General features: G+C 40.8%; 2 protein-coding genes across 4 annotated transcripts; one reads left to right on the top strand and one right to left on the bottom strand.

The window, feature by feature from the left end:
* The first annotated feature begins 15,787 nt into the window (after nucleotides 1-15,787).
* PLA2G12B (phospholipase A2 group XIIB) lies at nucleotides 15,788-39,563 on the top strand. 3 transcript variants are annotated; one of them, XM_066242366.1, is made up of 4 exons: nucleotides 15,788-16,144; nucleotides 30,659-30,735; nucleotides 34,641-34,806; nucleotides 39,009-39,563. In XM_066242366.1, the coding sequence occupies exons 1-4, from the start codon at nucleotides 15,934-15,936 to the stop codon at nucleotides 39,128-39,130; spliced, it is 576 nt and encodes a 191-aa protein (XP_066098463.1). In that variant the 5' UTR covers nucleotides 15,788-15,933; the 3' UTR covers nucleotides 39,131-39,563. The 3 variants fall into 3 exon arrangements, with proteins under 3 accessions (XP_066098463.1, XP_066098462.1, XP_066098461.1); XM_066242365.1 differs by having other exon boundaries at nucleotides 30,659-30,747; nucleotides 39,012-39,563; XM_066242364.1 differs by having other exon boundaries at nucleotides 30,659-30,747.
* Nucleotides 39,564-41,097: 1,534 nt separating this feature from the next.
* OIT3 (oncoprotein induced transcript 3) lies at nucleotides 41,098-68,883 on the bottom strand. The gene is made up of 9 exons (XM_066243797.1): nucleotides 68,763-68,883; nucleotides 64,215-64,589; nucleotides 63,276-63,383; nucleotides 57,397-57,519; nucleotides 53,103-53,225; nucleotides 50,556-50,716; nucleotides 48,647-49,062; nucleotides 43,248-43,347; nucleotides 41,098-41,836 (listed from the first exon to the last, which is right to left on the bottom strand). Exons 1-9 carry the CDS (start codon nucleotides 68,821-68,823, stop codon nucleotides 41,663-41,665), a joined length of 1,641 nt encoding a protein of 546 aa, XP_066099894.1. The 5' UTR covers nucleotides 68,824-68,883; the 3' UTR covers nucleotides 41,098-41,662.
* Nucleotides 68,884-72,089: the final 3,206 nt, after the last annotated feature.

Genomic DNA, 72,089 nt, shown 5'->3' with positions numbered 1-72,089 from the left:
CCTGTTTCCAGCTTCAGAAAAGAAAAAAAAAATCTCATTCACAAGAGCATCAGATACAATAAAATACTTAGGAATAAATTTCATCAAGGAGGTCAAAGATATGCACACTGAAAACAAGATTTTGATCAAAGAAACTGAAAATGACACAAACAAATGGAAAGGTATCTCATGTTCATAGATTGGAAGACTATTGTTAAAATGTCCATACTACTCAATCAGATTGAGACTCAATGCAATCCCTATCAAAATTCCAACAGCATTTTTCACAGAAATAGAACAAACAATCCTAAAATTTGTATGGAATCACAACAGATCCTGAATAGCTAAAGCAATCCTGAGAAAGAATACTAAAGCTGGGGGCATAGCACTTCTTGATTTCAAACTATATCACAAAGTTACAGCACTCAAAACAGTATGGAACTATAAAAAATAAACATAGATAAGTATCAGAATAAAAAGCCTAGAAATAAACCTATGCATGTATGGTTAATTAATTTACAACAAAGGAGTCAAGAATATACAATGGGGAAAGGGCAGTCTCTTCAATAAATGATGCTGGGAAAACTGGACAGCCACCTGCAAAAGAATGAAACTGGACCACTCTCTTGCACTATACACAAGAATCAACTCAAAATAGATTTAAGACTTAAATTTAAGATCTGAAACCATAAAACTTGTAGAAAAAAACACAGACAGTCAGTTCTTTGACATTGGTCTTGGTGATGATATTTTTGCTTTGATACCAAAAGCAAAGACCACAAAAGCAAAAAATAAACTATTGAAACTTCAGCAAACTAAAAATCTTCTATACAGCAAAGGAAATCATATAAAAACTAAAAAGACAACCTATAGAATGAGAGAAAATATTTTCAAATTATATATCTGATAAGAGATTAATACCCAAAATATATAAAGGAACTCAATAGCAAAATAAATAAATAAATAAATAGAGAGATAAATAAGTATATCTAAATTTTTAAATGGCAGAAGATCTGAATAGACATTTTCCCAAAGTCATACTGAGAACCAACCAATACATGGAAATGTGCTCAACATAACTAACCATCAAGGAAATGCAACTGAAAACCTCAACAAAATACCATTTCACACTTGTTAGTATGGCTATTACCAAAAAGACAAGAAATAACAAGTATTAGTGAGGATGTGGAGAAAAGGGAACACTTGTGAACTGTTGGTAAAAATGTAAACTGGTTCAGCCACTATGGAAACAAGCTGGAGATTCCTCAAAAATTAAAAATAGTACTACCATATGATCCAGCATCCCACTTCTGGGCATTTATCCAAAGGAAATGTAGTCAGGGTCTTGAGGAGTGAACTCCCATGTTCACTTCAGCATTACTCAGTCACCAAATATATATGAAAACAACCTAAGTGTCTGTCTACAGATGGGGGGATAAAGAAAATGTGAAGTGTATGCACACAAGCACATATACATTGGAAAATTAGTTAACCATGAGAAAGAAAGAAAAATCCTTCCATTTATAACACTATAAATGGACCTTGAGGATATGTTAAGTGAAATAAGTCAGACAGAGCAAGATAAATATCATATGTTACCACTTGTATGTGGAATCTAAAAGAGCTGCACTCATAGAAACAGAGAGTAGAAAAGTGGTTGCTGGGAGTTGGAAATTAAGATGACATCAGTGAAAGGGTACAAACTTACATATTAGATGAATAAGTTCTAGGAAGGTAATGTACATCATAGTGACTATGGTTAATAATATTGTATTAAATACTTGAAAGAGGCTCAGAAAACTGATGTCAAATGTTCTCACCATAAAAATGGTAATTATGTGAGATGATAGAAGTGTTAATCAATTGTGTAATCACTTCACAACATAAAAGCATCAAAACAACACAATGTACATCTTAAATTTACACTATGTTATGTCAATTAAGATTTTATTTATTGCCTGACCGGTGGTGATGCAGTGGACAGAGCATCAACCTAGGATACCGAGATCCCAAGTTCAAAACCCTGATGTTTCTGGTTTGAGCATGGGATTATTGACATCACTCCAATGTCACTGGCTTGAGCCCAAAGGTCACTGACTTGAAGCCCAAGGTAACTGGCTTGAAGCCCAAGGTTGCTGGCTCAAGTAAGGTGTCACTGGCTTAGCTGGAGCCCCCTAGTCAAGGCACATATAAAAGGCAATCAGTGAACAACTGAAGTGCCATAACTATGAGTTGATGCTTCACACCTTTCTCCCTTCCTGTCTGTCTTTCTCTTTCTTGCTAAAAGAAAGAGAGAGAGAGATTTTATTTATTTATCTGAGGGGGGGAGAGCAGGAAGTATCAACTCATAGTAGTTGCTTCTTGTATGTGCCTTGACTGGGTAAGCCTGGGGTTTTGAACTGGTGATCCCAGCATTCCAGGTCACTAATTTATGCACTGCACCACCACAGCTCAGGCATGTTATGTCAATTCTACTTCAATAAAGCTGGGGGGAACTGGACAAAGAGTAATTGAACGGACATTTCTCCAAATATTATTACAAATGACCAATAAGCACAGAAAGAGATGTTCAAGCTCATAATCATTAAAGAATGCAAATCAAAACCACAGTGACAGACTAGTGTACACCCAGTAGGATGGCTATGGTCAGAAAAGACAAATAACAAGTGTTGGTGAGGAGGCGGACAAATTGGAGCCCTTGTGCTTTGCTGGGGGAAATGCAAATGGTGTAGCCACAGTGGAAAACAGTATGATGGGTTCTCAAAAGTTAAACAAACACAATTACCATATGATCTAGCAAATCCAATTCTAGATATATATCCAAAAGAATTGAAAGCAGGAAATCAAATGGATATCGGTACACCAATATTCATAGCAGCATTAGTCACAAAAATGAAGTATTGAAACATGCTACCACATGAAGGAACCTTGTGCTGAGACAAGCCAGACACAAACATTGTATGATTCCACTTCTATGAAGTACCTAGACTTGGCAAATTCATAAGGACAGGAAGTATAGTGTAGTAGTTGCCAGAGGCTGGGAAAAGTGGGAAATGAGGAATTGTTGAATGTGTATAGAGTTTCAATTTGGGATGATGGAAAAGTTCTGGAGATGGCTAGTGATGACAGTTGAAGAACATGGTGAATGCACTAATGCCCTTGCATTGTATATTTTTTAAATGATTAAAATGCTATAGATTATGTTATGTATCTTTAACACATTAAAAAAATTAAGGTATCACAAGTGGAAAAAAATATTATTAATAGCTCCAATAACAGCTACATCAGCAGAAAATTCCTCCTCAAAGTTAAAAATAATCAAATATTTGTAGTTCTGGGCAAGATGGCAATGTAGGTAAACGTGGTACTCAGAATCTTCCCCAACCATGTCAAAATTACAACTAAGCTACAGAACAACCATAATTCAAAACCACCTGAAATCTAGCTGAACAGAAGTTCTATAACTAAGGATATAAAGAAGATACCACATGAAGACTGGTAGGAGGGGCAGAGACTGGAATGGGCTGGTCCCACATCCACATAGTGGGTTAAAAATTGGGAGGGATATCTCAGCTGTGGAGGTCTTCCCTGAGGAGCAAGGGGTCCCGACCCCACACCAGAAGCCCCAGCCCAGGGTTACAGTGTCAGGAAAAAAAATCCCCATAACTTCTGGCTGTAAAACCCAACAGGGATTGAGGCTGAGGGAGAAGGAGGGCTGCTGGAGCCCCAGGTGCTCCACTTAAAGGGCTTGCACACAGACTTGCTTGGACTCACTCACTCCCTCTGAGTTCCAGCACTGGCCAGCAGTTCAAAGGGCACCAGGGACATACTGGGAAGAACATAATTGTCTGGTTTCAGGACGAGGACAGGAGGGACAGCTTTCTCCCAGAGAGAAGTGCTGGCAGAGGCCTTGTTCCTTTGCGAGCCCTCCACATGCAGAGCTGGGAGTGGCCACCATACCTGAGTCCATCAACTTGGCTCACACTGTTGCCCCAGTCTGGTGATTCCGGGAGACCCCATCCCACCTTACAGGCCCACCCAAACTGCTTCCAGTTGCTTTTCCAAAAAAATGATCTCTCTTGGCTCATACTTTGGACTTTCCAAAATTCTCTCAAACAAGCAGCATCTGGTCTCTGCATGCTCGTACCTTTTGCTAAGTGGCCCCAGGCCTGGCACAAGCAGCTGCTGGCCATGGTTCACTGTGTGGCCTTTCCTGGGCACTTCCAAGCCCAGCATAGCTAGCAGCCATCTGCAGATCACTCTGTAGCTCATGCCCGGTGGCCCCAGGCAGGGCACAGGCAGTGGCTGACCTTGGGCTGTACCTCCCGGGAGGCCCCAGAGCCAGTGCGCCCGGTGGACAGCTTCAGGCCACAACAGATTATAACCTAACCACTTTCCACAAGTGACACAAAGAAAGGGTGGACTCAATGGGCACCAAAGCTTCACCAGACTGAGTCCAAGGCAGCTGCAGCTGGTCATCAGAGTTGATTGGCTGGGGGGGGCGTCAATTCCACCTCCTGAGGTGCCTACAGCAATCAAAGCTTAATTACAACAGGAGAGTACACACAGCCCACACAGAGGCGCACCTGGAGCACCCAGTTTGGGTGACTGGGGAGGCTGTGTCACTGGGTCCTATGAGACACCTACTACATAAGGACACTCTACCAAGACTGGGAAAAGTAGAAGCTTTCTAATACATAGAAACAAACATAGGGAAGTAGCTAAAATGAGGAAATGAAGTAACAAGTCCCAAATGAAAGAACAGGAGAAATTTCCAGAAAGAGAACAAAATGAAATGGAGGCAAGCAATCTACCAGATACAGAGTTTGAAACAATGGTTATAAGGATGCTCAAGGGTCCCACTGAGAACTTCAATAGCATAACATAGGACATAGAAACCATAAAAAAGAACCAGTCAGAAATAAAGGATAAATTAACTAAAATTAAGAATAATTTACAGGGGCCTGACCAGTGGTGGCACAATGGATAGAGCATTGACCTGGGACACTGGTGTCCCAGGTTCAAAACCCCAAGGTCATCAGCTTGAGAGCAGGTTCATCAGCTTGAGCATGGAGTTGCAGGCTTGAACATGGAATCATCAGCATGCTGTTGTCATCACTGGCTTTAAGCCCATGGTCACTGGCTTGAGCCCAAGGTTGATGGCTTGAGCAAGGGGTCAGAGTTCAGCTTGAGTCCCCCGGTCAAGGCACGTATGAGAAGCAATCAATGAACAACTAAAGTGACAACTACGAGTTGATGTTTCTCATCTCTCTTCATTCTCGTCTCTCTCTCTCAAAAAGATACAGGGAATCAACAATAGAGTAGATAAAGCAGAAAACCAGATCAGTGGTTTGGAAGATAAAGAAGCAGAAACACCCAATCACAACAAAAATAAAAAAAATTTTTTTAACGAGCATCGTGTAGGGACAACTTCAAGCACACCAACATTTGCATCATGGAGGTGCCAGAACAGAGAGAGCAATAAATTGAAAACCTATTTGAAAAGATAATGACAGAAAACTTCCCTAACCTGGTGAAGGAAATAGGCATACAAGTCCAGGAAGCACAGCCTGACCTGTGGTGGCACAGTGGATGGAGCATTGACCTGGGAGGCTGAGATCACCAGTTTGAAACCCTGGGCTTGCCCAGCTAGGGCACACACAACATACAATCAATAAACAACTAAAGTGAAGCAACTATGAGTTGATACTTCTTGCTTCCTTCACCTCTTTCCTCTCTCTGTAAAATCAATAAATAAAAATCTTTTAAAAAGTCTAGAAAGCACATATGAACAAAAAGAGGCCCACACCAAGACACATCATAATAAAAATGTCCAGGGGCAAAAACAAAGAGAGAATCTTTTTTTTTTTTTGTATTTTTCTGAAGTTGGAAATGGGGAGGCAGTCAGACAGACTCCTCCATGCCCACCAGGGGGCGATACTCTGCCCATCTGGCTCATTGCTCTGTTGCAACCAGAGCCATTCTAGCGCCTGAGGCAGAGGCCATAGAGCCACCCCCAGTGCCCAGGCCAACTTTGCTCCGATGGAGCCCTGGCTGCGGGAGGGGAAGAGAGAGACAGAGAGGAAGGAAAGGGGGAGGGGTGGAGAAGCAGATGGGCGCTTCTCCTGTGTGCCCTGGCCGAGAATCGAATCTGGGACTCCTGCACACCAGGCCAATGCTCTACCATTGAGCCAACCGGCCAGGGCCCAAAGAGAGAATCTTAAGAATAGCAAAGAAAAACAATTACCTACAAGGAAGTTCCCATAAGGCTGTAGGCTAATTTCTCAACAGAAACTTTTAGGCCAAAAGGGAGTAGAAAGAAATATTCAAAGTGATGAAAAGCAAGGACCTACAGTCAAGATTACTCTATTCGGCAAAGCTATCATTTAGAATCAAAGGACAGATAAAGAGTTTCTCAGCCAAGGAAAAGTTAGAGGAGTTCATCACCACCAAACCAGTATTATAAGAAATGTTAAAGAATTTTCTTTAAGAAGAAGAAGAAAAAAAAAAGATAAAATAATATGGATAATTAAAATGGCAATAAGTACATATTTTTCAACAATTACTTTAAATGCAAATGGATTAAATGCTTCAATCAAAAGACATAGGGTGCCTGACCAGGCGGTGGCGCAGTGGATAGAGCGTCGGACTGGGATGTGGAGGACCCGGGTTCGAGACCCCAAGGTTGCCAGCTTGAGCGCGGGCTCATCTGGCTTGAGCAAAGAGCTCACCCGCTTGGACCCAGGGTCGCTGGCTTGAGCAGGGGGTTACTTGGTCTGCTGAAGGCCCACAGTCAAGACACATGTGAGAGAGCAGTCAATGAACAACTAAGGTGTCGCAATGCGCAACGAAAAACTAATGATTGATGCTTCTCATCTCTCTGTTCCTGTCTGTCTGTCCCTGTCTATCCTTCTCTCTGAATGTCTCTCTTTTTCTGTAAAAAAATAATAAAATAAATAAATAAATAACACTTAAAAAAAAAAAAAGACATAGGGTGACTGAATGGATAAGAAAGCAAGACCCTTACATATGCTGCCTACAACAGACTCACTTCAGCCGAACCTGTGGTGGCGCAGTGGATAAAGCATTGACCTAGAAAGCTGAGGAGCTGAGGTTGTCGGTTTGAAACCTTGAGCTTCCCTGTTTAAGGCACTTTGAGAGTTGATCCTTCCTGCTCCTTCTTCTGCCTCTATTTCTCCACCCCCATCCTGCCTCTCTAAAATGAATGAAAAGAAAGAGACTCACTTCAGATAGAAAGACACACAAAGATTGAAAGTAAAGGGATGGAAAAGAAAACAAAACATGAAAAACATGTTTCCATGAAAACAGAAACAAAACAAAATAGAACCTGGGATAGCAACACTTATACCAGACAAAATAGACTATAAAACAAAGACTCTAACAAAAAACACAGAAATTCCACTTCTGGGTATTTATCTGAAGAAACCCAAAACACTAAATTGAAAAGACATGTGCATCTATATGTTTATTGCAACATTATTTACAAATAGACAAGATATGGAAACCACCTAAGTGTCCGTCAATAGATGAATGGATAAAGAAGTGGTGCATGTGTACAATGGAATATGACTCAGCCATAAAAAAGAATGAATGTTGTCATCTGCAACAACATGGATAGACCTTGAGGGTATTGAGCTCAGTGAAATAAATCAGAGAAAGACAAATATCATATGATTTCATGTATATGTGGAATCTAAAAAACAAAATAAACAAGCAGAACAGAAATGAACTCATAGATATCGAGAACAGTTTGATAGTTGCCAGATGGGAGAGAAATTAGGGCAGTGGTTCTCAAAGTGTGCACCAGGGTGCACTGGTGAACCCTAGAAGATTTCCAGGTGTGCCCTATGGTATTCCAGAGAAATATGTGCCTGTTGGGGACCAAAAACCAACAGGGTCTTTGGAATTTAGATTTTTGGGGGACAGAGGTGTGGGCAATTGGATATAAGCTGACAGTCTGTCCAATCCCCCACCTCATTTTCCTGATTAGGTTGCAAAAGGCTGTTAAGCTGTGGTGCTGGATTGTTTACACTACCCCCATGTTCCCTGGAAAGACTGGAGGCAAGTTTCTTCTAGCCTTTGTTTGGTGTAAAGTTAAGATGATGTGTATGGTGGGGGTTTTCTGCACTCAACACAATTAAGAGTAAAAAGAGAAGAATTCTTTAATGTATTGATGAGGAAATGAGAGTTTGCCTTTCAAATATATGCCCAAACATTGAAGAAATAGCTAGGACACATCAGGCTCATGTTTCTCATAAACAAAGAATAAAAAAATTGAACACATTCATGCTAAGACCTGCTGAATTTACTAAATCTTACTAAGAATGTATCTATATATAAAAAGATAACTTTTTTGTTATTTTTTATTTTTTAACCCCTCTTTTTTACAAATTCTAAAAAGCATAACTCAAAAAATGTAACATAAAAATGTTTTTAATGTCAGAATAAATTTAATTTTGTCATATTTATTTCATTTAATTACCATAAAAGCATGCTTGGACGTTATATTTTTTCTTTAATATTTGACTTAATTATTTTAACATATTTCTCAGAAACGTCTATATAGTGCACCTACAATTATTTGTATGATTTTTTTTTCTTTTTATTTTCTAAAGCTGGAAATGGGGAGAGACAGTCAGACTCCCGCATGCGCCCGACTGGGATCCACCCGGCACGCCCACCAGGGGCGACGCTCTGCCCACCAGGGGGCGATGCTGTGTCGCTCTGCCGCCACCAGAGCCACTCTAGTGCCTGGGGCAGAGGCCAAGGAGCCATCCCCAGCGCCCGGGCCATCTTTGCTCCAATGGAGCCTTGGCTGTGGGAGGGGAAGAGAGAGACAGAGAGGAAGGAGGGGGGGTTGGAGAAGCAAATGGGCGCTTCTCCTATGTGCCCTGGCCGGGAATCGAACCCGGGTCCCCCGCACGCCAGGCCGATGCTCAACCGCTGAGCCAACCGGCCAGGGCCTGTATGATTTTTTTTATAAATAAATTTTTATTAATTTTAATGGGTGACATCAACAAATCAGGGTACATATATTCAAATAAAACATGTTCAGGTTATCTTGTCATTCAATTATGTTGCATACCCATCTCCCAAAGTCAGATTGTCCTCCGTCACCTTCTATCTAGTTTTCTTTGTGCCCCACCTCCTCCCCTCCCCCTCTCCCTCCTTCCCTTCCCCTGCCCCCTGTAACCACTACACTCTTGTCAATGTCTCTTAGTCTTGTTTTTATGTCCCACCAATGTATGGAATCCTGCAGTTCTTGTTTTTTTTTTGATTTACTTATTTCACTTTGTATAATGTTATCAAGATCCCACCATTTTGTAAATGATCCGATGTCATCATTTCTTATGGCTGAATAGTATATCATGGTGTATATGTGCCACATCTTCTTTATCCAGTCTTCTATTTTTTTTTTACAGTGATTAAAGCCTTTCAGCAAACTCTTGGCCAATACAGCAAGAATCCATAAAAGAGTAGTGTCCTTAACATGTTCACCAAGTCCAAGTTGGCCCCAACACCATTCCAAATCCCTGCAAATGCAACCCAACCCCAGTTCAGCTGCATTAGGAGCTGTCACAAGGAGCAGGAGTCCAGGAAAAATCCACATCCAGGAAAAGTCCACATGGCACTGGAATTGTTGTCACAATTCTATACTTTGCAGCTCACATCCAAGTCCCAATGACAGCTGCTTCTAGCTGGTAATGATTCAGGTAGATATTTGTATGATTTTAAATGTGCTTTGACTTCACAAAGTTTGAGAAGCACTGGCTTAGGGGAGTGTGTGAAAAAAAAGGTGAAGGGATTTAGAAGCTGCAGTGGTAGCTGGAGAACAGGCAGGGAGATGTGGAGTACAGCATAGAGAAAACACTCAGAATAGTAGGAGAACTATACAGGTGTCAGATTGGTGCTAGATTTATCAAGGTGATCACTTCATCAGTTTTATAGATGTCTAAGCACTGGGTTGTACACCTTAAACTAATATAATATTGTACATCAAATTTTAAAATAAGGCCCTGGCCAATTGGGTGAGTAGATAGAGCAATAGCCCAGTGTATGGACATCCCGGGTTCAATTCCCGGTCAGGGCACACAAGAGAAGTGACCATCTATTTCTCTCCACTTCCCTCTCCCCCTTCTATCTTTCTTCCCCTCCCGCAGCCAGTGGCTTGATTGGTTTGAGCGTGGCCCTGGGCACTGAGGATAACTTGGTTGGTCTGAGCATGTCAGCCTCAGATGCTAAAAATAGCTTGGTTGATTCAAGCATTGGCCCAAGACGGGTTGCTGGGTTGATCCTGGCCAGGGTTCATGTGAGAGTCTGTCTCACTATCTCCCTCTTCTCATTAAAAAAAAATATATTGTGATCTTGCATTTGTCAAGAGCAACTGGCATTGCTTTCAGTTGTATAGACTGAAAATGTTAATGAAAGTATAAATTTTGGTGATCTAATAAATGAATTTTCAGGAAAGCCAAGTCAGAAGAATTTTATGATCAATCAAGACATCACATATTTTTTTATTAGTTTTACTAGGGTGACATCAATAAATCAGGGTACATATGTTCAAAGAAAAGATGTCCAGGTTATCTTGTCACTCAATTATGTTGCATACCCATCACCCAGTCAGATTGTCCTCCGTCACCTTCTATCTAGTTTTCTTTGTGCCCCTCCCCCTCCCCCTTTCCCTCTCCCTCTCCCTCCTCCCCCCATAACCACCACACTCTTATAAATGTCTCTTAGTTTCACTTTTATGTCCCACCTACGTATGGAATAATGCAGTTCTTGGTTTTTTCTGATTTACTTATTTCACTCCGTATAATGTTATCAAGATCCCACCATTTTGTTGTAAATGATTTGATGTCATCATTTCTTATGGCTGAGTAGTATTCCATAGTGTATATGTGCCACATCTTCTGTATCCAGTCTTCTATTGAAAGGCTTTTTGGTTGTTTCCATGTCTTGGCACTGTGAACAATGCTGCAGTGAACATGGGGCTGCATGTGTCTTTACGTATCAATGTTTGTGAGTTTTTTGGGTATATACCCAGTAGAGGGATTGCTGGGTCATAAGGTAGTTCTGTTTTCAGTTTTTTGAGGAACCACCATACTTTCTTCCATAATGGTTGTACTACTTTACATTCCCACCAACAGTGAATGAGGGTTCCTTTCTCTCCACAGCCTCTCCAACATTTGCTATTACCTGTCTTGTTAATAATAGCTAATTTAACAGGTGTGAGGTGGTATCTCATTGCAGTCTTGATTTGCATTTATTTCTCTAATAACCAATGAAGATGAGCATCTTTTCATATATCTGTTGGCCATCTGTATTTCTTCCTGGGAGAAGTGTCTGTTCATGTCTTCTTCCCATTTTTTTTTTTTTTTTTTTTTTCCATTTTTTTTTTCTGAAGCTGGAAACAGGGAGAGACAGTCAGACAGACTCCCGCATGCGCCCGACCGGGATCCACCCGGCACGCCCACCAGGGGCGACGCTCTGCCCACCAGGGGGCGATGCTCTGCCCATCCTGGGCGTCGCCATGTTGCGACCAGAGCCACTCTAGCGCCTGGGGCAGAGGCCACAGAGCCATCCCCAGCGCCCGGGCCATCTTTGCTCCAATGGAGCCTCGGCTGCGGGAGGGGAGGAGAGAGACAGAGAGGAAAGCGCGGCGGAGGGGTGGAGAAGCAAATGGGCGCTTCTCCCGTGTGCCCTGGCCGGAATCGAACCTGGGTCCTCCGCACGCTAGGCCGACGCTCTACCGCTGAGCCAACCGGCCAGGGCCTCTTCTTCCCATTTTTTTATTGGATTGTTAGTTTATTGTTGAGTTTTATGAGTTCTTTGTATATTTTGGATATTAGGCCCTTATCTGAGCTGTTGTTTGAAAATATCATTTCCCATTTAGTTGGCTGTCTGTTTATTTTGTTGTCAGTTTCTCTTGCTGAGCAAAAACTTCTTAGTCTGATATAGTCCCATTAATTTATTTTTGCCTTCACTTTCCTTGCATTTGGAGTCAAATTCAAAAAATGTTCTTTAAAACCAAGATCCATGAGTTTAGAACCTATGTCTTCTTCTATGTACTTTATTGTTTCAGGTCTTATATTTAGGTCTTTGATCCATTTTGAATTAATTTTAGTACAAGGGGACAAACTGTAGTCCAGTTTTATTCTTTTGCATGTGGCTTTCCAGTTTTCCCAGCACCATTTATTGAAGAGGCTTTCTTTTCTCCATTGTGTGTTGTTGGCCCCTTTATCAAAAATTATTTGACCATATATATGTGGTTTTATTTCTGGACTTTCTATTCTGTTCCATTGTTTTGAGTGTCTATTTTTCCACCAATACCATGCTGTTTTGATTGTTGTGGCTCTATAATATAGTTTGAAGTCAGGTATTGTAATACCCCCAGCTTCATTCTTTTTCTTTAGGATTGCTTTGGCTATTCGGGGTTTTTTATAGTTCCATATAAATCTGATAATTTTTTGTTCCATTTCTTTAAAAATTGTCACTGGAATTTTGATGGGAATTGCATTAAATTTGTATATTGCTTTGGGTAATGTGGCCATCTTGATTATATTTATTTTTCCTATCCAAGAACAAGGAATATTCTTCCATCTCATTGTATCTTTTTTGATTTTCTTTAACAATGCTTTGTAGTTTTCAATATATAGGTTCTTTACATTCTTTGTTATGTTTATTCCTAGGTATTTTTTTGTTGTTGTTGCAATCGTGAAGGGGATTATTTTTTTTAGTTCATTCTCAAATGTTTCATTGTTGGCATATAGAAAGCATAGACTTTCTATGTTAACCATAGACTTTTTTTTTTTCATTTTTCCTAAACTGGAAACAGGGAGGCAGTCAGACAGACTCTCGCATGCGCCCGACCGGGATCCACCTGGCATGCCCATGCCCACCAGGGGGCAATGTTCTGCCCTTCTGGGGCGTCACTCTGTTGCATCCAGAGCCATTCTAGTGCCTGAGGCAGAGGCCACAGAGCCATCCCCAGCGCCCGGGCCATCTTTGCTCCAATGGAGCCTCAGCTGCAGGAGGGGAAGAGAGAGACAGAGAGGAAGGAGAGGGGGAGAGGTGAAGTAGCAGATCGGCGCTTCTCCTGTGTGCCCTGGCCGGGAATCGAACTCGGGACTCCTGCACGCCAAGACGACGCTCTACCGCTGAGCCAACCAGCCAGGGCCAACCATAGACTTTTGTATGTTAATTTTGTATCCTACAACCTTACTGTATTGGCTTATTATTTCTAGTAGTCTTTTTGTAGATTCTTTGGGGTTTTCAATGAATAGGATCAAGAACATCACATATTAATAGGGTCTTACATATTGTATTACAGAAAATTATGACACAAAAATATTTTTGCAATTTGTAGCTTTATGTTGTTACTCATTTATCACTATTAACCTGTTATATTCTGTAAGCAATAAAATATTTTTAAAGTAAAAGCTTTGTATTTAGTTCTTTTAATTGCACTTATTTCTGCATTTTGAGAGGAGTTCTGTATTTTCATTTTGACTGGGATACACAAATTAAGTAGCTGGCTCTGATTCTAGATTTACCACTGAAAGCTTGGACAGTTTGGATTGAGTCATTTAACCTTTGTAGCTCAGTTTTCTCATCTTTCAAATGGGAATAATATTACCCTGCTTTGTAGAACTGATGCAAAAAAAATATATGAGTGTATATATAAGGTCTACCGGAAAGTTCTGTCCATTTTTGGAATAAAACAAAATACAAATTTTTCTTACCGTCAATAAACTTTATTAAATAATATAATTGCCATTATTATTAATGATTTCTTGCCAGCATGAGGGCAATTTGTATATCCCATTTTTGAAAAATGTTTTATCTTTTGATGTGAAAAATTGAACCAGTGCTTGTTTGATATCTTCTTCATTTTTGAATTTTTTTTTATTTATTCATTTTTAGAGAGGAGAGAGAGAGGGCAAGAGAGAGAAGGAGGGAGGAGCTGGAAGCATCAACTCCCATATGTGACTTGACCAGGCAAGCCCAGGGTTTCGAACCAGTGACCTCAGCATTTCCAGGTCGACGCTTTATCCACTGCGCCACCACAGGTCAGGCCTCATTTTTGAATTTTTTGCCCTTCAAAAAATTTTGTAAGGACAAAAACAAGTGATAGTCGGAAGGTGTTAATCCAGGGAATATAGTGGATGTGACAGATATGCTTCTGTAGCATTTCTTCCTTGTTGAAATTCGTAAAAATTACAGTGGCGTAAATGAACTTTATCAGTAGCCATGGGTACACTATTGCTTCACACATAAGACTAACATGAATCAACTTTGTTTTAGTTAATTTGCTACGTCAGTATGTATATATTAAGTGATAAAAATAGGCACACATGTGCCAAATAAACATGTGCTTACGTGTCGAAACTTGTTGTGATAGAAACGGACAGAACTTTCCGGTAGACCTTATATATAACATATATACACACGTGTGTGTACACATGCAGTGGTTTGAAAGAGTATAAACACTTCAAAATATTGGTGACACTGTTGTTATTCATATGAAATATTTTGTTTTGTTTTTTGTTTTGTTTTTACAGAGACAGAGAGAGTGAGTCAGAGAGAGGGATAGACAGGGACAGACAGACAGGAATAGAGAGAGAGATGAGAAGCATCAATCATTAGTTTTTCATTGCGCATTGCAACACCTTAGTTGTTCATTGATTGCTTTCTCATATGTGCCTTGACCGTGGGACTTCAGCAGACCGAGTAACCCCTTGCTGGAGCCAGCGACCTTGAGTTCAAGCTGGTGGGCTTTTGCTCAAAACAGATGAGCCTGCACTCAAGCTGGTGACCTCGGGGTCTCGAACCTGGGACTTCCACATCCCAGTCCGATGCTCTATCCACTGCGCCACTGCCCGGTCAGGCGAAATATTTTTTAAGCTCTACCTTTCTTGGTCAGAGTCTTTAGACAAGTATACCTCTTACCTAAAATGAAGAAATTTTATTCTTTATATTCTATGGGGCATTCCAGACTTTTGAGATAGAAGCTACATTTGGTCAAAAAGTGTATCATGTATATAGACTAGAGATTTCAGAATAAAATTCCTTGCTTTATGTGACTAAAAGCAAAGTATAAAATAAAAGAGATGACAGAACACTAGACTTCAGTCAACACTCTTAAAGCCTAAAATTTTAAATACCCCTGACTTTGAAGCTACTCAACACAAAAACACTAGGAGAGCGGAGTTCCCCCAGTACTGTCCTTGGGCAAGCCGCAGTCTGTAGATATCACACACACTGAGTGTAAACAAAGAGGCGGAGAAGCTCCAGCACAAGGCTGGCTACAATCAGGAGCTTTGCTTGATCAGAGGACAGGGCCTGAGCACCTGGTCCCAAATCTGAACGCTCACCCTGCACACTCTCTCTGACAATATATATCCTGACTATTGGTATAGGTGACATTATAACTCACTGTCAATGGGGTTTTCCTGAATCCTCTATAGGTACTCCTGAATCTCCGTAGAGACTGTATGTAGGTGACTGGCTCAGGCGTGGGGCTGGGATCTTGAGACAAGATTCTGTGTTAAAAGTCTGACTCCGAAGGGCCAAACTTGTAACTGATCAATAGGTTAACAAGCCGGTTGGAGGGTAGAGCTCCAATTGCTCCCTGCTCATGCCTCCCAGAAGTTGGCCAACAGTTCCCTGCTCCAGGGCTGTGGAATCCCTTTGTGGTGTTCTCTTTCGCTGGCCATCCCTCCCACCGCCTAACCTTTGCCCTTTCTAATTGCTCTGATCTCATCCCAACCTCCACAGCCGTGTTTAAAGTCCACCTCTGGGGAATAGATTGAGTGTTCCAGACAGTCCCTTTCCTGGTCCTGCCCGACATCAGGCCCACGGGTTGTGCACCTGGACTTTCCAGGACCGTGTCTGGGGTTTGAGGAGAGACCTCCAGACCTACGTGGCCACAGGATGAAGCTGGTCTCCAGCTCCTTGATTCTGTGGCTCAGCCTGGGGGGTGGCCTGGCACAGAGCGACCCCAGCCCTGACACAGAGGAGTCCTATTCAGACTGGGGCCTTCGGCACATCCGGGGCAGCTTTGAATCTGTCAACAACTACTTTGATTCCTTTCTGGAGCTGCTGGGAGGGAAAAATGGAGTCTGTCAGTACAGGTGCCGATACGGTGAGTGCACTGCTTCTCTTCCTGTGAAAACTTTCACCAGTGGACCTGTGAATAGCCGGGCAGGGTCACAGTTGGTCATGAACTTTTTGTTGTCATCGCCTCTTAGGTAGGATCTCCAGATGCAGCAAATGAAAATATAAGACACCCAGTGAAATTTGAATCTTAAATAAGCAACAAATAATGTGTTAATATATTTAAAATATTTGGGACACATTTATACTGACACCTTATTTGTTGTTTATCTGAAATACAAATTTTACTGAGCTTGCTGTATTTCATCTGGCAAACCAGCTCCAAGAAGCTTTCTAAGACTTGTTCCCTAAGTACTTGGTGCTAAGCTTGGGAAATGGATTTCCCCCTGGTGCTGTTCACACCTTCCTTCCAGCTGTGTCAGTCTCGGCTGGGCACCGGTTCACTGACTCACCTCAGTTGGCAATGACAGGCCTTCAGTGGGTAGAAAACACTTATGCCCTTATGCCACCTGTCCCTGCCCACCTGGGATCAGGCTCTCAGGGGGCCTGGGGCTCTCCATCAGGTCTGGTGCCAGATGTAGAACTGTGAGTGGGTAGGAGCATTACCTTGCCTCAGTTGTAAAGAGGATACCAGGAAGCCAGGGAGCATGCCTGCCCCTGAAAGGGAGCCTGGGGCCAGCTCTTCCTTCACTGCCGTGAAGTCCATGTAGTGGGGGCAGAAAGCTGTGGACCTCACGGTGGGGAGGCAGGGGGTAACTTCAAATGCAAATGAAAATGTTTCAAAAGCATACACAATCTCAGATTGCATTGGTTTTATGGTTTAGTTTATCAAATGTTTCATCATGGGGTCAGAGATAAAAATAGAGCCAGTTTAGCCTAGCAGGAAAACATTTGAGAAATGTTTTCTCCAAACACTCAACAGCTAGAACTCAGCTTGGAGAGAGATTCACCCAATCAGTCTCCCTCACTCCCTTTTTTAACCTTCGAGCAGGGAAAAGGCTTCCTTATAAGACCACACTGATTAGAAGACAATGGTTAACTATTGCTCCAGAATCAAAAGTTTTGCAACACAGATTTTTTTTTTTTTAAGTGAGAGGAGGGGAGATAGACAGCTTCCTTTATGAGCCCCGACCGGGATCCATCCAGCAACCCCTGTCTGGAGCCAATGTTTGAATCAACTGAGCTATCCTCAGTGCCTGGGGCCACACTCGAACCAGTCAAGCCACTGGCTGTGAGAGGGGAAGAGAGAGAGAAGGGGGAGAGGAAGGGGAGAGAACCAGATGGTTGCTTTTCATGTGTGCCCTGACCAGGCATGCTAGCCGACGCTCTATCCACTGAGCAAACTGGCCAGGGCCTGCAACATAGAATTTTACCACACCCAGACATGGTGAAAAAGGAAGCTGCATTTTCTCTGTGAAGATGCCACCTGGTAGAAAGCCTGGTGTATGCTAGGACCCACCTGAACCCCGAGCCATGGCTTTGTTAAGGTGAACTGGACAAACGCTGAGATGTCTTCTTACTGGACTGGTCTGTCTAGTCTGCACCAATGGGGCAGGAAAGGGACTGACCCACTTCAGATATCAACACAGGTGCTCTTTTCCCTCCTAGAGACAACACAAAATTTCGGTCTGTGGTTCACCAAATAGATAACAGCAGGAATTTTTTTTTAAGGAAAAAATGAATTAAATCATCTTCTTCTTTCTCTAGCAAAGTAGCATTAAAGACCAGCAGAGTTTGCTTGCAAGCCTCTACCTGGGCAGGGTCGGTGTCTGCAGCTATCTGTGGGGGATGGGAATAGTCAACAGAGATTTCAGGAAGGCAAATAACTGCACTTACTCTGCAAATCAGAGCTGTTCAAGGAGGGGCCTGAGAGACACATGGGGAATATGGGGTTAGGCCTTGTTACCTTTGGAGCCCAGTGGAGACGAGAACCTGGATGTGGTGTCCAACTGGTGCAAAATACCTTCCCAAATTGTCTGAGAAGCAAGCATTCTTTTGAACAGTTAACACCTAATACTGAACAGGGCCTGAGAATTTTTGTTTACTTTGTGATACACCTCTTCCCTCTTTAAAGCAGTGGTTCTTGAACTTGCCTGGGCCTTAAATCCTGCCCCCATCCTATCCCTCCTGTTCCTGATTGGGTTGGTTTGGGGAGGAGCCAGAAAATTTGCATTTTTGAGAGTTCCCAGGTGATCCTGATGCTATGGTCCAGGGACTACACTTTGAGGGGGAAAAAAAGAAACCGCTTTAAAGGCTGCAATCTTTTGCCAGAAAGAACAATTTAACAATTAGTTTATAAGAAAAAATCTTATTTTATCGGTACTTACCACTACTAGGCCTACCTCAGAGATATTGCAGGTTCCTTTCTCAATGAAGCAAGTTTCACAATTTAGTGAGTTGTTATCTTTTTGTTGGTGGAGGGCACTGCATTAAATTTGTAAAAACCACAACATCTATGAAGCGTAATAAAGCGAAGAATAATGAAACGAGGGGTACCTGTTCTCAAAGCAGTGGTTCTCTACCTCCACCCTGCACTTAGAATCACCTGCGGGTGGGGGGAAGTGCTTTAAAAACTCCTGCCCCTCAACCCAATTAAATAAGAATCTTCATGGGCTGGACCCAAACATGACTTTTTTTTTTTTTACAGAGAGAGAGAGAGTCAGAGAGAGAGATAGATAAGGACAGACAAACAGGAATGGAGAGAGATGAGAAGCATCAATCATTAGTTTTTTGTTGCAATACCTTAGTTGTTCATTGATTGCTTTCTCATATGTGCCTTGACTGTGGGCCTTCAGCAGACCGAGTAACCCCTTGCTCGAGCCAGTTACCTTGGGTCCAAGCTGGTGAGCTTTACTCAAACCAGATGAGCCCACACTCAAGCTGGCGACCTCGGGGTCTCGAACCTGGGTCCTCTGCATCCCAGTCTGACGCTCTATCCATTGCACCACCACCTGGTCAGGCAAACATGATTATTTTTAATGTTTCCCAGGTGATTACAAAGTGCAGCCAAAGTTTGGTGCACTGCTTATGAGGTCATTCTTGGAGAACTTCAGCCGGTAGGTTGCCCGGACAGGTAAAGGTGTGTTTATGCCCTGGTAGCCTGCAATAGTGTGTCAACACTGCTTTTCACACTTCTATTGACAGCAATTCACTTTCCTGTCAACACACAAAATCTGGCCAAAGGCTGTACGTAGTGTAAGCTGACACAGGATGTATCAATAGCATACACAGTGCAACTAGAATAAGGAGTCGGCACTGATATGAACAAGATTCCCTCGCCCACCCCAGAATACTGATTAGGTGGGTCTGTGGTAGGACCCTGAAACTGCACGGGTGGTCCTTGAACTAGACTTGGAAAAATACCACTAGTGGAAAAATCATGGGTTTGAATAGGGCTAGTGGTGTGGGGAATCTCATTGCTGGTGACCTTGAGCAAGTTACCTAACTCTCAACCATTGTTTCCTCATCCGTATAAATAATGTTAATAATATCTACATCTTAAGGTTGTTGTAAGAACGACAGAAAGTATATATGAAGTATTGCGCTATGTATGGTGCATGACAGGTACCAAATGAATTTTATAAATGTTATGAGAAAGACGGGCTAGTAAACAAGTTAGCTATGCATTCAGATTTTTCCAGTTCTCTTTCAACATTAAAAACCAAAACACAACAATCCCACAGGCTGGACAACACCCTTTGGACTTTGGGAAGAAATCATCAAATGATATGAGTGTGCCGCGTGTTTATGAAGTTTTCTGTTAGAGGGTCTCCGGAACAGAATGTCTGTGTCTTGGAAATCATGACTGAACATACTGTCCACACTGTCACACTTTGATAAAGGGCCTCATGACAAATTTCTTCTTGGGTTTGGTTTTAAGGAAAAAAAGTATTTTTAAATATCAGTCTTTTTCTTTTTTTATTAGACTTTTTAAAAAAAATTTGTTTGAAATCTTAGAGCAAAATTTTATGAACCTGTGAATTTGTATATTTTTCCAGGGAAAGAATTCATGGGGGACCCAAAGCCCGAAAAAAGAAAATAGCTACTGGTTTAGAGGCAAAGTGCTCTCATGCTGGGGTGACCAACTGTCCTGTTTGCTGGGGACGAAGAAAAGGCCTGGGGTGGGTGTGGGGCTTTGGGTACTGAACAGGGACAGTCCCAGGCAAACTAGGGGAAGCTGGTCATTTAACCGCACGCAGTAACTTCATCTGTTTTAGCAACTAAAATGCAATTTATTGCTTCAATAAAACTGTCACAGTTCTGCTCTGTCCCCTTGATGGGTTACATAGGTTGTATTTGAGCGCTTCTGGAGGTAAGCAGGGTATCGTGGCAGACACGGTGCTCTGCTCCTTGGGAGACCCGAGAGAAGCACAGAGCTTCTCCTGCAGGACCCATCTGGGTGGGGAGAGTGGACACCCCTCCAGGAAAGACAAACCCTTGACCAAGCTAATAAAGCCCTGGAAGTTTTTACTGTTCTTCTCAGTGACAAACCAGAGAGAAAAAGGTTAGACTCTCCGTTCCAAAATCAATCTCATTTCTAAGTGTTTTTAAGTATTTCATGTTTATTCAGAAGTTTCTAGTTTTCATAAGATCAATTCTGTCAGTCTTTTTAGTTATGTTTTCTGAAGTTTTTGTCTTGCTTAGAAAATCATCTTCCCATCAAGATTATAAGAATATTCAGCGATTTCTTTTTCTAGGAAAGTAGCCTGCTAGTATGTAATAAGTTGAGTGTTGCTGTGTTCCAATAAAACCTTTTTATGGACACTAAAATTTGAATTTCATATAGTTTTCACATGTCACAAAATAGTATCCTTGCTTTGTCCTCCCCCTCCACCCATTAAAAATATATAAAAACCATTTTTAGCTGGCAGACTACAAAACAGGCTATGGACTAGACTTGGGCCATTTTTGCCAACCTGTAATCTATAGGATCCCATGCCCATAAACAGCCAAAACCAGAAAACAAAATCAACTGGTACATTATTAATGCCTAGACTCAAAATATCAAACTGTAAAGACTCAACACAACCCAAAGCTACTCAAACTATAATTTGAGGATATGATATATTATTTCGACCTGGACTTAAACCAGCACCTTTTATTCTTTGAACTTGTACTTCAAGCTTCATTCCTAAAACAGAATTTCTGCAGCTATCATAATATTAAACACACACACAAATAACCTTCATCAATAGCAGGCCAGTTAGAAAGTGTCTACAGTTGGCATCTCATTATCTTTAAAACTGAGAGATCAGAGTTTTATATTCTGTAAGCTCTCAAGTACAAACAAGATAGAGGGTGACCCAGGAATCTGCACTGAGTCTGCTGCAAAAGCCCTTTATCAGCAAAATTATTAAAAAGATAATTTTACCATCAAATTTATACATTTGTTTCTTCATTACATTTTTTCCTGATTTCTTTAAAGCTAGTCTATGCAGAACATTTGTAAAAGAACATTCCAAAGAAAAAATAAAATCACCATAATCTCGGCCCTGGCTGGTTGGCTCAGTGGTAGAGTGTAGACCTGGTGTGTGGATGTCCCAGGTTCGATTCCTGGTCAGGGCACACAGGAGAAGGAACCATCTGCTTCTCCACCCCTCCCCTCCTTCTCCTCTCTCTCTCTCTCTCTCTCTCCCTCTGTCTCCCTCCCTCTCTTTTACTCTCTTTCTCCCCTCCCACAGTGATGGCTTGATTTTTTTGAGAGAGTTGGCCTCCGGCACCGAGGATGGCTCTGTGGCCTCAGTCTCAGGCACTAAAAAAAATAATGGCTTCATTGTAGGACAATGGAGCAACGACCCCAGATAGGCAGAGCATCGCTCTCTAGTGGACTTGTGAGGCAGATCCTGGTCCAGGCACATGCAGGAGTCTGTCTCTCTGCCTCCCCTCCTCTCACTAAAAAAAAAAAAAAAAAAAAAAAAAAATCGCCATAATCTCACCTCTAAGATTAAATACACATGTGTTCATATGGCACAGTGTGACTGTTTTCAAAACTGTAACTTGATTACAAATATTATTTAATGCATTTTACCCACTCCCCCCCATTCCCAGTGCTACACACACACACACACACACACACACACACACACACACATCTCAGGTTAGTAGAGTTGTCAACGGTAAATTCTGTTTCTCAAGACCTTGATAAGTAATGCAGGAATTACTGGTGAGCTTGCAGACTCTGTCAACAGGTCAAGTCCCTCTCTATTACAAATAAGAAACAATGAGTGAAAATAAAACATTTAAAAAACACACACTCAAACTAGAATGAAATAAGGGGAACCATTCAAGGTCCAGAAATGAAGAGAACATGCGAAGGCAAAGAGGTGAGCTGAACCGCTGCTGCCGCCACAGCCTTGGGGTTTCAATCTGGAGCAGAGGTAGACTCCAGGGGTGAAGGAGTGGGTTTAATGCTCAAAGAGAGGAGAAGTAACTTCCACCTTTCCCAAGCAGGTGTACCTGGACAGTCTGCATAAAGCTTGGAGCCTGAGGAGCTGTTTTAAAAAGATTAGAAAACCTCAGTCAAATATTCCAAGGAATTAGTGAGGATGCTTTCCATTCACCCAGAGCAGTGGTCGGCAAACTCATTAGTCAACAGAGCCAAATATCAACAGTACAACGATTGAAATTTCTTTTGAGAGCCAAATTTTTAAAACTTAAACTATATAGGTAGGTACATTCCTTATTGAGGTAGCGCCCACACGTGGTATTTTGAGGAAGAGCCACACTCAAGGGGCCAAAGAGCTGCATGTGGCTCGCAAGCTGAAGTTTTCCGACCAGAGGCCTAGGGCTAGGACTTGAAGGACAAATAAAAAACACTCAGTAAAAACTCACTCCAAGCATATTCTATACCCAGGAGAGTAACCTGAAAAATTAACATGAAGTATCTTGAGACTCGTAGAGCCACAGCACAAGCAACTAAGGAACTACTCCATAGTAAAGAATCCAGGGCACAGGATGATTATAAAAAACGAGCACTCCTGGAAGATCAGCTCTTATGAAAAAATTTCACAACATGTGAAAAAATAGTCCACCATGAGAGAGAGTGAGTAGACATTAAAAAATGAAAGACTTAGCATCCCAAGAGCTAGAGAGAATAAAGTAATTTAATATATAAAAATAATACAATATATATAAATAATAGAAAAAGAATATTTGAAATTATTAAAGAAATTTAAAAAAGAATAAAAAACATAATAAAAAGAACTCAATGAAAATAAGTACTCAGGCCCTGGCCAGTTGGCTCAGTGGTAGAGCATTGGCCCAGTGTGGGCCCAGCATGTGGAAGTCCCTGGTTCAATTCCCAGTCAGGGCATAAAGGAGAAGCACCCATCTACTTCTCCACCCCTCCCTCTCTTGCTTCTCTCTCTCTCTTCTCCTCCTGCATCCATGGCTTGATTGGAGGGAGTTGGCCCTGGGTGCTGAGGATGGCTCCATGGTCTCTGCCTCAGGCACTAAGAAGAGCTTGGTTGGGCCTGACATGGTGGCAGAGGGAATAAAGTGTTGACCTGGAATCACTGAGGTTGCCAGTTTGAAACCCTGGGCTTGCCTGGTCAAGGCACATATGGGAGTTGATGCTTCCTGTACCTCCCCCTCTGTCTCTCTCTCTCTATGTCTCTCCTCTCTATCATAGAAAGAAAGAAAGAAAGAAAGAAAGAAAGAAAGAAAGAAAGAAAGAAAGAAAAAAAGAAAGAGAAAGAAAGAAAAAGAAAGAAAGAAAGAAAGAAAGAAAGAAAGAAAGAAAGAAAGAAAGAAAGAAAAGTCTCTGTTGCTGAGCAACAGAGCAAGGGGCCCAGATGGGCAGAGCATTGCCCTCTAGTGGGCTTGCCAGGTGGATCCTGGTCAGGGCACATGTGGGAATCTGTCTCTGCTGCCCCTCCTCTCACTGAATAAAAATAAATTAATTAATAAAAGAAAATAAATACACAGATATAAAAGAATTAAATAGAATTCTAAGAAAGGAAAATTATAGTCATTGAAAGAAAATGACTGCAGCTCAGTGGATGAGTTAAATAGCAGTTAAGTCAACCTAGAGAGAAAGGAAAATAGATTCGATGAAGGTAATTTAGTAGAGAGAGAAAAAAAATAGAAATATGAAAGAGAGATTTCAATACATGAAGCATAGGATTGAAAGGTTCATCATTCAGTAATAAGATGCCCAGAGGGAGAAACCAGAGAGAATGAGGAAAATAAAATATTCAGACAATGGCTGTAACTTCTCCAGAGATCAAAGAAACTTGAATCTTAAGATTGTTCCAAGAAGGGCCTGACCAGGTGGTGGCGCAGTGGATAGAGCGTCGGACTGGGATGCGGAAGGACCCAGGTTCGAGACCCCGAGGTCGCCAGCTTGAGCGTAGGCTCATCTGGCTTGAGCAAAGAGATCACCAGCTTGGACCCAAGGTCGCTGGCTCCAGCAGGGGGTTACTCAGTCTGCTGAAGGCCCATGGTCAAGGCACATGTGAGAAAGCAATCAATGAACAACTAAGAAGTCGCAACGCGCAACGAGAAACTGATGATTGATGCTTCTCATCTCTCTTCGTTCCTGTCTGTCTGTCCCTGTCTATCTCTGCCTCTGTAAAAAAAAAAAAAAAAAAAAAAAAAAAAAAAAAAAAAAGATTGTTCCAAGAAGGATAAGGATATACAGTTCACATTTAGATACAGTGTAGTGAAACGGTGAGGATGTAAAGAAATAGGAACCCTTGTGCACTGCAGGTGGGAATGTAATGACAAAGCTACTGAGGAAAACAGTACTGCAGCTTTAATCCTATGGAGAAATGCAAACGTATTTTCCACACAAAACCAGCATGCAAGTGTTTGTAGAAGCATTATTCATAGTAGTCCAAAAGTTTAACGTAGAATTACTGTGTCACCCATTCCTTCAGTATATCTACCCAAAAGAATTGAAAATAGGTATCTAAACAAATACATGTGCACAAATGTTCAACAGCAGCACTTTTCCTGATAGCCACAAGATGGAAACAACCAAAATGTCCATTGATGGATGGATGAATAAACTCATTATGGTATTTCCTGAGGATGGACTCAACAATAAAAAGGAATGAAGTACTCAAGCTTGCTACAACACAGATACACCATGAAAAAATTAACCGAAAGAAGGTGGTCATAATACATTACACATTGTGTGATTCCATTTATTTAGATACCCAGAATAAGTAAATCTCTAGAAACGAATGGCAGATTAGTGGGTGCCAGGAATTGAGAGGAGGGGAGAAAGGGGACTGACTGCTAAAGGGCATAGGGCTTCCTTTGGAAGATGATAATAATGTTTGGGAACTAGAGAGAGGTTATGGTTGCACAACATTATGAATGTACCGAATGCCACCTTAAGATGGTTAATTTTATGTTATGTGAATCACCTCCGTAAAAGAGGAAGCAGATAAAGTAGACTTCATCAAAATTAAAACTCTTGTTTTTCAAGGAATACCATTAAGAAAGTGAAAAGACAAGCCACACAAAATAAGAAACTATTTGCAAGTGATATATCTGACAAGGCATTTATATATCCAGAATATATTAAGAACTCTTACAAATCAATAAAAAAGACAACTCAATTTTAAAATGGGCAAAAGACTTAAGTAGACATTTTCCCAAAGAAAATATATGAGTGGCCAATAAGCACATGGAAAATATTCAACATAATTAGTCATTAGAGAACTGCAAATCAAAACTACGATGAGATACCACTTCATACCCACGTAGGTGACTATAATCTAAAAGGTAACAACACTTGTTGGAGAGGATGTGGAGAAAGGGAACCCTCATTCACTGCTGGTGGGAATGTAAACTGATGCTGCCAGCTTGGAAAAGTCTGGCGGTCCCTCAAAATGTTAAATAGGTCATGTGACAAAGACAGCTTTAATCCTGTGGAGACATGAAAACATATAAATATTTTACATATAAAAACCAGCCTACAAATGTTTGTAGCAGTATTATTCATAGTAGTCAAAAAATAGAAATAACCCACATGCCTATCATATTTTCTGACAATAAAAGATATGAAGTACCGATACACGCTACAACATGGATGAACCTAGAAAACATTATGCTAAGTGAAAGAATCTAGATGCAAAATGCCACATATTGTATGATTTCATTTATGTGACATGTCCAGAGTAGGCACATTTAAAGAGACAGAAAGTCTACTAGTGGTTGTCTAGGACTAGGGTGTGGAAGATGACAACTTCTATCTTGGGCTTGCACGCATTCTCTCTCTCATCCTCTCTCATCACTCACTCTGGAGAAGCCAGATGCAAACACTCCCATGGAAAGTGTTATGTGGCAGAAAACTAAAGCTAATGCCAACAGGAGTGAGTGTGGGGTTTCTTTGGGGATGATAAAAATGTTCTAAAATTAGAATGTGGTAATGGTCACACAACTCCGTGAGTATGCTAAAACCCATCAGATTATACACATTAAATGAGTGAATGTATAATGTATAAATTGTATCTCAATGGTGTTATAGAAAAAAATGTAATGAAAAAGAGATCTAAATCATAATGGCAACCAGAATAGTTATGTATTGTTGAGTAACAAGTGACCCCAAAACTTAGCAGCTTAAAATAACACACTTCTTATATCTCACCGTTTCTGACAGGCAGGAATCTCAGCGCAGCTCTGCTGAGTGGTTCTGGCTCTGAGGGTCTCATATGGGTCTAGTCATGCTGCCAGCTGAGGCTGCAGTCGCTGTAGAGTTGACTGAAGCCAGAGCTCTCCTTCCAAACTCACATGGCTGTTGACAGGAGGCTTTAGTGTTTATTTTTGTTGTTGTTGTTGTTGTTTTTACCACAGGGACCTTCCATGGGGTTGTTTGCAACATGGTTTTTCCCAGAATGAGTGATGAGAGAGGATGAGAGAGCACATGCGTGCAAGCCCAACCCAGAATGTAATCTTTTATAACCTAATCTTGGAAACAGCATACTTCACTTCCACCATATTCTTTTGGTCACACAGACAACCCTGGGACAATCCACAAAGGTGTGGATACCAGAGACGGCGTCATTGGGAGCCATCTTAAACTACCATCTTATATACGTGTTGTACCACAGCAATAAATACCCAAACCAACTGTAGCAGCAACTGCTTATTTTCCTCTAATATTTTTCCCCTTTCCAGTAGAAATAAGCTTCTTCTCCTAACTTTGCTGGACCCATGGATGCCTCCATTGAATAAAAACTTCATTTCCATTGCCCACCTTTGCAACTAGGTGTTGCCATTTGATTAAGGTCTGGCCAAAAGAAGAAATAGAAAGTGATGTGTGAACATTCTGGAGTGTTTATTAAAGAGAGAGGGGCTGTGACCCTTCTACTTCGTTTTTCCATCCTGCTGCTTATAATATGACTGTGTTAGCTGAAGCTCCATCTTGGACCATGAGAGCCAGGGCTTCATTCTGGGTTGTCAGAGCAGAAAGCTGGAAGCACTTGGGTTCCAGAAAAGTACAGATTTACTGCACTGGCCTTATGATTCTTAATTCTGGGTTTTTTGAGATAGTCTGTATTGTGTAAGCATCTGAATAATCCAGTATGGAGGAGCTATAGTAGCTATATGGAGAAAATTATAACACTATTGAAGGACATGAAGGAAGACTAAGTAAGTGGAAAGCTATACTATGCTTATGTTGGGAAGATAGAATATTCTAAGGAAGTCAGTTGTCTCCAAATTAATCTATAAATTCAAAGTATGTTCAAGCAAAATTCTGACAATCTCTTATAGAATATATTAAGTTGACCTCAAAATTCATATGTAGGAGTGAAGGTCCAAGAATAATCAAGACAATTTTGAGGAATAATAAGAAGGACTCTAAAGTATAAACCTAGTATTTAAAAATTAAAACAAAAATGGAGTGCAAAGGGGCTTCGACTGTACTTATAACATTTAATTACTTATTTTTCTTTTTTTAATTTAATTAATTGTGTTTACATAGATTCTAGGGTCACCCCAAATGCATCCCCCCTCCCCCCTATTCCCCTCAACATCTCCCTTGCCCCACTCTCTACAGTACCCTCCCCCCTTCCCTTCAGGATTATCCCATCCTATCATCCCCTTGCCCTCTGTCCTCTTTTCCTCTGGTCCCTTTGATCCCTCCTCTGTCTCAATTCCGTTCCTCAGTTCTCAGTATTCCTTGGATTCCTCAAATGAATGAGGTCACATGGTATTTTTCTTTCTCTGCCTGGCTTATTTCACTCAACATAATAATTTCCAGGTCCCTCCATATTGTTGCAAAAGGTAATATTTCCTTCTTTTTCATGGCCCCATAGTATTCCATTGTGTATATGTACCACTGCTTTTTAACCCACTCGTCCACTGATGGACACTTGGGCTGTTTCCAGATCTTCGCTATTGTGAACAATGCTGCCATAAACATGGGGGTGCATTTCTTTTTTTCAGTCGGTGCTATGGTGTCCTTTGGATATATTCCTATTAGTGGGATGGCTGGGTCAAAGGGCAGTTCCATTTCTAATTTTTTGAGGAATCTGCATACTGTTTTCCACAGTGGCTGCACCAGCCTGCATTCCCACCAGCAGCGCAGGAGGGTTCCCCTTTCTCTATATCCTCGCCAGCACATATCGTGTGTTGTTTTGTTGATGAGCGCCATTCTGACTGGTGTGAGGTAGTATCTCATTGTGGTTTTAATTTGCATTTCTCTAATGATTAGTGATGTTGAACATTTTTTCATTTGTCTATTGGCCATCTGTATGTCCTCTTTGGAGAAGTGTCTATTCATTTCTTGTGCCCATTTTTATAACATTTAATTAAACAGAAAAAATACTTATGGAAATTTTGGTGTTGCTAACCTTTACTATGTTTGTGTAGTAGATTCATGGGTGTTAATTCCTCTGACTTTTCTTCAGTTTTGAAATTTCATAATAAAAATAATAATTAAAATATCTGATAGGAGGTCAAAGAAAAAAAGAAAATAGAAATGCCATGTGCCTCACTCCAAGGGTTAATTCTTAGCTTATTTCCTCAGTCTTACATATGTCTTGCATTTCCTAAAAAGAGGCAAAGGAATGCAGAGAAACAACATGGTGTGGGAGACAAACAAGAAGTCTGGATTTACACCCTGCTTCCTCCACTTACTAAACGACAGGAAAGCCACGCAACCTCCCAACCCCATTTTCCTTTTCTGGGTAATAGAAAAAATACTCGTTGGAGATGACCGTCGTGAAGTACCTCAGGTCAGGGTTATCTTCATGATGACTACCACTGATACAACTGACAAAGTTTCTTTCTATGTATTTGCAAGATTATAAAATAACTCAAAAACTATGTAGGGGAGAAATCAAGACATTAAAGCATTTCAGATAGTTTCTGCTTAGTTCTATGATAGAAATGCCTAAAATGGGGGTATTTTCTTTGTCCTTTGGTCAATAATGGTTTGTCTATATTTATGGATTTTGTGAAAAGTTTTATCAAAGTTATTCTGGAAAAAAAATTTACACTACTGTTATAATTCTAATTCCTGACATGTATAATCAGGTGTGTTTTTCTTTTTCTGTGCAAGGAGTGTGGTCATACAGTGGACAGAGGAGTAAGAAACCTTAAATTTTAGTTTGTTTTTCCATAGACCTTATCTTCAAGGTCATGCACTTAAGAAATTTTAGAATTGTTAGTAAATAAATGCTCATAAAACTCTTCGAGATTAGGAGAAAAATGCCAAACTTGTCTAAAAGCTTTTACTCTTTTAAAAATTCTTTTTTACTTTTCCGAAGTTAGAATTGGGGAGGCAGTCAGACAAACTTCCACATGTGCCCAATTGGGATCCACCCAGCATGCCCACCATGAGGCGATGCTGTGCCCATCTGGGGCGTTGCTCCATTGAGAGGCCAGAGCCATTCTAGCACCTGAGGCAGAGGCCATGGAGCCATCCTCGGCACCCGGGCCAACTTTGCTCCAATGCAGTCTTGGCTGTGGGAGGGGAAGAGAAAGATAGAGAGAAAGAAGAGGGGGAAGGGTGGAGAAGCAGATGGGTGCTTCTGTGTGCCTTGGCTGGAAATCAAACCTGGGACTTCCACATGCCAGGCTGATGCTCTACTGCTAAGCCAACCAGCCAGGGCCAAGGTTTTTTACTCTTTTCTGAGATCATCATCAGCATTACCATCATCCCTACCTAATTTGGATGTGAATATCTCCTGAGGAACAATAACTTTGAACCCTTTGAGTAGTATGAACGTTCATGTATGTCCTCATGCCTCCTCACCATCCAGAGTACGATCGTACAAAAATTTTTATTTTAAAAATGTGTAAAGCAACATTAAAAAAAAAAGGCAAACGTATGTTCTTTTTGTTTCCATAAATTGGTTATCAAACAAACATGATTTTAAATTAATAAAACTGTAACTAGAACTAATTTCATTTTTTGAAAAAAACTCACTTCCAGGGGTCAGCAAGCATGAAAAAAACTCACTACTCAAAGAGTTAAAGGAAAAATTTGATACACTCTTAGATAATTTTTACTTCATAAATATTTCCAAATGCCTAATATCTAAATATTTCTTCCTGCTTCTTTTCTTTCTTTCTCTGCTAGGAAAGGCACCAATGCCCAGACCTGGCTACAAACCTCAGGAGCCCAATGGCTGCAGCTCCTACTTCCTGGGTCTCAAGGTACCAGAAAGTGTATGTACCACAACCATTATTTTCTTAGTTCATTGGTTTTAACTAAGAGGCATTCAAGAGTTACCATGGATGGAAGTGATCACTGATAGATTACAGTTGAACAATATGATTAAGTATTTTAAGTTGGATACAGAGGAAGGGAGAGAACTTTTAAAAGAAGTATCCGATCTTCTCTCAGAGGCTGTTGTCCCTCAGATAAGCCCTTGTACAGTGAACTTTGAAATCGCCATTGCAAACATCGCCAAGCTTTAGGAGATCAAACAAAACTAAATATGAAGTAGATCTGAGAAGTCTGACTTATTTAAATTAGAGAGCTTTTCAAGTGCTGTGCTGGAGCTGATGGTACTGACCAGTGAGAGCTCATTGCTACAGTATCATCAGGACTTCTCATGTCTCTCATGTCCTAGTGTCAAAGCAGCTCTGCTTGAAGTAGTAACATCATAGAAATCTTCAACCCCTCCCCCAAACCCCCTCCACCCACACATCCAACCACTGGCTAAACATCTATCATCACACTATAGACTATTCCTCAAACTGTCAGCCTCCCCTAAAAACAAGTAATAAATTAATTTCTTGTAAGACTTCTTTAGAAAAGAGGCTTTATGTAAAATGTAGGTAGAGGGCTTTCATGGCTAAACTGTGATTTTGACTTGTATCTTAATCAGGCTCAACTTCAAGTCTCTGATGATTAAAAAGATTTTACTTTGTAATAATTTTCTAAGCAGTATAATGTTTATTCTTCTAAAATCCTGCTCACTCATGTGGTGTTTTTATGCCAAATGGAAATGGTCCCCTTTCCTCAAGACGGTTTTCTTACATTGGTTAGAAATTTCTCTTAATATAATGATTGTGTAGAGAAAAGGAAATTTGACTGCTATTGGCTAGACATCTCTCTCTCTCTCTTTCTTTTTATTTCTTTCCCTTTCTTTCTCTTTCTTTCTTTCTTTCTTTCTTTCTTTCTTTCTTTCTTTCTTTCTTTCTTTCTTTCTTTCTTTCTTTCTTTCTTTCATCTCTCTCTCCTTCCTTCCTTCCTCCTTCCTTCCCTCCCTTCGCTCCCTCCCTCTTTTCTTTCTTTCTTTCTTTCTTTCTTTCTTTCTTTCTTTCTTTCTTTCTTTCTTTCTTTCTTTCTTTCTTTCTTTCTTTCTTTTTTTTCTGTGAGTGGAGGATAGAGAGACAGACTCCCACATGCACCCCAACTGGGATCCACCTGAGAACCCCCATCTGAACCCTATGCTCAAATTAACCAAGCTATCCTTAGAGCCCAGGGCTGACACTCAGACCAACTGAGGGGTTTGAAAAGGGGAGATGAAGGTGGAAGAAGCCGATGGTCACTTCTCATGTGTGCCCTGACCAGGGATCAAGCCTGGGATGTCTTCATGCTGGGCCAACGTTCTATACACTGAGCCAACTGGCCAGGGCAACATTTTTCATAATAAATATATAACTCTATGATGTCTTATGGGAAAGTGCCCCCTTAGATATTACCCTCCTGTGCATTGAACAACCTGCACCACTGTACACTCAGCCTTGTCCACACCAATCAGTACTGTATGGACACAGAAGAAAGACAATCCTTTCAAATATATATTTATGTTAGCGAAACAACCTATTTTTGCCCAATATATTTTACTTGATATCAATATAGTGGCTATGGAAGTGGTATGCACTATATTTTCGAAGTAGTCATTTTTTTGCTGATACAAATATCATTAAGAACTAGGTCAAGAATTTCCAGTTTATTATAGTTGAATTGAATGATAGCCACTGTACTCAGCCAATTCTCAGTTACCTCTGTTGTGACATATTTTAAGTTTTAGGGGTAGGGACAAGCAAAGTAGTTTACCCAGATTGCAGAGTCCAGGCCTTTCCCTAGTCTAATAATGAACTAGATTGACTTTTTTTTTAAAAAAAAGACTTTATTTATTCAATTTTTAGTGAGGAGAGAGAGAGAGATAGAGAAAGAGAGAGAAGGTGGGAGGAGCAGGAAGCATCTACTCCCATATGTGCCTTGACCAGGGTTTTGAACCAGAGACCTCAGTGTTCCTGGTTGACACTTTATCCCACTGCGCCACCAGAGGTCAGGCTAGATTGACTCTTAATGTTGCACGAAAGGGCATTTTAAATGGTCAAACTCCATATTCTGCTTTAAGTAGCCTTGTAATAAGTTTGAACAAGAGAACACTTATGGAGACCCAAGGGGAAAGGACCTATAACAGTGAATAATCAATCCCCACCCATGCCCTGAAAGCAGATTTTCACGGATTATATTCAAGTCCACTCTTATATTATCAGAAAAACTGCAAAAGATTCTACGATGCTCTGTCTATACCTAGACCCACCCTGTTCTCATCCATTTTGTACCATAGATCAATTACCCTCTTTTTTTAATTATTATTTTATTTCATTTTATTTATTTATTTTTAGAGAGGACAGAGAGAGGGAGAGAGAGAGACAGAGAGGGAGAGAGAGGAGAGAGAGACAGAGAGAGAGAGAATGGGGAGGAGCTGGAAGCATCAACTCCCATATATGCCTTGACCTGGCAAGCCCAGGGTTTCGAACCAGCGACCTCAGCATTTCCAGGTCAACGCTTTATCCACTGTGCCACCACAGGTCAGGACCAATTACCCTCTTTGACCACTCTTTATACATGTCCCTTCCTTGCTCGAGATTATTTATCAATCTAACTAGTCACTTTGGAAGTCAAGGTCACCCATCAACTTATCCTTCTCCATAATAAAAATATTTAGACATTGTATTTTCCTGCTAAGACTTGAAATACTTACAAACTAATTGACCTGTTCACAAATGATTTGCTCACTATTTCCTTTTTTTTTACCTGCTATATTCTTTTTTCTTTTTTTTGTATTTTTCTTAAGTTAGAAACAGGGAGGTAGTCAGACAGACTCCCGCATGCGCCCAACCGGGATCCACCTGATGGTGAGCCATCCTCAGCGCCCGGGCAAACTTTGCTCCAATGGAGCCTTGCTGCGGGAGGGGAAGAGAGAGACAGAGAGGAAGGAGAGGGGGAGGGGTGGAGAAGCAGATGGGCGCTTCTCCTGTGTGCCCTGACCAGGATTCAAACCCGGACTCTAGCACACCAGGCCGACGCTCTACCACTGAGCCAACCAGCCAGGGCTACCTGCTATATTCTTAAGTTTTATTTCTGTTAATCCTCTCTTCATCTTCTTTCATAAGACTGTAAACAATTCCGGTTAGATAACTTTCCGTATGGCATTCTATGAACTTACTCAGTTTGTGCCATAATATTTAGAGTTGTTTACAGGATGCTAATAAATGCATGTGTGTGTGTTGAGGTGTGCATTAGATCTTGCTGTCTGACCAGATGCTCCTCATGTTCAGGAACTCTGAACACATGTCCTATATCTGACTCTGCTCCCCAACATAACACACACACACACACACACACACACACACACACACACATACACACCATTAAAATGTGCTGTGTGAGATGCATCTCTGATAAATGCTGGTGACCTCTTGATGATCTAAGGCTTTATTCTTCATAATTCTGAGCTTTGGGATCCTTTGCTCAAAGAAAATCTCACATAAGTTTTAGCTGAATTGGGAAGTCTTGAAGCTCTGCTCTCTAGACTAACATTCTGATTTCTATTTTCATCATCATAATGGCTTGTGAACTTGAAAATTACTAAAATCCAAGAGAAAAAAACGAGCCACTCAGAGTTATTAATTGTGTTGTAACTTAGCATCCTGTGACTATCAACCTGACATATTCTCTCAAGTCAGCTGGTGTTTCTCAATTGATCTGAGTATGTGGCAGAAATTTGAGAACTGACTCCTTAAGTACTTGGGCAAGGTTGCCTAAGGTCCTTGGTCTAAACGTGGCATTTTCTTCCTTCTCTCTTTCCCAGATGGACTTGGGCATTCCAGCGATGACCAAGTGCTGCAACCAGCTGGACGTCTGTTATGACACTTGCGGTGCCAACAAGTATCGTTGTGATGCAAAATTCCGGTGGTGCCTCCACTCTATCTGCTCTGACCTCAAGCGAAGTCTGGGCTTTGTCTCCAATGTGGAAGGTAGCTATCTGAAGGGCTTCTTACCTTTGAGCAGGAGTTTTGTTCCTGTTTTCACACAGAAATATAGACAGAGTCCCTTTACTCAAAGAGGCCATTAAAGATCGCGGAACTTTATGGAACACTGGATAATGCATGGCAGGCTGAAGCGAGATGCTGGGCACTCGTTCGTTGAAGTATTTGCTGTCCTGCCCAGAGCTGCTGGCACCACTCCTGATGGACAGGCCACACCAAAGCCTTCCCAGAGATATAAAATTTTATCCTTTAAGACTGGAGAAAAAGTTGTCCAGTTGGCTTTAGTTATCCATTCCACTGTTAAATAATTTTCCATATAAGGAATTATTCTGTATGGGACCTCTTAATTTGGCCAATACCCTATTTTTTTTATTGAATAGTTTGTTCTTGGTCAGGGAAAGAATTTTTAAAAACCTATCTTTTGTATGTAAAGATCTACATATACTCGAGGATATTTTTAAGCAGCTGCTTAGCTATCCAATTCTAGCACTGATTCTATCATTTCTGTTTCTAATTCACCTTAGGAAAAGTTTTAATTTTAGTTTCTGAAGCCAGAACATTACATCTAGTATTAGCATTATATATTTTTAGATAGCGATATTTGAAAGTTAGGCTTATAGAGAGCTGACCTCATGCCACAAGGAAGGTCAGAAGGAAAAATGTTGGATCTTGTTCAAAGATCCATGTGTAGAGTATAGTTGTAAAATAAATCTGTAAGGGCCTGAAAATACAGATAATTAATTAGGCCCTGTAAAAGGGAGTATCACTCTACCTGTCCATACAGAGGGTGAGAAAGTGCTTGTTGCTATTCTAAGGTCAGGTCAAGCTACTTCCTTCAAGCAATGTCCTATTGATTCTTTCACCCAAATACCTCTTTGATAACTTGCCTGGTTACTGAAAATTAACTGAATCTCTGGGTTCCATCAGATTTATTCTCCCCATAAGGATCAGACATATTTTTATACCACACAAATCTGGTCATCTTCTTTTTCCCTAGGATTAAATCTAAACTCCTTAGTAAGACAAACGTTTGTTCACCTCTAGCCTAGCTCTTCAGCATCAACTTGCTAACTTCTGATTTCTCTCCTGAATCCTGCCTTCCCAATCCTGCCATATATTTTTGTTTCTGCAGTTCCTTCTGCATGGAGCACTCTGATCATTCATTATGTTGTCATTGTTGTTGAAACAGCTATATCACTAGGGAAAAGCTGAAAGCTTTTCCTCTAGTCAGGAACAAGACAAGGATACCCACTCTCATCACTTCTATTCAACTTAGTATTGGAAGTCCTAGCCAGAACAATTTAGGTAAGAAAAAGAAATAAAAGTCATCCAACTTGGAGTAGAAGATATAAAGCTGTCACTCTTTGCAGGTGACATGATATTATATATAGAAAACCATAAAGACTTCCCTGAAAAACTGTTAGAACTAACAAACAAATTTAGTAAAGTTGCAGGATACAAAATCAATATACAAAATCTGTTGCATTTCTATATACTAAAAAGAAACAATAAGAAAGATAATTGTAAAAAAAAAAGAAAGATAATTGTATTAAAAATCCCATTTGCAATTGTATCAAAAATAATAAAATACCTAGAAATAGATTTAACCAATGAGGTGAAGGACCTATACACTGAAATTATAAGACATTGATAAAAGAAATTGAAGAAGACACAAATAAATGAAAAGATAGTCCCTATTTATGAAATAGAAGAATTAATATTGTTAAAAATGACCATTCTATTATGTTAAAATATTAAGAATAAAATTATTATATGACCCAGCAATTCTTTTACTGGGTATCTACCCAAAAAAACTTGAAAACATTGGTATGCAGACACATGGATCCCATGTTCATCACAGCATTGTTCACAGTGGCCAAGACATGGAAACGACCAAAGTGTCTTTGATGGAGGATTGAATAAAGAAGATGTGGTACAGCCTGACCAGGGGTGGTTCAGTGGATAGAGCATTGAACTAGGACACAGAGGACCCAGGTTCGAAACCGCAAGGTAGTTGGCTTGAGCATGGGCTCATCAGGCTTGAACGTGGGCTCACCAGCTTGAGCGCAGGGTTGCTGGTTTAAGTGTGCAATCATAGACATGACCCCATGGTCGCGCTAGCTTGAGTCCAAAAGTCACTGGCTTGAAGCCCAAGGTAGCTGGCTTAAACAAAGGGTTACTTGCTCTGCTGTAGCCTTCCCCCTCCATCAAGGCACACATGAGAAAGCAATCAATGAACAACTAAGGAGCCACAACAAAGAATTGATACTTCCCATTTCTCTCCCTTCCTGTCTGTCCCGATCTGTCCCTTTCTCAGTCACTCTCTTTGTCTCTGTCTCTGTCTCTGTCTCTCTCTCTCTCTCTCTCTCACACACACACACACACACAAAGAAGATGTGGTACATATATATAATGGAATACTACTCAGTCATAAGAAATGATGACATATTGCCATTTATGACAACATGGATGGAACTTGAGAACATTATACTAAGTGAAATAAAAATAAGTAAATCAGAAAAATCTAAGAACTATATGATTTCACACATAGGTGGGATATAAAACTGAGACTCATGGACATAGAAAATAGTGAGATGGTGGCCCTGGCTGGTGGTTAAGTGGACAGAGTGTTGGCCTGGCATATTGACATCCTGGGTTTGATTCCTGGTCAGGGCACTCAAGAGAAGCAACTATCTGCTTCTCTCCCCTTCCCTCTCCCCCTTCTCTCCTCTTCCTCGCCTGCATCCAGTGGCTTGATTGGTTTGAGCATTGGCCCCAGGCACTGAGAATAGCTTGATTGGTCTGAGCATATCAGCCACAGGCACTAAAAATAGCTTGGTTGATTGGAGCCTTGGCCCCAGATGGGGGTTGCCAGGTGGATCATGGTCAGGGCACATGTGAGAGTCTGTCTCACTATCTCTCCTCCTCTCACTTAAAAAAAAAAGTGAAATGGTGACCTGGGAGAGGAGTCAGAGGAAGGAGAGAAAAGAGGAACAGGTATACAGTGATAGAAAATAATATGAATTTTGGTGATGAGCACACAATACAAACAACAGTTCAAATGCTATCGAGATGTTCACCTGAAACCTACATACTCTTATTGATCAATGTCATACCATTAAATTTAACTTCAAAATAATAATAATAATAATCAGTTGAAAGAAAATGTCCATACTACCCAAAGAAATCTACAGATTTAATGCAACCCCTATCAAAATTCTAATAGAAGTGTTCTGAGATGCATTCCATAATAATCCTTACCCCTAAAGGGATAGAGACTCTTACTGTGCACTCTCAGACTGCCTTGGTGTCACTTCCATTTGTTTACCTGTCTATCCTTTCATCCTCTTTGTCCAAACTGCAATCTCCTTGAGTTAGGATCCCTTTTGTTCCTCTGATGCCTTACAGAGTGGCTGACCAACATATCCAACAGGCATACCTGTTTTTTCAATGAGTAAATGATTATTCATCTCACACTTGAACAGTGAAAACTATAGGAAATATAGTAATGTTATCTGAGCAAGTATTCTGCAAAAATGGTAAGTTTTCCATGGAATGAGCATAGTGCTATGGAAGAGCCTCATTGCTAACATGGTTTTCACCTGGAGGTCCATAAATGGAGGGCGCCCTGGCCAGTTAGCTCAGTTGGTTAAGAGTGTTGTCCCAAAACAACAAGGTTGCGGGTTCCATATCTGGTCAGGGCACACATGGGAAGCAACCAAAGAATGCACAATTGAGTGTAACAACAAATGAATGCATCCTTTCTCCTCCCCTCTCTCTCCCTTCCTCTGTCTCTCTAAAAAATCAATAAAAATTAAGTTCTGGCTGGATAGTTCAGTTGGTTGGAGGGTCATCCTGGAACACGGAGGTTGCCAGTTCAATTCCCTGGTCAGGGTACATACAGGAGCAGCTCAATGTTCCTGTTTTTCTCTCCCTTCCTCTCTTAAAAAAATAAAAAAGGAGGGCATCCCAATGTGTGTTCTGGTTGACTAGATTGGATGGAAGCTTCTCTGAAAACCTTCTTTTAAATGTATGCTTTTCCTTTGAATTCTGTATTTGGATCATTGCCTCCATTTTCTTCTGGGTATCATGTCAAATTGGAAATACATTGACTCTTTAAAATTACTTGTACTACTTGGAGGGGGTAATTCTATATACTAACCTTTGTATTTTTCTACATCTTTTTCAAGTAGCATGTGATTCCCTGGTTGATACTGTGTTTAATACTGTATGGACCTTGGGCTGCCGACCCTTTATGAATAGTCAACGGGCAGCCTGCATCTGCACAGAAGAGGAGAAAGAAGAGTTATAAGGAAGAGGTGATTGCTGTTTGGTTTTGAGTGGCATCACAGCTATCAGTCTTAGAGATGGTAGTGTGACAGATGTGTCTCATCGTCTCTTCCAAAAGTCTGGCTACCACAAAGCAGGAGAAAAGAAATATTCTACAGCTGAAAAGTGAGTCCCATCTTTGAGGAGAATTGGGGCAAAAGGGCATGGAGTAATCTGAAGGCTACTCATCACTTCAACCCTGGTGTCCCCAATCAAGACACTTTGCCTGGAAATTCAGTTCTTAGTTTAAAAGCTAAAATAAAGACTACGTACTCGGATTCCTGGACTTAACAATTATACTCATAAGTGAAATTTTGGAGAGCCCAACCATCTGGGAGGCAATGACTTTCCTCTGGTCCGTGTTTCAGTTGCCAGTAAGTATCTCACATATAATAAAGTACACTTTTTAGAAAATTTGAATGAATGAATTCCGTTATCACAATACACTTGCATTTCACTTAGAAGAAAACAGCCCCCAACCTGGTAAGTCCCATCAGTGATAACAGGTATTCCCACTGGTGCTGAAGAGGTAAGAACCGGGGTCAGATACTCACCTGATTAAAGCCCGGGGAGGTGGAGGCAGATGGAGTTTTGGTCTTTGAGGTTTGACTTTTTTCCCTTCAGTGAACTATTCCTGTTGATAACCCCAAGTACTAGCTGGTCTTCATGTCATGTTATGATCTGAGAATCACATGGTAAAAACTGCCATTGAAGATAACTTGGAAAAGTCCCTGAAATCTGAGGGGAGCGAGAGACAAATGGCCATTCCCGAAATAACGCTTCTCAGCCCTGATGCAGCTTAGAATCCCCTGAGGAGCTCAGAAACCAAGACCCTTTGGGGGTGGGATCCACAGATAGGCAAACCACGTTTAATTGCGCCTCATAGATGATGCGTGTTTTACAAACTGAAAGCAAGACTTTCCACCAGAAAAAAAGATTATGACTCGCTTTATTGAGATACGCATTTTACTGTTGTGGTCTAGAACCAAACTGGGAACATCTCTGAGGTCGGCCGGTACTGATATTTTATAAAAGTGATTTTGAGGCTCTGTGAGGACTGAGGGCTAATAAGGTCAGGGACTGGCAAATAAAAACCTATGGACTGGATCAGGCCCAGAGCCTGTTTTTGTAAAGTTTTATTGGAACACCACCATGCCGACACGTGTTCACGACTGCTCCCGTGCTCCCAGAGCAGAGTGGAATAGTTGTGACAAAGACTGTGTGGCCCCGAAAAGCCTAAGATATTCACTCATTGACCCTTACAGAAAAATATGGTAGTCTACGGCCATATCACCCTGAACGCGCCCGATCTCGTCAGAAAAATATGGTAAACCCCTGATCTAGATTATTTTCTCCTTTCCTTTTCTTTTTTAAATTTCACTAGTTCCACTAAGAATTGTTGACTGTAGCCATTTCTGAAAACCTGTTTTCTGATTTTTTTTTTTTGATAGACAGACTGATAGGGAAAGACAGACAGGAAGGGAGAGAGATGAGAAGCATCAGTTCTTCATTGCGGCACCTTCATTGTTCATTGATTGCTTTCTCATATGTGCCTTGACCAGGGAGCTACTGCAGAGCGAGTGACACCTTGCTCAAGCCAGCGACCTCGGGATTTCGAACCTGGCTCCTCTGAGTTCCAGTCCAAAGCTCTATCCATTGTGCCACTGCCTGGTTAGGTCTGTTTTCTGATCTTATGTAAGCCCATAAAATTAATTGGCATATTAAGAAATTGGATTTAACCACAGATAAAATTTATCTCTGTGGTTTATGCTATTTATATCAATAAAATTTATTAAGCACCTATAAAATAGAGTATGGTATAATTTTATACATTCTTCTATTATCTTATCAATCTGAGGGCTAGAATGCCAAATAACAGGGCAAATAATACCAAATTTTAATTTTGTCTACAGTTTAGTCATTGAACCACTTAAATGCATGTTAATAAGTTTGTTAACATTTATTAATTAAAGATATTTCACTTAACACAATATAAAAACATTAAAAGAAAACACTATGCAAGAGAAAAACCGAATAGTATTTTTTAGTACACACTTATACTAATAAACTCCCAAATCCCCTTATATCTATTTAAACTGAAATTTCAGGGTATATTATTGACAGATTTGAGGAGTCACTGGGTATTTAAGTCATAGTTTCAAGCAACTATTTCATTTTTGTAAGTTCTTAATTTGAAATATTACACTCAGTTTCTGGTACACAGTGATTTATGGCAGAAAGGGAATGGAGGGAAGAGGTGTGAGCTGCTTTCTGTGTGGACAGCACAGCTTGCTCCCATAGGAGGATGAGGTTAGAACAGGGTCTGGTGGTCAGCAGTGGTTTGACTTTTTTCTACCCCACATACCAGAATCAGAGTGAGTCAGTTCTGGGACTATGTCTAAGCCCACAGCATGAGGTTTAAAGAAGCATGGTATTCTAGCATGTTGACTGATGTTCTCAGAGGGCATGGAGGGAGGTTCCAAACAGGCGGGCAGCCCAAAGCCAGGATTTGGCCCTAGTCCTCCAAGTTGATGCGGATTGGGCCACCTGTTAGCATCTGGCTCTGCAGACCAGCTGTGTCCTCTCCTTCTACCGCCCCCCGGCGCATTCGCCGGTGGCAGCCCTGTGCACAGCGGGACCGCTCCTCCAGCCTTCCACAGACGAGCACCCGGCAGTGCAGAAACACTTCCTGGAGAGACCATAATCATAATAAACAAAAACAACAAAACAGCTATCGCTGGTGGGGCACTTTCCAGAAGCCACACACTATACCAAATGTTTCATATATTATATATTAACTCATTTCATCTAAGCGGCTACCCCTTGAGGCAGATGTTATCATCCCCATTTTACCCACAGGGAAACTGAGAGAGAGGATAGGGAACTTGCTCACATTCACATATGAATTAATGTGGCAAGCACACTGAGTCTTGTTGGTGATTGAAAACCCCACACCAAATAATTTAGGAAGTTGTGCAGGGCCAGAAGAGACCTTTGTGAAGGCAACATCGGATAACATTAACATCTTTGCTCCTACATCAAGCTGAGGAATAACACTGGCTCCTGAGCACTTCTGTGTAAAGTAAGTCCTTTCTCCATGCTTCTTCCCAAAGCTGCCTAGTTGAGGCGGGAGATCAGGATTAGCCATCAGAGTTAGCACTTCTGGAACAGAGATGTCACTGGAAAGACACCAGTACACTTGAGCGTGGTGTAGAAAAGGCTGTTGGTCTTTTAAATGTCCAGTTGTTGAAATGTACCAACAACTCTATTGAAACAAAAAATTCCATCTTAGCCTACTATGTACAGTTGCTTATAACACCTATATCCACTATGTACATTTTAAAAAGTGTAGCATATTCATTATGCATGTAAATTGTTATAATTTTTTTATCTCCTTTTTTATATGTCCATATTTCTATGCCATTTTAATAGCTACTTAATATTGCATTAATCACTGCAGCCCTGTTTGTTTTAGAGACTCTTCCCCACTCCTCTTATAACGATGCTCTCTAAACCCATCCAACAGATCTTGTTTTTCTTCTTTCGCTTACTTGTTTTTGAGAAACTGCCAGAATTGGAATTTTTAGAAAAAAAGATATGATGATTTTATGGTTATTATTGCATATTATCAGACAACTTTCCTGAAAGTATACCAATATATACTGCCACTATACACTTCTTATAATTTTGCAAATGATGTGATTTATAATTTTTATAAATTAATATGTATAAAATAGTATCTTACACTTTTAAAATTGGCATTTCAAGTGCTATTGTTACTGAGTATTTCTCTATTTGTCTCTTCTGTGAGGGTTCTGTCCATATTCTTTGCCTGTGACCACCACACAGGCTTTTTCAGCCAGACCCGCCCACAAGGATTCAAAGTTATGATTATACAGTATTTTGTTTGAATAAACACTATTATTTTATTGGAAGGGGCAGGTAATCATGACATTCATGAAGATGTTAAACTTCTAGATGGCCAGTTTTACGGCATATTTTATAGCAGTAATGCAGGTGTAACTGTGGACTCATAGAATGTCAACACTTTAGGACATTAAGAAGAAAGGTGCAGGTGGGGAGTGGGGGTGTCAGCTTACCCTGTGGTCTTTGCCCACAAACTTGAAGACAGGGACCTGGAAGTGCTTCGCTAGGTGGTCCCGTGAAGTGAACTGCTTCACTGAGTCATCCGAAACACAGCTGGAAGCAGCACAGGACAGCACATAAGACTTGATGGTTTAAACAGAGGTGGAAAAACAGTCCAGTCCAACGTGTCTGGTCTAAGAAGAGGGAAACTGGGTGGAGGAGGCTGGGCAGCACTCAAGCTTTTTGAGAATGAAGGAAAAATGAAATTCCCTTCTGACTCAGCCCTGCTCATTAGCACTGCCTGTCCCATCCATCATTCACTGTGCCCACAAACTGGGCACAAGGACCTCCTGTTAAGTCAATGTACTGAAGTATTAGCAGCAGCAGCATTTATTTTAAAGAGACCTTTTGACACAAAGGCATTTTTGTAAGGCTGTCATTTCATTTGTAATGTATTTCAGGAATTCTGCATTCTCATGCTTTATTATTGGTTTGAGAAGGCTTTTCCTTAACTAGGTTTCATAGATGTTTATAAATACCTAGTAATGTATAAAAGAGCTGCATAAACATTCATGTTTTTTAAGGAATAAATAGCTGTTCTATTGAGGAAAAGTCATTCACCTCCAAGTTTTAATTTCTCTTTTCCCAAATTTGATAATAAATTGTAGCTTGACAGCATTTTGGAGTTTTAATCTCAGTTCTAATGCTTAAAGTGACCTACTAGGTTCCCGTAAGGGTTAGCTGGGGGAAAAGAAGTATTATGGAGTCTCTAGTTTGAGGCCAAGGTTTAATATTTATTAAACTTTTCTCCTTTAAGGTTAAAGGCCAAAGATCACATTGTATTATCTTTTCCATTCTGAATTCTAAATGCATCTTTTTTTTTCCTAAGTGTATATTTCATTTTATGGATACCTAGTAGTTCTTGTGTACCAGGCCAGGAAAAAAGTGGGGGTCATGGCCTGACCTGTGGTGGCGCAGTGGATAAAGCGTTGACCTGAAACTCTGAGGTTGCTGGTTCAAAACCCCAGGCTTGCCTGGTCAAGGCACATATGAGAGTTGATGCTTCCTGCTCCTCCCCCTCTTCTCTCTCTCTCTACTTTCTCTCTATAAAAAAAAAAAAGAATAAATAAAATCTAAAAAAAAATTTTTTTTAAAGTGGGGGTCAGATAAAAAAGCCTATGAAAGTGGACCCTTGCTCTGTGTGCTAACAGATTACTTTCTAGTTCATTGCTAATTGCTCTCTCATTGCAGTTGAAAAATCCAATAAAATTGTTTAAAAATAAGGCATCTTTGATGTATAACTACTACTATCTTATTCCTTCAAACTGAAGAAGATCTAGATATATAGCATGATTTCTGGGGGAGGGAGAGTTGTTTTATTTTTTGTATTTTTGTACTCATTTTCATTTTCCTTAGGTAAAATTAATTTCTACCATCTTCCAATTATGTTGTGTGATAAATCCTATGGCACAGCCAACCTGCACAACACTCTCTGCTGGGTGCTGCAGAGGATATAAAGATGAATAATATAGTCTATGAAATCAAGTTTACAGCCCAATATTTATAATAATAATGGCAACATGATATTAAAATGACACTTTCATCTAAGTGTCTCAGCCTTTTCTATTTGTCTTTATCTAAAAATACTAGGGGTGCAAAATTGGGAATAAAAAAATAAAATAAAGAGAATTGAGCTGTGCTTACAGCGTATAATACACAATGGATTTCCAAGATGTAGGAGGAAATGTAAAACACATCACTAATAATTTTTTTACTGATTAGATGTTGAACTAATAATATTTTGAAGAAATTGGGGTGGACAAAATATTCTATTAAATTTAAAAATAAGTAAAAATACAATTATTTTTCTTTAAACAAGAACATTAGAAAGAGCTGTTTCTGGGTAACATATTGCAGAGAACCCAGGACAAATTCTGGCTCTTGACCTGGTATTAGCTGTGATTAGACAGTGCTCGTTCTGTCACCTTCAAGTTAATGTGCTAAAAGAAAGGAATGATGATAATCCAAAGAAATTGATTATCCAAACGTTGTACAATATTTGATTTGGCATTCCATATGTTTCTTTTTCTGGAAATTAACTTTCTAATTCTACTTTGCCTACACTGGTACTAAATTATCTTGCACTCTTGCCTTGGCCTGTTGGCTCAGTGGATATAGCATCAGCTTGGTATATTGATGTCCTGGGTTCAATTCCCAGTCAAGGCACCCAGGAGAAGTGACCATCTGCTTCTCTCCCCTCCCGTAACCAGTGGCTTGGTTGGTTTGAGCATTGGCCCTGGGCACTGAGGATGGCTCGGTTGGTCCCAGTGTTGGCCTCAGGCGCTGAGGATAGCTCAGTTGATTTGAGCATCCAGCATCATCCCCAGATGGGGGTTGCCAGGTGGATCCCAGTCAGGATACATGCGGGAGTCTATCTTTCCTCCTCTCACTTAAGAAAAAAAAAAAAAAAGATGGAGAAAGAAAACCAAGAAGGAAATCTTACCTTTAAAAAAATTATTTTGCATTCTCAAAGCATCTGCCAACTAAAACTAGATGGAGGGGAATCAGATATGTTAAATATCAGGGAAAACCAGCCTCATTTAAATGAAGCTGAGTGAATCATCAAACAATTTATAAATGTAAGCAAACTGCATTATGCTTATTAAGGGCTCTGCACTATTATGATAAATGCTCATTCAGTAATTCATTAGGCAAATCTTCAATGATCCTCATCAGAGCCCAGGCTTTGAGGAGGAAGAAGAAGAAAGGAAGGCTTCTAGTTCAGATCTGAAGGCTGCATGGAACCCCGCTGAATCTTGAAGGACCAGTAAAGACCACACAGGAAGAAAAGGGGAAGAAGATTTCAGGCAGAGGAAACAGCAGGTACAGAGTCAGGAGGTTATTAAAAACTATAGAGTTTGGGACATGCTCAGAGTGGCCTTTGGCAGGAGCAGAAACTGGGGAAAGTAGAGGTCAGAAGGTGAGGCTCAGTGAGCCACGCTGTTATCTTGAGGGATTACCTCATTTGCACCATTACTGTAGTACCCATTATTGCACTGGAGATGGGACTGTTTGCCTGTTTACTAGATAGGCCTAGCCAGCTGTATTGAGTTCTTGCCTCTACTTTTTAAGCATTTTAATTTCTTCCACAGTTTTACTTTTTTTTTTCTTCCTGCTTTATATGTGCTGAGGGCTGGAAAATTAAATAGCACAGCTTCTTAGAACTGTCTAAAATAAAAGATATCCTTAACTGAGGGCCTGAATAATGAATATATAAATAAACTCCACAAGCTTTATTGAGATTGCAGGTTACGTGTTTTCCCAGTGGGAGAGTTATGATTATACATTTATTTTTGCAAAAGTAAAACTCTGGATGTTAGAGAATGTTCACTATTTTGATGGCAGTGATAGCTTCGTGAGTGTATATGTCAGAACTTACCAAACTGTACACTGTAAATATATATACTTACTGTATGCCAGTAGTACTCCAATAAAGCTGTAGAAAAACCCACTCTCCCCCTAAAAGTAAATCAGTTCCCTAATCTACTTAGCATTAAGGATGTGACTAAGAAAGATAAATTAAAAGATGATGCTTCTACTTTTCCTTTAAAAACTTTCTGGAGATCACATTAAGATGGCAATAAATTCAACGGACTACACAGCCCTATGAGACCTATTACTGGCCATCCAAAGCAGATCAGAATGACAAATTTTCTGTATTCTAAAAATGCACTAAGGAGACTGCCTGAATCTGAGGCCAGAGCAATCTTGCTGGTAAACAGTCACACTTACCAACCAAAGGGAATCAAGAATCATTAAAATGTTCTCAGCGGAGGTGTGACAATATACATTTTCCTTTGACTGGTACCCAGAGACTTTGTGGAGCTGAGAGTGAGATTGAGGAGCTGTGTTAGGAAGCCGTTCCAGCTGTCCAGGTGAAAGATAATGAGGGTTGGAATTAAGTCAGGAAGAGGGGAATAAAGAGAATTAGGTTGGGGGTTTGTTACTTTTTAAAAAATGCTTCTCAGTTGACTGTAATGTGTATCAGGGGTTGAAAATCAACATGCAGGAGACGGTTAGCAGCAGGTGAAGTTGCCCGTGGTGAGAGAGCTGCAGAAGTAAAAGCAAACTAGAGGCTTCGGAGGGCCTGTCCGGCCTGTCCGCAAAGGGCATGGCGGGAGGCACACTTGTGGTGATCACGGGACCATTTCCCTTTCTTAGCTGCAGCTCCTGACCCAGCCTGAGATGTGTCCCACCTGACACTCCAACCCGAGTGTAAGGTTTCAGTGCATATAACCTGGGAATATAAGCAAAGGGTGGGGTAACTGCAGAGCTTCCAATGATATCTTGAGACACACATGGTTCTTATTCCAAGGAGCCTTAGGAAATACGGAAATCTCCTTCGTATAAAACAAGCTAACAAAAACAAACTTGCTTGAACTTTCTTCACCTAAAACCTACCAAGTACTTCTTGATTACCAAGCTTCTTAAAAGTGGAGTCTACATTTGCTGCTTCCACTTCCTCACCCCCCTGCTTCTCAGTCCCCACCTGGAACTCATGCCGTAGCCCCTCAGAGCAGGTTAATCAAGCCTATAGTTTTGAACACCAGGGGTGATTCTTTGATCTCTATTCCTGACCTTGTTTCTGGATCTGATACAGATGGCCCACTGCACACTGAACTTCTTTTCTTATGCACCCTGCAGGCATCAACAGTCAATATTATTATTTGGAATTATCATATTTAATATTTTAACCTAAAAATCTGCTTTTCTGCTTATATCATCTTGTCTTCATTAATGGAACCTAGGCAGTCACCTGAGCTAGATTTTTTTTATTTTTTTATTTTTTTATTTTTCTGAAGCTAGGAACGGGGAGAGACAGACAGACTCCCGCATGCGCCGACCGGGATCCACCCAGCACGCCCACCAGGGGGCGACGCTCTGCCCACCAGGGGACGATGCTCTGCCCCTCCGGGGCGTCGCTCTGTCGCAACCAGAGCCACTCCAGCGCCTGGGGCAGAGGCCAAGGAGCCATCCCCAACGCCCCGGCCATCTTTGCTTCAATGGAGCCTCCGCTGCGGGAGGGGAAGAGAGAGACAGAGAGGAAGGAGAGGGGGAGGGGTGGAGAAGCAGATGGGCGCTTCCCCTGTGTGCCCTGGCCGGGAATCGAACCCGGGACCTCTGCACGCCAGGCCGACGCCCTACCACTGAGCCAACCGGCCAGGGCCTGAGCTAGATTTTTGACTCCCCTCCCCCTTACCAGTTTTCACCTCCCAAATGTCAATAAATGGTTTCTGAACTAATTAAGAGCTCACGAGAGTGCGGCATCATTTTGGGAAATGACTGAGTACACTTGTACACTCAGTGATCTGATGTGAACTGACAATAATTAACCGCTAAGCAGCATAATTACCCATCCCGGATGAGGTAGTACTTCAGGATCTCGTCGATCTTGGAAGTGGGGGTAGCGAAACAGCTCTCCACCAGGCTTTCTAAGCCACTCACGTGCACCAGGGGCTCAATGCCAAAGTAGAGGGAGTCTCGAAGCTTGAGGGTGGGCAGAGCTTCCCGGTAAGGCTCTTCAAACTCATTGTCCTTAAAGATCTCCAGAGTGAACGGGAAGATTCCGTGACTGCGGCCCATGATTTCCAGTGGGGCGTTTCGAAGGTTGGGAACGTATCCTTCAGAAATGGTGTATAGGCGCGGAAACTCACAGGTCACAGGAATCAGCAGTTTGCTGGTTCGAATGATGATGTCCCCATTGCTCCCTGGGGTCTGCTTGGGTAGACCTGTCACAAGGTTGCTAGCCACAATCTTGTCATTCACTACCTGAGCTCGGCCCAGGTGAAGAGAGGAAAGAGATTTATAGTTATTTCTACAAAACTCTTTTTTCTTCTCTTAATCATAACAATCTCCAAACCCCAAAACACATTAGAGATTTGGTTGCCAAAGCCTGAAGCTTTTTAATAATTTTTTATATACTGCTCATGGTCAACCCACACATTCCTTTGGAATATTACTCATAAAACCTGAGTGGTGCAGAATCAGCAAATTCAAAGCTCTTGTGTTTTAGAAATGAATACCTGCTGTATATTATTTTTTCTGTATTCCTAGACCCGGGGATCATGCTGCAGCACGACCTTGTGCTGAACTCATTCACATGCAGAACTGCAGCTGTCACATTTACACACACAATTTTCAATTTTTAATGTCCAGCCTCATTTGCTCCTCTGTGTGCCAGAAACTCGGACTCATCATGAGACATTCCATGTCATTATCCACAGGTCTAATAAGCACAATTTGCCTAAAACGGGACCACCTTCGCCTCAAATATCCCCTCCATATCTCACCACAAGGCTAATTAGCTCTCTAATTTTCTCTTAATCAGATTCAATAAATAACTATTCATTTAACCAAATGACCACAGGGGCCCTAGCATCCAGGTCCTCTTTTTTCCATCCATCTTGGACACTTCTGATTTCATTACAATAGTGCCTGCTTACCCCCAACCGGTTGCCTCACCCCAGCACGCAGGGCAAATCACTGGAAGCACCGTCTTCTTTCCAATCTGAATCACTTGCCAGTCTGTCTGCATTGCTCATTCACCTCAGCGTGAGCTTAAGCATTCCCAGCTCTAGGACGTGCTTTGTTTCCCATCTGGAATGCCCTTTCCTTTCCTCTCTGCCTGTTTAACCCACACACATGCTTCCACCCCAAATGCAAATCCTATTTGTCTTGACTGCTCTAGTGTTTGTCCCTTTGTGGTTTCCTACAGCACCTGTCATCAGGATCACTATCTCTTTTTTTTTTTTTTTACATTTTGTGTGTATCATCGTCTCAATACTACGGTATATGATCTTAAAAATCACGAATCTTATTTCATATACTCCTTAGACTCCCCAGCACAGGGATGTGCACAGATTCTTGGATGAAAGAATAAACCTTTTGCCTTCACCTGGTTCAATAGCTGAACTCATTTGCTGCCTCATAAATGGACCACCATCTATATCAGTTGCTTTCTTCAAGTAAAATAATACTGGTGCTGATGCACTCGGGAAAATGTCTACAAATATTGGAGAGATCAGGCTATTTATGAACAAAACTTGTAAAATTTGTCTTAAATTTCTATTCTCACAGTGCCAGGACCACAGTAGATTCTCGATAAATATTTGTTAAATGGATGGCATTTCATTTTTTGAAATCCATTTTTTCATACAGAAATATTTCATCTAGTACACAAGCCATACTGCATACCTCTGTCCACTACCTCCCAAATAACTGGCTTTTGGTCATTCCCCAAGTGTCCTCCAGGAGGAACCTACATCAACCACTGTGCCACACGTCTTGAGGGAGAAGAGGATATTGACGTGGGTGCCGTTGGACACTCCTCGGCAGGAGGTATTCGTCAGGAAGAGCTCCAGACCGCCAACCAGGTCCCTGGGGATGCTCACTTCAATGGTGCTGGACTTGCACAACACAGGGACTGCGGCAGAAAGGGGCTGCTGTTAGAACCAAGAAACCCAAACAGGAAGAAGGGTAAGGAGGGCTTCTAGAATAAGTCATTTCACTGCCACGCAATCGGAGCTTTTTGTTCTAACCTCAAGGAAATCTATGAGGCTCAAAACAAATTGGTAACTTTGACCAGTGGTGGCATAGTGGATAGAGCATTTACCTAGGACACTGAGGTCACTGACTTGAGTGTGGGCTTGCCAGCTTGAGTGTGAGGTCACTGGTTTGAGTGTGGGATCATGGTCCCAAGGTCGCTGGCTTGAGCCCAAGGTCATGGGTTTAAGTAAGGGGTCAGTCACGGGCTCAGCTGGAGCCCCCTGGTCAATGCACATATGAGAAAGCATTGAATGAACAACTAAAGTGATGCAACTATGAGTTGATGCTTCTCATCTCTCTCCCTCTACCTCAATCTCTCTCTCACTAAAAACAAAAACAAAACAAATAATACAAAACCAAAAAAACAAACAAAATAACAAGTTGGTGAATAAAACCAGGACTCCTAACTCTCAAAGCTGTGGTCAAATAATGCTCTGGATGTATATTACTCTATGAATGAGGAAATATTTGTTCAAGTTTCAGTTCAACAGACATTTTTTTCAAAGTGTGGCTAGCATAAATCCATAAACTGAAACACCCAAAAGATTAACTTTTAGCACAAAGACAGTTTATAAGCAATCCAGAAAATCTACTGCTTTGATACAGGCTAAAATTATATAATGGCACTGCATTGACTTTACTATTAATTACTGCTCCATAAAACAGGTAATAAAAGTAATGGTACTGTACTTGGGGAAGAGTTCCAAATTGTCTTTGCTTTGTTCAGTAAACCATAAACCCTGACTATAAATTCCACTTCAACTTAATATAAAAAGATGGCTCACTTCTTCAGACTCCAGAAATACTCTAAAAGAAATACTTAAGGGTACTGTCAGAAAATATGTGAGGAGAATATCAATATTTGAGGTTATATTGAAACAAATGGTATGGTAAAAAGAAATCAGAGATAGTTGCTCATTAAATATTTGCTGGATGAATTAATTAATGTTTTGGACATAAATAACTAGATTTCCAGGAAATAGTTCCCAGAGGATTGTTGATGCTCATATTGTAAGTGTAGGGAGAAGAACCAGTTTTCTGAGGCCTTCAACTTAGTTTTACAACCCAATAATCTGGTTGAAAGCAGAAGACCTGCCTCAATGTCTTACACTTCTGAATTGAGTATTAGTTACAAAATTAATAACAGAATTCAAAGAAAAAAATCAAAGGTAAAATAGCAAGTTAACCAAATGATCCAGCAATCCCATTTCTGGGTATTCATCCAAAAGAATGAAGAGCAGGATCTCAAAAAAGATGTTTGCACACCCATGTTCATAGCAGCACTCTTCACAATAACCAAGAGGTAGAAGCAACCCAAATGTCCATCAACAAATTTTTTTTTTTTTTTGTATTTTTCTGAAGCTGGAAACAGGGAGAGACAGCCAGACAGACTCCCGCATGCACCCGACCGGGATCCACCCGGCACGCCCACCAGGGGCGATGCTCTGCCCCTCCGGGGCGTCGCTCTGCCATGACCAGAGCCACTCTAGCGCCTGGAGCAGAGGCCAAGGAGCCATCCCCAGCGCCCAGGCCATCCCTGCTTCAATGGAGCCCGGCTGTGGGAAGGGAAGAGAGAGACAGAGAGGAAGGAGGGGGGGTGGAGAAGCAAATGGGCGCTTCTCCTATGTGCCCTGGCCGGGAATCGAACCCGGGTCCCCCGCACACCAGGCCGATGCTCTACCACTGAGCCAACCGGCCAGGGCCAACAAATTTTTGAATAAACAAATGTGCTATACAATGGAATATCATTCGCCTTATAAAGGAAGGAAAACCTGTCATATGCTACCACATGAATACCCCGTGACTATTATACTAAGTGAAATAAGTCAATCACAAAATGACAAATGCTATATGGCTGGGGGAAAGAGAAATGGGACGTTGGTTAATGGGCACAGAGTTTCAGGTTTACAAGGTGGAAAAGTTCTGGAGATCTATTATACAACAGTGTGAATATACTTAACACTACTGAACTATACACTTGAAATTAGTTTAGATGGTAAATTCTATGTTAAACACTTTTTACCAAAATTTTAAAAAGAGCAAAATAAAATTAGTTTTTTAGTAATCTTTTCTCAGGGATCTTCTCTTTTGAGTGATTCCCGAATGAAGATGCAGGGTTGCACACTACCTGTTGGAAAAAGCTAGCATTCTGAAAGATGAGAAGCTTGACACACCTGGGTGAGGAAGGCAGGGAGGTTAGCAGGGGCCGGCAGGGAGGAGAGAGGAAGTATGAATCAGAGGAGAGGTCAAGCCTATGCATGTACCTTGGCAAGTGTGGTTATCCTCAGACAGCACCAAGCCCCGGGGACAGTCACACTGATAGCCCTTCTCAGACACAAGGCAAGAATGGCTGCAGCCACCATTGTTATTGTGGCATCCTTCAATGTCTGCAATAAAAAACAAGAAAAGGGAATACTGTAATTTTGGAGTCCTCTTCTCCCCAAATTCTGGTTCTTGGGATGGCACTTTGCATCAGGGGTTATATTTAACTCACCACAGTATCACTGGGGCCTAACAGTCACCGAGTCATGTAGGAAAGTCCACAAAATATGTTTATTAAATGTTATAGCTACAAAGAGTAATCTTATAACATCACAGCTCTCCGCACTTATGCTGGTAATTTTATAGAATTCCCTTCAATCTGGGTTTGTCTATTTTTCTCATGGTTAGACGATGTTTTTGGGAAAGAAGACTCAAAAGTCATTTCTTAATTGCTGTAATATTTTATTCACCCACTTCAAAATTTTATAGAGTATTGATGTAAAAGGGACAGAATGTAAATTTAATTGGACCAGTTGGATGGATTGGAGTTCTTGCCAGTTGGCTGGATCACCAGCCTCTCTCCCCAGATAGTTAGCAGTGGGGTATATGTCCTGGACTGACATCACACTGTAAAAATGAGGCCTGGTCTGACCAGGCGGTGGCGCAGTGGATAGAGCGTTGGACTGGGATGTGGAGGACCCAGGTTCAAAACCCTGAGGTTGCCAGCTTGAGCGCAGGCTCATCTGGTTTGAGCAAAGCTCACCAGCCTGGACCCAAGGTCGCTGGCTCGAGCAAGGGGTCACTCAGTCTGTTGTAGCCCCCCAGTCAAGGCACATATGAGAAAAAAAATCAATGAACAACTAAGGTGCCTCAACGAAGAATTGATGCTTCTCATCTCTCTCCCTTTCTGTCTGTCTGTTCCTGTCTGTTTCTCTCTCTGTCTTTACCACAAAAAACAAACAAACAAAAAATATGAGGCTGGACAGCCCACAAAGAGTTCTCTCAATCAAGCTGTTCATGACATTTCTCTTGTGGGGCGGTTTTTAAAAGTTTCCTTTTTAAAAGTTTTGCATTTTCAAAAAGCATAATCAAATGGACAAAAAGGAAATATATGCAGTTGAAAACTGAAGAAACTACTATATGATTTCATACTAAAGGAAAAACAGACCTTTGTGGGCTCTGGACATTATCTTCTAGGACAGGGGTCATCTAACCCTGGCCTGTCATATGTTGTAAATAGAATTTTATTGGCACACAGCCATGCCTATTCACTTACCTATTCTTTTCTTTTTCTTTTTGTTTTATTTTTTTTTTCATTTTTCTGAAGCTGGAAACAGGGAGAGACAGTCAGACAGACTCCCGCATGTGCCCGACCGGGATCCACCCGGCACGCCCACCAGGGGCGGTGCTCTGCCCACCAGGGAGCGATGCTCTGCCCATCCTGGGCGTCGCCATATTGCGACCAGAGCCACTCTAGCGCCTGAGGCAGAGGCCACAGAGCCATGCCCAGCGCCCGGGCCATCTCTGCTCCAATGGAGCCTTGGCTGCGGGAGGGGAAGAGAGAGACAGAGAGGAAAGCGCGGCGGAGGGGTGGAGAAGCAAATGGGCGCTTCTCCTGTGTGCCCTGGCCAGGAATCGAACCCGGGTCCTCCGCACGCTAGGCCGACGCTCTACCGCTGAGCCAACCGGCCAGGGCCACTTACCTATTCTTTATGGATGCTCTCTCACTACAAGGGCAGAGTTGAGTATCTTCAACAGATTCAATATGGTCTACAAAACCTAAAATATTTACTATTTGGCCTATACATAAAATGTTTGCTGACTTCTGTTCTGGGGTATGATAAAAGGGAATGTTTTCAAATCATCCGAGATACTCAAGGAAAGATAAAAATTGATTTCCAGTTATAATTCTCAGCACAATCATAGTAAAATAATTGCTCTTTGTAGCTATAACATTTAATAAATATATTTTGTGGACTTTCCTACATGACTCAGAACATCAGTAAATTAACTTGGGATAAATTAATTTTTGTGAAACATATGGGCAGAATAAATTTGCAATGAATTGATATTTGCAAAATTTAAGAGGGATTAAACTATCACCTGTTTATAAATTTGTGTAATTAAAAAAAATAAAAGTACTCCTGTGGGTTTTTGAAATAGCTGAAAATTATATATAATAACATAAAAGACAGCCTAAAAATATGCTATAAGATGTTTAAAAATCAACATTAAAAGGAATAGTTTTTTTAAAAGAAGATCTTCCTTAAGTCAGTTAATTTGTCTGGGTCTCAATTTCAATATTTATAAAATTAAGGGATGGACTACATGTGCATTCAGGTCTAAAACTGCAAAGCACAAAATAAATTGAAATTCTAAGTTGGCTTAAAGGATTTAAGTATCTTATGAGGATGCACCAAAAAGTTTAGAATGGGTGCGTCTGGCAAGGGGATTGAGGGGTTCAGTTATCTTTCTTTTATTCCTCTGTATTTTCTTCTATAAACTTTCAAACAAAACAAATATTACTCAAAAATTTAAAGAGACTTTTGTTTCTAAAAAGATGTAACTATCTAACAGACTAGCTAAAGAAACAAATATGTTTGGACTATCAATAAAACTTAAGGATTATAAATATGAATCCTATTCATACAATGTAACTCATGTACAAATTTTATCTTCTGCTAAAATATTTTTCAGTTATGATGATTAGGTTTTAAAAATTATATGGGGATTTGTTGTAATATTTCTGATAAAATTCTCATGAATAATTACCAAAGTTCCTCCTGCAATATATCACTTATATTCAAATATGCAAAGATTGTTGCATAAAATAATTAAGATTTAATGAAGATTCAGGACATTACTCTTATTCAATAAAATTTAGAAAACATTTTTCTTGTTATCAGGGACAGTAGTTTAATATTCTGGCTAATGGTCTCTCAGTTAATAATGCAAACTTCATTTTATGGAATAGATTGTGGGCACTAGCAGTAACTTTTCCTTTTGTAGTAGTATCTTATTATTTGAATATAACTGGAATAAAGTGAACTCTTGTAAGTAATATTATAACTCTATTTTTCTATAATTCAATTATCCTGTGGGACAAATCACACATCCTCTATAAATAATAATAATAATAATTAAGTCATTTATATCTTCATGTAATCTGGAAACAGTTGAATTTTTCCTCTTCAATTCCCAATGTCATGAGATTTAGGCTAAAATGGAAGTGTTCACATCTTAGTTGTGATAATTTGCAAGAACAAATGTGCCTTAGAGAAGGGACATTATCTAAGTTTCATATATAATGGTAAACCATTTCCATTTCAATGATTTAACATATTACAAATTTAAATTGCTTAATTGTATAAAATGTATATAGCAGTTTTGCCTTTGAAATAGATACTTTTACTCATCTTCAAACAATGTATTAATCTCTAATAAATGCAAAACATATAGGGGTGGGGGAGGGAAATGGCTTCAGGTAAACCAGTTTCCCAAACTTCTAAGAAGGTAAGACTCATCTACATAACTTGATAAAAACACAAACTCTAAAGGCCCTTCCTGCCCCACTGAACCAGTCTCCAGGAGAGAGACCTGGGAGGGGCCAGCTTTAAAAGCACCTAGGTGATTCTCCTTAGTGGGGAAGTTTGAGAAAAACTTCTGTAAACCATTTGTAATGCCACTGCCTCTATTACCTTGCAACTCCAGGTGTGCTCCTTGGAGCCAAAGCATTGGCATTACCTTGAAGTTAATTATTTAGAAATGCAATATTTTGGCCTAATTTTAGACCTACTAAATCAGAATCTGCATTCTAACAAGATCCCAAGTGATTCGTGGCACATTAAAGATTTTTAAATTATTTTATGTATTTATTTAATGAGGAGAGAGAGAGAAGGGGGAGGAGCAGGAAGCACCAACTCCCATATGTGCCTTGACCAGGCAAGCCCAGGGTTTAGAACTGGCGACCTCAGTGTTCCAGGTCAATGCTTTTATCCATTGCGCCACTACAGGTCAGCACATCAAAGTCTGACAAACACAAAATACCTATTTTTGTTTTCCAAATTAAGATGTGGCTCTTTACCTCTTACAAAATACAATTCCCTCCTGTGAAATCTTGGAGACAAAATTAACAGTGAATTCTCTCTGCAAGCATCCTTAATGATGATGAACCCTTTCTATCATTTCCTTACACAGCCTGTTACTCTCTAACACTGAGCGTTTCATGAACATCAAAGACTAAGCCCATGACTGGGGCTGAGCTCTTGCTGTGAATCCCTTCATACCCATTCTCACCTTCACAAGTCTTGCCATCACTTCTTAGCACACGGCCAACCCCACATGCACAACGATACGAATTTTTGAGGTTTACACAGATCTCACTACAGCCACCATTGTTCTGTTCACATTCATTTTCATCTGTAGAAAAGAAACAACACCTTTTACATTCTGCTGAGCAACTCAATATTTTCAACCCCCTTAGCAATATCTCCACTTCTTTTAGATCCTATTAACACACTTTCACAGTTCAGTTTCCTCACTGAGACCCAGTATAATCATCACTCTTATCAACCTCAGCTCCTCAACCAAGTCATGTGTCCACTGCCCTCTGCTGCTTGCCAATTCCCTCTTAAGGGCAAAATTGTGGGGAAATAAAGTTACTTTTGTTACCTGGGTTCATTTACTTATTTGCATTGGTGAATCTCACTTTCTTCAATGAGTTCCTAAAGATTTGCTAAATAAATACAAACTTAGAAATCAAACTCTGTTTATTTATTCATTTATTTATTTTAGAGAGAAAGAGCAAGGGAAAGAGAGAAAAGCAAACATTGATTTATTGTTCCACTTATTTATGCATTTATTGGTTGATTCTTGTATGTGCCTTGACTAGGGATCAAACACACAACATTGTTGTATCTGGACGATGTTCTAACCAACTGAGCTAACTGGCCAGAGTCTCAAACTGTGTTTTAGATGCATTAAAGGAATTTACATTGCAGAAGAAAGTATCTGACAAAATTGAAGAGGCAGTCTTCTATTGTACATGAACAATTGCCCTCAAAGTCTCTTTTAAGTATTGAAATACTCCCACATTGTGTTTATACAATGATTGTTAAGTCATTTTAAGAATTCTCGCCTGACCTGTGGTGGCACAGAGGATAAAGCGTCAACCTGGAAACACTGAGGTCGCCGGTTCAAAACCCTGGCTTGCCTGGTCAAGGCACATATGGGAGTTGATGATTCCTGCTCCTCCCCCTTCTCTCTCTCTCTCTCTCTCTCTCTCTCTCTCTCTCTCTCTCTCTCCTTTCTCTCTCTCTCCCCTCTCCTCTCTAAAATAAAAAAAAAGAAAAAAAAAAGAAAAAAAAGAATTCTGATGAAAGATAGGAACACTTGCCATAAAAAAGTGCAAAATTGACAATAATTGCTGACCCCCTTCCTTCTACAAACAAAGAAAAGGAAGCTTGACAGCTAAATTTGTCACGGCTTGGATCTGGGACCCAACACCCACTTGATGGCAGGAAGCATGCTTTGGGCCCAGCAGGGGAGATGAGCTGAAACCGAAACCCTGCCCAGGACCCTGGCAAAGGTGTCCCCACAACGCAGTGGGGAGTAGAACTTTGCTGAGGCCAGGAAGCAGGAAGGTGGCTCTCTGCATGAGGCTATATGAGAGAAAAAAGCCCCAGGAAACGACAGAAGCCGCAAGTCCGACCCTGCCAGGGTTAAAGTATGAACTTACCCTTCCAAATGGTGTGGGGATATTGAGGCTGAGAAATTAATGTAAAATGCGGCCTGGACTGGTGACGCTTCTGTGATGCCTGACAGAGCATCTGAAAAACTGTTCTGTAGTAAAACTTCCATAAATTGGGTAATAAGAATAGAATCCCCACCCAAAAAGACAGCTACATCAGAAGATGGTTTGCTATAAAACACTAAGCATGAGGAAATGATCGCTATAAGAGAGAGTTGGCAAGATAAAAAACAGGAGGGACTGAACTGGAGATAAACAGAATACTAAACCACAATACAAGGACTTTAAAAAATCAAACAGATAAAAGATAGTAACCAAAATAAAAGAACAAGGCAGAATAAAAAACAAACATGTAGAACTTAAAAATATAGTCAGTAAGATTAGACTTCAGTGGAAGGCGAGAGGCGCTGGCCGCTGGCCCGGATAAGGCTGCCCCACTGCTCAGGGAGGCCTCTGTGTCAGGCCTGGACTGCGTACCTTGAGACTGACTTTTTTATGTAAAGGAGAAATAAGCTGGTACTCATTTAAGCCATTGTTATTTGAGGGTCTATTATTATTTACAGCTTGACTTAGATACTATGCCCCAGCAATTCCACTTTTATGGGTATGCTCTATAGAAAATCTCATGCATGGGGTAAGGTATCATTTTTATGTTTATTTTAAGAACACAAAACAATGCTATCTATTGTTATGGCTACGTACATGAATACTAAAGCATAAAAAAGCGACCAGAAGAACAAGCACTAACTGCAAAACAGTGGTTCTCCCTGGAGGGTGAGAGAGGAAAATGAGATGGGGTGAGATGACTTGACTTGTATCTGTAAAATTTTATTTAAAAAAAAGAAAGAAAAGCTTAGCTACAGTCAAATCTGAGTACATGAGTGTCTGTTATATTATTTTCCTATACTCTTCTCTGCCTGAAAAATATTACATAATTTTAAAAAATTAAAATTATATTACATAAAAAAATTAGGGGAAAACTGACACACATGCACATAAACACAAAACTTTTGCCTCTAATTTCAGGGAATTCATGATCTCCCTGAAACTGACAGACAGGCCCCAGGTCACAACTGGGGACTTCCCCTATGGACCAATAGGCAGAGATGTCCAAGATACTTTGTTAAGCAAGAGACCTGTATGGTGTGTATGATATTTAACCCTTGGTATAAAATAAAGAAATGGCAATAAATTAACATATATATTTGCATTTTTATATTTGCCTGAAGAAACCCTGGAAGCATACATAAGAAAATAATACAACAGTATATTTGGAATGGGGTGGGGGGAAGTGGAACAAAAGGGGGAGAGCTAGACATTTAACTGTATACCTTTCCTGCTGTTTAACTTAGAAACTATTTAAAGATATTACCTATTCAAAAGTTATATTAAAATAAAGGCAAAGAGGCCTGACCAGGCGGTGGCGCAGTGGATAGAGCGTCAGACTGGGATGCTGAGGACCCGGGTTCAAGACCCTGAGGTCGCCAGCTTGAACGCGGGCTCATCTGGTTTGAGCAAAGCCCACCAGCTTGAACCCAAGGTTGCTGGCTCCAGCAAGGGGTTACTCGGTCTGCTGAAGGCCCGCAGTCAAGGCACATATGAGGAAGCAATCAATGAACAACTAAGGTGTTGCAACATGCAATGAAAAACTAATGATTGATGCTTCTCATCTCTCTCTGTTCCTGTCTGTCTGTCCCTGTCTATCCCTCTCTCTGACTCACTCTCTGTCTCTGTAAAAAATAAAATAAATAAATAAATAAATAAAGGCAAAGAAATGAATGGATGAAATTTATTGTGGTGATTACATTGTAAGGTGTAGGGGTCTTTGGGGTTACGACAGTCTCGACATACAATGTTTCGAGTTTATGATGCTCACTCCCATAAAAAAATTGAGACATAAGTGTTTCAGCTTATGCTGTTAGTATCTTACTTATGAACTACGTGGGTGAACTAGTCTGGCTGTGCATGGCAGAAGAACACACAGTAACGCAGCATATGAGTCAGGGAGTTGGAGTCCCCCAGTATGCTTACCTATGCTATTTGAACTGTTAAAAGTGCAAGGGTTCCATTAGTGTTAGGCCAGGGTGTATTTTGATTTACACCAAAATTAGGGTTATGTCACTGTCATAGGAACAAAACTGTATAGTAACCTGAGGACCCTCTGTATATATAAATGTTGAATTACTATGCTGTACATGTAAAACTAATATAATATTGTATTTCAGTTAAAAAATATAAATAAAATGAATGAACAAGTTCTGCCTTAAAGTAAAGCCAAATATTTTCCAACAGATGTGTATCTATGTGTGTGTTGTCTGAGGTGTGAGAGGAGACTGCAAGAACCATTGTCTCCTGCACCCCAAACATTTTAGCATTAAATCACATGGTTCAAATGGACCCAAAAGCCCTAACAATTGTTATGAGAGGGCCTAATCATGCTCCAGCAGGGGTCCCCAAAATTTTTACACAGAGGGCCAGTTCACTGTCCCTGAGACCTTTGGAGGGCCGCCATATACAGTGCTCCTCTCACTGACCACCAATGAAAGAGGTGGCCCTTCTGGAAGTGCGGTGTGGGGCTGGATAAATGGCCTCAGGGGGCCACATGTGGCCTGCGGGCTGTAGTTTGGGGACGCCTGCTCCATAGGGTGGTCAGTGGATTCATTTAGGAGATTGCAGAACAAAAGCTTTACTAAAATATGAAGCCATTTATGTATATCCCTTTCATTCTTAGCCCCTACTGCATTCTGACCTTGTTACTTCTTCTTGAGAAGGTGTGGAGCAGGCCTCCCCTTTCCTACTAGACTTCTTTTAAATTCATTTCAGTTTGAATACAAAAAGATTCATAGCATTACAGGGAAAAGACATGATCTTCAATCTTGGGTTTTTCAACTCCATTTTCTTCCAGTTATAAACAACAAAACGTGTACAATTGAACAGCTCTGGATTTCCTACAAGTGATCTAACCACCTTCTTGCTACTCAGAGAAACCAAAATTATATTAATGAAGCTCTAGGATTATGTCCCTAGATAATTCTCGACCAAAGCTATCCAATAGAAATACTAAGGAAGCCACACAAGTAATTTAAAAATATTTATATTTAGTAGTTGTATTACATTTTAAAAAATAAATTAGTAAAATTAATTTTAATAATACTTCACTTAATCTAATATCTCCATAATATTTTCACATATAATCATCATTAAAATTATTGAGATGTTTTACATTTTTTAAAACTAGTCTTCAAAATCTAGTGTACTATCATTACCAGCTAGAAGCAGCAGTCATTGGGACTTGGATGTGAGCTGCAAAGTATAGAATTGTGACAACAATTCCAGTGCCATGTGGACTTTTCCTGGATGTGGATTTTTCCTGGACTTCTGCTCCTTGTGACAGCTCCTAACAGACTGAACTGGGGTTGGGTTGCATTTGCAGGGATTTGGAATGGTGTTGGGGCCAATTTGGACTTGGTGAACATGTTAAGGACACTACTCTTTTATGGATTCTTGCTGTATTGGCCAAGAATTTGCTTAAAGGCCTTAATCACTGTAAAAAAAAAATAGAAGACTGGATAAAGAAGATGTGGCATATATACACTATGGTATACTACTCAGCCATAAGAAATGATGACATTGGATCATTTACAACAAAATGGTGGGATCTTGATAACATTATACAGAGTGAAATAAGTAAATCAGAAAAAAACAAGAACTGCATGATTCCATACATTGGTGGGTCATAAAAACGAGACCAAGAGACATGGACAAGAGTGTGGTGGTAATGGGGGGGGGGGAGGAAGGAGAGGGGATGGGAGAGGAGGAGGGGCACAAAGAAAACTAGCTAGAAGGTGACGGAGGACAATCTGACTTTGGGAGATGGGTATGCAACATAATTGAATGACAAGATAACCTGGACATGTTTTCTTTGAATATATGTACCCTGATTTATTGATGTCACCCCATTAAAATTAATAAAATTTTATTTATAAAAAGAAAAATCCAGTGTACTTATAGCATGTCTCAATTTGGATGCTAAATTTTCATGAGAAATACTTGATCTGTATAGAGTCATAAAATTTATAATTGGCTACTCTAGTTATCCCACACATTTTCAGTCTTCTGGTGACTGAATTCAGGATCAGTTTTTAAATTAAAATTAAGTAAAATTAAAGTTCTGTTTTTCGGTCATGCTAGTCACATTTCCATAACCACACATGGCCAGCAACTCCTGGATCACCCAGCACAATTCTAGACTATAAACATGATACAAATTTACCTTGAAGCTTCAGTTATGAACTAAAAAGGCTAACACCATTCCAGGTGTTCAGAGACAAACTGGAAAAAAAATGGAGCTCTGAATCAGGAAGAGCTTTTGATTTGTCCCTTTGATCTTTAATAGCCTGTTTCTACTTCAAGATTAGTTTCTTACCAAAGCATGTCTGCCCGTCAGGGCCTAGCGTGGTTCCTGGGGCACACGTGCACTCGCTGGTATCCAAGCAGCTGCCATGGCAGTCCTCATCACAGATGTCATAAAAATCTATGGAAAGATAAAGAAGACCTTTTGTGAGGGGCTAGGAGCAGAGGACGTTCTCACTCATGAGTTCAGTCATGGGGTACTAGCTTCTAGCCAACATCAAGAGAATTCTCATTGTGCAGGGGTGACACTAATCCAATAGAAAGAGATACTACGCAGGAACATCTTTTGTCGTTTAGATCAATGATTTCCAACTTCAGATCTACAGGCCCTTGGTTCTAGGTTTTCTGTAAATCTAATACCTCACCAAATATGAACTATAGAGTAAATAAACATTATCTCTATTGTCTCCTACTTTTCTACGTACTCTATTTTTTAAATATATATAGAATTTGATGGAATTGATAAGACAGTAACTTACTTAAAAGTGTTACTGATCTAAAGTAGCTTCTTCCCATATCATTTTTTTAAAAAAATCAATGGACACTAAGCACAGTGCTATCACCTGGATGTCTAATATACATTTTTTAAAGGGGTCCTTCATATTCAGAAAAGTTGGAAATCCACTACTTAGATAACCTAAGCCAATATTTCATTATCTATTGTTTTGTTCAAATGGAATGATGACAAAATAAAACAGAAATGATTAAAGTCATAGCTCCTTTCCTTTTCTATTCTCTAGGAATTTTTCAGAAATTCAAGAAGAGGCCTCAAAAATCACAATCTGGAGGTGTACTTGGCCCTATATCCATGTTCCTCAGACCCTGAGATACTACATAACTGAATTTCACTGGGCACTTTTCTCCTTGATGCCTTGTTGGGGAGGACCAGTTGGGGAGGACCAGTTGGGGAGGACCAGTTGGGGAGGACCAGGAGCACAGGGAGGACACTCACGACCGCAATAGACATGAAAGCAGACACTGGGCCTGGTCAGACGATACACATAGTAGCCTCCTGGGCAGGACTTGACCTCCACGGTGGTGTTCCAGAGGCAGCAGTTCCCACTGAAGCTCGCACAGGCCTGGCGCAGCACAACACCATCGTCTTCTAGGGGGTGGCTGCCATTGAGCCAGACAGGTGCATGGGTTCCACAGTGGTTTTCTGGTATGCAAAAGGTGGGCATGGCATCTCCTGCCATGCTCGTGAAGCGGTACCACTCCCCATCCACATGGTTGTCACATTGAGGTGGACCTTGTGACTCATCAAATTGGTGGTCAGTGTTCCTCCAGGGCTCGTTCAGACTGATGTAAGCAGAACAAGGATCTAGGGCTGAGAATGCAAAGAACACCTCAGATCACATTGCCAGCAGCCTGGGTCCACCTTCTTTGTCTTGTGTTTTGGCTTTCTGAGGTTCAGAAAGAAACAATCTAAAGTCCCAAAAAGTAGCTTTTTAAGATTCCTCAAGTTGACTTGGGCATGTTTCACAAACAACTTTTACAAAATTATTTCAAATCTATCCAAGGTTTAGTGTTAGCATTGGGCTAAACTTTTTACTATCATAATCAATTGATGGAAGGATAGTTGTTCAGAACAAGGCAGGTTAGGGTTACAGACAGTGTCATTGAACTCTGCTCTAGTCAGACAATATATATATATATTTTTATCTGAAGCTGGAAACGGGGAGAGACAGTCAGACAGACTCCCGCATGCGCCCGACCAGGATCCACCCGGCACGCCCACCAGGGGCGACGCTCTGCCCACCAGGGGGCGATGCTCGGCCCCTCCGGGGCGTTGCTCTGCCGCGACCAGAGCCACTCTAGCGCCTGGGGCAGAGGCCAAGGAGCCATCCCCAGTGCCCGGGTCATCTTTGCTCCAATGGAGCCTCGGCTGTGGGAGGGGAAGAGAGAGACAAAGAGGAAGGGAGGTGGGGAGTGGAGAAGCAAATGGGTGCTTCTCCTATGTGCCCTGGCCGGGAATCGAACCCGGGTCCCCCGCACGCCAGGCCGACGCTCTACCGCTGAGCCAACCGGCCAGGGCTAGTCAGACAATATTTTGAGTATTATGTTCACACCCGAAGGCTATACTTTATGTCAGTAATGGACAAACTTGGTGTTCAGATAAAGGTGACCAGACTTAGAAGGAAGCCTAAAATTGTTTACTTGGAAAGAAGCTGAGATCTATAGCTTGGAGAAAAAAGAGTGAAGAATATGCATATCACCTTTCAAACTGGGCTTGTGGAAGAGGAATTTGGTGTCCTGTTTCAAGAACAAGAACAGATTGTTATGGGGAAGCACATTTTGTTCAGTTCAGCTATCCAGTAATGGAGGGATGTCACAGCGTGGTAAGCTGGTCAGCCTTGGACATTTTCAAAAAGTATTTGGATGGTCATTTGTAAGCAAGATTACAGATGGAATTTTGCACTAGTGGAAAGTTTGACTTGATAATGAAAGTGCAAAATTCAGTCCACTGAGAAGGAAAAGGCCTCTGGCATACCAGCGGCTTCGAAATAACACACAATACTGGCAAGTAGTTACCAAGGATAGTTCCAAAGTGAATATCATGTTCCATCAGCCTATTGAAAATGTCATGAACTTAGTCTACTCACAATTAGCCATGGCATTGCTATGTATAATACAGCAGAAATTTTTAAGCATGCATTTTTAGTGCACACCTCAAATATCTAATCAAAAACATTTTAATGACCAAAGACATCAATATCCCCAATATTTTACTGCTTCCCCCAATTTCAGGGAAACATTGAATTAATGTAGGCAGATTGTCTTATGAAGACTCTATAAAACCAAGAAATTCTACAAAGAAGCACTAGCTAGAGAGTACTGTCTTTCTTAATGCATGTCATGCTAATTGAATTGAAATTGTAGGCAGGGAATTCACATTAAGGCAGATATATTTTGTGGGCAGGCATTTCAGTTTCAGTTTTAGCAAATAACGCACAATAATTAAATGTAAAGGGACCATGATCATAAAGTCTACGTTGTCTAGAAAATATTTTGGATTTTCCCAGTCTACATTTCAAACTCAAGTTACTCTTTAAACTTCATACCTTTGTACTGGTGGGTGTGCCTAGCACTAATGGCCCCAACAAATGTAAGATAGTTTGAGACAGGAAATAAGTAAGATATTACATTTTCTGGAAATAACACACTTTCACAGTTGCACACACAACTGTATCCTTTAAGATGGTCCCTGAGGGATCCCAACCATGCCCTAGATCAGTCTGATGTACCTTGAGGGGGAGAAACATCCCCATACAGACTCTCCCCTCTCAAAAGGGAAAAATTCCCCATCTGTTCTTCCAGCAGTAGGTTTCCAGGGCAATTTCACAGGTGATTATAAATTCATAGAAATATTCAATTCATTTCCTTGGCTCTAAGTTTATAAGAAATGGTTAGGTACTTAAATTTTAATGGCTTTTACAGAAATTCCTAAACCACCCTCAATAACTATTTCATGACTTAGAAAGTTTTTCCTTAAATTTAACTGTCATTTCTTGTGCTGTTTGTTAAAAGTTCACTTCCTCTCCTGTTACAAGGGAGACATAGCACAAACAGGGAAGATTTTCCTACTATCTCCTGTAAAAAAAGTAAATAATTTTTAAAAATAACCCACCCAGTATTTCTAAGATTAAATATTCCCATTCATCTCCACCCCCTTTTAAGGCAGTAATTCAATCCTTTACTAATCTGTTCATTCCTATTTTCAGCCTCGGGGCATGCAGTCCAGAATTCGGTATTACGCATACAGCACCCTAAACTGCTGATATACATGCTCCTCAAATGAGAGCTTCAGAACCAACAGCCCTGGGTTCTCCTTTAAAAGGTAAAGAGGGCCTTTATTAGGAGACCTGCCAGCCAGCCACCCTCGGGCCACCCCTCTGGGGTCCCCACACTTGGAACACAGGGACATCTGTGCATCCCAGGGTCGGCACCTCAAGATGGTGGAGCACAGAGAGGTAATGTCAATGTTCCTGCCCTTTTGTCCCAGGGTTTGCAGAACCAGCCTCCAATCCTTCAAGTTGCCACCCTTCCCTCCCATCAGGCTCAGGCCTGGGCCCTCCTCTTCTTTCTCCCTCTCCCTCCTTCCCTGTCTTCTTCTCTTCTCCCCCAGTTGGCTTCCTGCTTCCCCACCACCTCTCCTTTTCCTTCCCTACTTCTTTTCTCACTTCCCTTCTCTTCTCAGGGCAAGACCCCCCCCCCCACCCATGGCCAGCCCCCACCTTTTCTCTTTCTTCTCGCATTCAGGCAAATGTCCTAGAAGTCCCAGAAGGCCAGGGTGGGGGGTGATAAGGGAGGGAAGGAGGTTGGGGGGGATCTGGGAAGGGAGAGGTACAGGAGACCCTGAAAGAGAGTGAGAAAGGAAAGAGAATGGGAAGGGGAGCAGAAGTTAAGGGGAGGATTACTTTTGCTTAAGAGACTCTTGTTAGTTATTGGCAGCAGTTCAGGGTGATTAAACTTACCTCAAGCTCATCTTTTTTTTAAATAGACTATTAAAATACTTTTAGACTTAGAGAATAATGGAGAAGATAGTACAAAGAGTTTCCACACCCCCCACACCTGGTTTCCCCTGTTATGATACATCATACTGTGATACCTTTGCCACAATGAATGAACCAGGGTTGATACATTATTATTAACTCAGGTACTTAGTTTAATTATGTTTTCTTCATTTTAGCCTTTGATTTTCTCTCTTCTAAGATTTCATCCAGATACCACATTACATTTAGTTTTCGTGTCCTTAGGGTCTCCAACCTCTCTCTAATGTGTGTCCTTAAAGGCGCTAGAGCAAGGCCCAAGGAACTCTGAAGCTATAGATCAGGGCCAATGAAATACTGAGCAACTCAAAAATGCCAAGAAGAAATGTTCTCTCTATCTCCACCTCCTCTCACACTCTTTTCCAATTAGAACTTAAATTCTATTGGTAAAGGGAGACGGACATTTGTTAGTAACTGGAATCAAAACTGCCTTGTTAGCCAGTTTTGTGCCAAAACTGGAGAGGGAGACAGTTTAAGGCTCACTCAGTCCGTGCAAATGTCATATTTTTAGGTGTCAAGACTAAGAAGTTTGATTTACTAGATCTGTGCCTTTCATGGGGTTATAGTTTTCAGTCCCTTGAAATCATTAAAGAAAAAACTCTATCTTCAACTCTAAAAATTATTGTTTTGCTCTTAAAGTTGTAACTATAAAAGCGCCTTGAATATAAAGAAGTTAGAATTCCTTTCACATGTACTCCAAGTAATATTTAGTGAGTGGAAAGCTGTTGGGTGTGGCAGGTCTGTGGAAATTTGGCTGCCCGGGCAAGAGGCTAAATGGAACATGAAGCAGAAATTCTCTGAAAATACATCTTCATAGGTTATCAATGACTTTTCTTACACTGTTCTAGACCCAGTATTTGAGATAGTGGACTCTAGCTCTGAATATGTATGTAACAGCAGTTTCCTACAACAAGAAGTTCAGTAGGCCAAGCACTCAACACTAGACTCACCCATTGCTGCCGCAGGTGTAACTGTGAGGAAGAGGCAGGCGAGAAGCAGGAGCAGAGGCATCTTTCTGAGTCAGCCACCAGAGACAGACTGGAAAATTCTCTTAATTGCACTTTTCCTTTGTCCCCCTTCTTTTTCAAGTGCTTTAAAAAAACAGCCTCAAGGCTTTTATGAAGAGAGACTTTTCAGTACTGGTTGGGGCTTTATCAGAGGAAAAGGATGAGTGGGATAAGGTGTCCATTGCTCTGGCCTTGACCCCAGATAGAAACATTGCTTTACACTGTCAACAGGATTATTTTATGATATTTTTTTTTAGGGAAAAAATACTCGCAATCCTTCATCCTCCTATTGTTTTCACTCAAGAATTCCCTGCAATGAGGCCTCCCGTATCTTATCCAGAAGGGAACTCTAAATGAGGTACATCCCCTCATGTCAAAATCTCATTTCGTGACCTCTAGGAATTGCTGTCATGGTGCTGCAGCCGTCCCACTGCATGCTCAGTGAGAACGGGGTAAGGCCAGATTGTTGGAACTGGGTATTAGGAAATATCTTGTTCAGATGGTTACGTTTATAAGAGCACACAAAAAAGTAGTAAGGACACGTGTGGAATGGGGACAGTATTCTCATGATGCAAGCTCTGAAGTCTTTTATTATGGTCTTTGGTCTCAAAGCTTCCTAAAGAAACAGATTTAATTTGTGTTTTTATCAAGTCAAGCAACAATAAGTACCTTATGTTTTCATAGCGCCTTTCTTCCCCAAATTTAAAATAGTTTAGTATTATTTATTTTACAAATTATCACACTAAGATAGGGGTAGGGGCTAGTCATTATTAAAACCACTGAAAAGTAAGTGACAAAGTTAATCAGAGTTTCATTTTTAGGTAAAAGAGAGAAGACATAGGGACCTCTATCACATGCTCCAGACGTGACCTTAGTAATTACAGATGGGAAGTTTGCCAGCTCTCTGACATTCTGCAGTGTGTAGATACCTGAGAATTGGCACACACTGCTATTGAAGATAAAGTTTAAGGGAAAAATAAGAAGAGCAAGGGAAAAGGGTTTTCTTTGTTTTCAAATACTATATTAAACAAGGATGTGTGTGAAACAAAAATCTCACCTATTCCCTTCAATTTTACGTTGATCAGATGCTTTGGGCTTCTATTTTCCCTATACTTTCTCTCATTTATGTTTCCTTTCCTAATAACCAAATTTCTATGGCTGGGAAAGGAATATGATTGTCTCTAGGAAGTAATCCTTAAACCTGTCTTCATAATATCTTAGTACAATTTTTTACTATGATAAGTAGAATTCAAATTACTGTGGCCCTTTTCCTCTAAGGCAGGGATCGGGAAACTTTTTGGCTGAGAGAGCCATGAATGCCACATATTTTAAAATGTAATTCAGTGAGAGCCATACAACGTACGGCATGTACATTAGGCATTATCTAATAAAAATTTGGTGCTGTCCCGGAGGACAGCTGTGATTGGCTCCAGCCACCCGCAACCATGAGCATGAGCGGTAGGAAATGAATGGATTGTAATACATGAGAATGTTTTATATTTTTAACGTTATTACTTTTTTTATTAAAGATTTGTCTGCGAGCCAGATGCAGCCATCAAAAGAGCCACATCTGGCTCACGAGCCATAGGTTCCCGACCCCTGCTCTAAGGGTTTCAGTTCAATTAAACGTTAGTGCTTAGGGGTCAGATGCCACACTGGTCTCTGGTTTTTGACAGTAAAAGTAAAAGTGGTCCCCACAAGCACAGAATTTGCAGTCTAGCAGGGATTTATATAAGCCTGTAGTTAGGTTTTTTTAATCACTAATGCTGCAGAACACAGGCATTTTGACCATTAGCTTAGGTTGCAATTTGATGTCAGCAATGGTTGACTCTGGGACTGAGGAACTGGCTCTTTGCAGGGTAGTGCTGCTCAGTGTCAGGCCTCTTGACAGAAAAAACAAACCCCTGCAATTTCCTGTCAGTGGAAGCCATCTGAGTGCTTTATATGTGTTGCAGAGAAACGGATGACTTGTGCATGAGATAAACCTAGTGTGCTGACTTTTACTAGATAACCCACTGGTTCTGTAAACAAGTATTCCCAGGATGGCAGGATTTTTTCCTCTTATTCCTATTTTTGTCCTTTTTAGTTGACCCTTTCATTTTTAGTAGCCCTTTAATTTTGACTTTTTATGATGAAAAATCTTCAGTACATACAAAAGTAAACAATCATGAACACCTGACTGTAATTACTAACATTTTTTTTTGTCATTCTTATTACATTTATACACCAGTGTGCATTTCTAATGTATGGCCTTTCCATTTTACATGTCATTAGTACAACTTTGAAAACTAGTTATAATTCCTTAATATCTAATACCCATTCCACATTTCAATTTTTTTAAAATTTACTTATTGATTTGAGAGAGAGAGAGAGAGAGAGAGAGAGAGATCAATTTGTTGTTTCATTTATTTATGCATTCACTAGTTCTTATATGTGCCCTGACCAGTGATGGAACCGCAACCTTGGTGTACTGGGACAATGCTCTAACCAACTGAGCAATCTGGCTAGGGTCTCATATTTCAATTTCTCCAATTGTTTCAAAATTTTCTTTGTGAACCTGACCTGTGGTGGCGCAGTGGATAAAGCATTGACCTGGAATGCTGAGGTCGCCGGTTTGAAACCCCAGGCTTGCCTGGTTAAGGCACATATGGGAGTTGATGCTTCCTGCTTCTCCCCCTGTTCTACCTCTTCCCCCCTCTCTCTCTAATAAAAATGAATAAATAAAATATAAAAAAGTAAAAAAATATTCTTTATATTGCTGGGTTGAGTCAGTCAGGATTCAAATAAGAACCATGCTAGTGTCTCTTGAGATTTTAGTCTGTAACACCCCCACCCCAACTGAAGAAGCCCAGTCATTTGTCCTAGAATATCTCAGTCTAGATTTAGTTGACTGCTTTTTGTGGTCTTTTACCCTCCCTTCTCCCATATTTGATGTTAACTCATTTATCACATTTCCTTATTTTTCTAAAGTATGTGCTGCTAGAAATGAAAAACAAAACTATGCTAGTGATACTGAAGGACTTTAAGGCACAGGGGAGTGCTGGAAATAGATCAGTTAGGAGGTGGATAAAGCCATCTGTTCAGAATAGGTCCGAGCTAGAATAACAATTTGAGAGCTGCCAGCATATAAAGATAACTGAAATTGGGGGAGAGGAGTGGATGAGCTCATCCATGGAGAATAGGGTCCAAGATGAAACCTTGAACATGCCCAACATCAAAGAGGTGGGTGGAAGAAGACACTGCAAGAAAGACTGAGAGGTGGTCAGAGAT

The sequence above is a fragment of the Saccopteryx bilineata genome, chromosome 9, assembly GCF_036850765.1.
Source record: "Saccopteryx bilineata isolate mSacBil1 chromosome 9, mSacBil1_pri_phased_curated, whole genome shotgun sequence".
Lineage (NCBI taxonomy): Eukaryota > Metazoa > Chordata > Mammalia > Chiroptera > Emballonuridae > Saccopteryx > Saccopteryx bilineata.
This window is presented reverse-complemented; position numbering and strand designations above follow the sequence as displayed.

Bases quoted from the DNA above. Each gene is read 5' to 3' on its own strand.
- PLA2G12B (XM_066242364.1), top strand. From the start codon at position 15,934: ATGAAGCTGGTCTCCAGCTCCTTGATTCTGTGGCTCAGCCTGGGGGGT. The intron at 16,145-30,658 runs GTGAGTGCACTG...TTTCTCTGCTAG, and splicing joins TCAGTACAGGTGCCGATACG to GAAAGGCACCAATGCCCAGA. The intron at 34,807-39,008 runs GTAGCTATCTGA...ATCTTTTTCAAG, and splicing joins CTTTGTCTCCAATGTGGAAG to TAGCATGTGATTCCCTGGTT.
- OIT3 (XM_066243797.1), bottom strand. From the start codon at position 68,823: ATGCCTCTGCTCCTGCTTCTCGCCTGCCTCTTCCTCACAGTTACACCT. The intron at 64,590-68,762 runs GTGAGTCTAGTG...TTGCATTCTCAG, and splicing joins TACACCTGCGGCAGCAATGG to CCCTAGATCCTTGTTCTGCT. The intron at 57,520-63,275 runs GTAAGAAACTAA...TCTTTTCTACAG, and splicing joins TGACGGGCAGACATGCTTTG to ATGAAAATGAATGTGAACAG.